Raw genomic sequence first — 72,089 nt, 5'->3', positions numbered from 1 at the left:
CTGCGACTGCGTTTTCTCCGTCGTTATTTCGCGTAAAAGTATGGCTATTCCTCAAAATCAACATTTTACGAGTTACCTCGCGAAATGACTAATCAATTGTGCATCATTGGTCGAACCGTAAACTTTGAAATTAGCGACAGCTCTGTATAGATAAACTTACAAATGATTTATTACTCTACCCTAGTACAATTTCTTGATTTCGAGTATGCATAGGTATTTGTAGGTATCGATTTTGGCATATGACTTAAAAGAACGTTAAGTTTCCAAGACATAGTGCACCCTCGTATCGCTTTCAACATCTTACTTCGCAATAAACATATTTCGGACTATCTTTTGCTTTTGCGTTTTTTATAGAAATAGAAATTAACAAAACGAGTCAAGACCAACGACTTTCTTTTCTTTCAAAGATATACAATATTTTCCATGACTGTTACATCACTTCAGTCTGTACGACACGTCCAAGTAACCAAAGCAATCGTTTTTAATACATTTCGCCGTGTAAAAAGACTCTCCCCGTTGAAAACACAACGAGGCAGTAAACGTCAGTAACCGCTTTTTAGCTCGGGAGAACAATACGCCTTCCGCGTATGTATGTATGCACTCCATGGAAACAGATTTACGATAATCAAAGAGCCACTGGTTTTCATGCTTTGCTCATGACTTTCCTCGTCTTTCTCTCTCTGTCCTGTTCACTCAATTTTTTCCATTTTTCTTATGCCCCTTTCATAAAGCGAATTGCGATTTCCCAATAAGCAGGCAAGATTTACAGTCTCCGAGAGCATGGGTTCTCGTACTCGGTCTTTTCTTTCAGTTTCGCCTTTTTTTGTTCGCTATACGCGTTACTTCCTTTTCGACTTTTTTCTGCACGGGACGTGTTTTTTACTGCTCTCCGTACGTCCCACGAAGAAGACAGTCTGACAACGTCCTTCTCCTTCGCGAAATGGATTCTCACACATACGTGGCACGCACACGCCGAACCTGGCCACCTCGTCCTGCTGATAAGTAATGCATGCGCGACTTCAAACTGATCGTCAAAGTCAGCCGGACGTCGGCGTCGGGACCTTATACGAGAGGAGAATAGGGTGCCGGATTTCGTTGTGCGCGATCCACGCACGCATACATTCGGACAGGGGAACCTGAATATAACGTGCCATCGTTTCGGACAGTCTATCATGTACGGCAACAAATTGTGGAACTTTTTACCAATATTTAAGATCTCTTCGCGTTTTTAAATTTCACTTTATATGTGTGCCTTAATTTAATGAGTTATTTCAGAACGTTTATAATGAAAGTATTAGACGGTTATTTCAAAACTTTTAATAGAAAAAAAATGTCTTAAAGTGAATAAAAAACTTCACATTTATAGCGAGTTGTGCATATTAGTTTAATTCGATAATACAGTAACATATATTAACAGATTATAACTTTCAAGACCGTATAAATTTGTTCTCATGTCAAAATGAGTTCGATGTGCTCGTTTTGAAGTATTTATATTTGACACTCTCGCAATTTTTGTAGATTCGCCTGGTATTTCGGAAGAATTTCACGTTTTACTAGCGATCCTTGTCGAATCGAATTAGTCAGAGGATACCGTGAGCGATTATTGAGAAAATGATTGACAAGTTTCAAACGACGGAGAAAATTATACGCCAAGCAGGTTTTTCACGCTCGAAAAAGGGTATAAGGGCGATTAAAACGTTGATGCGAGTCGCGACGTTGTAACATAGATTGACACGTCCATCGGGCGATGGTAAAAAGTATCGCGTACTACGCAAATTGCTACGTAACGAGCAAAAGAAATTGCTCGACCAACGAGCCACATATAAGCAAAAGAAAGAAGTGATGTTGCGAGATATTCGTAGCTCGAGCTCAGAGAGAACTGTTACACGATTCACGGTGATTTCAACGTCTAATCTAATACATTCGGCCTTATTTCAAGGTAGGAGTGTCTCTAGTTGTTCGATGTTATCAAATAACTTTTACAAGGTGTACACACAAGGCGAGCATATTAAAGTTTATATTAATGTATTTTACTTACAATTAGCCGTAAAAACCATTCTTCAACTGTACGAAAATAAACTTATTCATTTCAGTGGCTCGTTTAGCATTTCATACACAAAAAAAATCCGAATACACGACGTCAAATATCAAATATAACGTATAAATTTGTATCTAAACTCACTAATGTCTCTTCAGGTAAAATAAACGTCTGCAAATTATATGTACAACTGTCAAAACAATGTTAACAAGTATAAGGGAAAAACTGTCTAAATATTAATATAAATTGTAAAAGTAAACATACACGACATTTTCGTGTCGAATACAATATATTAAAAGTATGTAACCAAAAATGTATGGAAGTCTATCATACGTTTATAATAATCTCAAGAACTGAAGTAAAGGGGAGCATGCATAATGTATCAAGAGAAACCATACACGATCATAAATTACATTTGATTGGCATTCACGTCCGAATCTCGGCGATTTCAACGCGAAGTTCAACCGACTCGGTTTTATACTCGAACTTCAGGTGTCGTGACGAGTGTAACTTTTTGCTACCAATTCGTACGTGAATCCAGTGACTCGAAAGAGCAGAAAAATGCCGTGACAAATTAGATTAACCACATAATGCGGATTTAATTGGCGGTGTGGTGAATCGAGTCTGCCGCGCTTCGGTTTGCCATGCGCCAGCGATTTCGTTCGCTGTCTGGGCAGGAAGCAACGAGATCACTTATAGATTTTTTTCCGTGATAAAGTAACGAGCCTTGTTACGCGTGCAGATTTACACGTATCGCGCGAAACGATGGCGTTGCTGACGAAACTCGCGTCGCGTGAAATTTTTTAAGCCAACGTTCACGAACATTTAACACTTGTTTGCACGAAAACTTCACACACTTTCACAGTTCTATAATTACATTATTTTAATTATTTGGATTATACAAGTAATAATACACTAAAATGAGATACTAACTACCGTTAGATGTTTAAATAATGCTTAGGGTTTTTTTTTTTTTTTTTTTTTAATGAAATTATTCATCCTCGATTCACAGAATGTAAACTTTCCTACATTGTTCCTAGTTTCGAGTATTATGATCTTAATAATGTTCCGAAGAGAAGTAAACATCTGATACGACGAAACGTCAGTAGCCTTATAAAGTATGTTTGTATGGTTACTCTAGTGTCCAAATAACATTACATATTCCTAACAAGAAGTTTTATCGCTACTCGATGTTCTATTCTTCCCAAATTATTTTGATTGATATCTTGTCCTTCGTCAACATTATTCTTGCAACATTTTTTATGAGTTTATTATATTTTACTTTTTACAATTTACCAATTTATTCTATACTTTTCTAGATTAGCAAATAAGATTTTGTTTATATTCGGAAATATAAGAATTTATTCGTTCTATTACCAACCAATCTTCTTATCGTGTATTTTAATTTGCGTCTATATTATCAAATCGTTTTGAAGTATTTCTAGTTTCCCAAAGAGAGTACACTATCCCTATACTCTTCGTACACTATCTCTTATACTGACTTAAGGACAAAAACGAATAATGCCCATGAAGAATCCCTCCATAGTCATACTTCTGAACGCGAACTATGTAATAACTTCTTGTTTTCATATTTGCTCTTTGCGATCGTAGGTATTTACTTTCTTGGCATTCACCAACACTTTTCCCACTTTTTCGTCATTTAATAAACAAGTATATACCAGTTGGAATTCTAACGACATTGGTCTCATTAACGGAGGAAGACAAGGCGACTGATACACGCGAAGAACGTTGCAACCAGTTAGACGAACTTGAACATATCCGACAGGAAATTGATCGTTCGTATCTTGCGAGCAATTTCCCGTACCACCGACCGCTGGAAGTAGCCGTTTGTTCCCTTTTATCGTCGACGATTTGGACGGCGGCGACGAAACGATCTCGGCATTCGCGAGAGTATTATAGCGAGTGCGACGTCGCGATGCACCCTGTAATTTTGGCAGACGCGATACCGCGGGGCGACGCGATAAAAGCTCCGCCGAATATGGACGGAGGCGGACCGTTACTCAAAAGCGACGACGCCGTGAGAAATCGATTCCCCGGGCGACGACTTCAAAACGCTTTGGCACATGGGCAAACCTTTATTTTGGTAATACATGTCTAATAGAAACATTGGCTAGCCATTTATCTGCTACGTCTACCCAACCGAACAGTTGTTTGTGTAAGCTCTCAGTTGTTTAACTTGAAAAATACCAATTCACATTGTTTCACTAGAATTTGATTAAACAGATAAGCTTTATATAGATGAATTAATTTCGAAAAAACAACTGTTTCTAAAGCAATAGGTTTACTTTTTGAAGAGCGATGTCAAACGTGATTGACAATTTCTTTTCTTTGCTACATACAGCCGATAAACGGTTGTGTCCGAAAGAAGTTGTAGGTAATTTAGCCACTGGGAGCAAGAACTAACACTTGCGGCGATTCGTATTAGATTTGAGAATACTAAGAGATTCTATTATTATCGATACAGATTTCTAACAAAAGTAATAATTGCTTCTCTTTATGAACAAATAACACATTTACTGCACTTTTGATATAATTTTTTACCAGTGTCGAGAAGTAAACAAAATAAAATCAATTTTTACCTATCCAAATGAAGTTATATTTGTAGTTGAACGAATTTTATTCACGAAAAATCCACTTTCGGCGCAATGATCACTGATTTTGCACAAAAACAAGCTAAATGTAACGCTGGATCCAAAAGCGTTACATTTAACACTGGACACTAGATCTTATTCACAGAATCTTAAACAATCAATCTTTCGATCCAACGTTTCATTCTATTAGGTTGTCCCGAAAGTTTCTTTCGCGAGTTGCACTCAATTATTTTATGTAGTCGTGTTTATATAAATAGACAATTTAATTTCATAGATGTTGATGTTGTAACAGTAACAGTAATGGAGCAAAATGAACCGTGCAGAATTCAGTAACGTAACATAAAACATAAAATATTGTGCATGTATTACTTATTAATAAAGCAAAAGAAACTTTTGGGACAACCTAATACTGATTTTTATCGAACAAGTAACGAAATTTTTGTTCGAATGGAACTTCCGCCTAATCTTCTGGTTTGACACACGTGCTAACGATCCAGCGTCGGGCTCGACGTCGCCGAACGGTAGACGAAAATCACAGGTCGCGGCGCGCCGGCCACGTGGCGTCGGTTTTCCCACCCGCTGCCAGGAAAACCGTCGATCGAGAGTGGAAAAAAGGAAGCAATAAAACTCGCGACACTTACATGGAGTTGGTGGTGTTCCAGTACATGCTGATCGTCTTCGCGCAGTTGCTCACAGTGGAGAGTAGAACCGTTTGCAGGCAGACGAGGAACACCAAAGTCACAAAGGACGAGGAAACCATCGTAATAACGTGGACAACGGACCAAAACCACCGTCACCACGCTCACCGAGACTCAATAACAAACAACAACGACGACAACAATAACAAAAAGAACAACAACAATCGCACTTTTGTTGTCGTCGTCCACAACCACGTTCCACCACGGTTGCACGGACACCACATCCACACTTCACTTTCCTCGATTATAACGGTTCTCCTACTCGCGTTGATTTTCTATTTCTCGCGAGTCGAGCACCGTGTTGTATCCTTTCCTTCCTCGCCAAAGGGTGTTTATCCTCGAAGCATTTCCAGGAACGCCGAGCGTTATATCCAAACTGGCCGAGTCTTCGAGCGAAGGGTCGTGCACAGTGTGTTCACGAATCGCGGAATTCACTGATGGAATTTCTCGCGATCGGCGCGCGATTAGAACCAATCGAGTCGTTCCGGTGTTCGGCTGGTTGCAACGGTGTCCAGCGAGGTACGCGTTCCATGGGTCCACCCCGTGTTTCTCTCACCTGGAGCGAGCCTTGTCAGCCCTCTCATTGGTCCAAAGTTGCCGTAATCCAATCCAAACGACGAGCCGTCGACGAAAGAAGCTTCCTAGACGGTCCGGTAGACTCGCGACGCATCGAAGATATGATGCTCCGTAGGTTCCGTGATCGACGCTCCGGCACTCCGATTCAGGGTCAAGAAAGTTATCCGACGGTATCACGCGAACCACCAACCGACCGTAAACTCGCCGATCATCTCACGAAAGATCGTCACGGCGGATCGACGCGAAACCCAGAAACGATAAACTCACTCCAACGTTTTTCACTAACGATCTTCAAAAAATATTTAAACAAAAAAAAAGCACGTCGTGTGTGCGCACCAGATCAGGTATCCAGGTGAACACCCGAGAGCACGAAGAACATGAAAAATCCAGGAGGAAAAAATCCTTCGCACAGGGATCCCACGTAGAGCACAAGAAACGTAGCACGTATCCTTCTCGCCTGAAGCACACCCCCGGTATTACTTTCTCACGCACTTGCGATTCGCACGGGTCGCGTAGCCAACCGGAGCGACGCTCTTCGCGTGAAAACGGAGCACGGAATTAATCGGTGGATGTTTTAGAATGATCTGAAAATGATCAGAAAAACGCTCGTTGCACCCGTCCCGACGGAGCGTGTCGGCGCGCGTTGTTCCGTAGACGAGCGTAAGCGGATAGATCGTGCGGGAGCTACGTCGAGACGAGTCCCATGAACGCAGAATGAACAGAACCTCCTTTCCAGTCGGTGTCGCGGACGCGTCTGTCGGCCGAGCGCGCTGTCGCGGCTGTTCGTCTCGCGTCGGCAGTCTCGAGCGTCGAACGGGGGTGGCGGGGAATGCCGAGCGGTGCCGGGAACTCACGAACTACGAGGACCCTCGTTCCCTCCGCGGCGCTGGCCGACGTGTCTCGGTGCGCTCGCCGACTACGCGGTATTACGCCGCCTGCTCGCGAGACGCGAGTTTCCGAGTGGATCTCCCTTAGCTCGTGTTCTCTCCCGTCGGAGGATCGAGGCCTGCTTGAGAGTGTGCCGATACGAGACAAGTGCCACCACCGAGATCGTGTCTTTTCCCCGTGGAATTGTCGCGCCGCGAATATACCTCCGACGTCCCTTTTCCCAGTCGCTGGAACGTGCAGTTTTCGTTACGTTGAGAGTTTTATTTCTGAGTCAACGGAGAATAGGAAATTTTTCTACCAGTGATTCGACGAGTTTAGTTCGCGGGGAATCATCGGGTGTGCGACGTAGAACAGGGGACGGTACATTTTTCTTTAAGTTTTGGATAGTGAATATTTTAGGATTCTCGAATCTAGTGGCAGAGTCGAAGATTGTATAAATCAGTGGTACGCGAGCTTTTTCATTAGCGAAACTAACTTTATATTTTTCGATTCAGAACGCAAGTAGAAAATATATATTTACGGTACTTTATCAAAATTACAAAAGTGCATTCGGTATTATGTCTTCTATCGACTGTGTGAGATTGCAATGGCAATGCCGACGTTTGATCTTGAAGAAAAGTTCTTTAGCTTCGATGAAGTTTTACAAGTTACATAACTTTATCGAGATTTTGATGGTTCTTCAACTTCGTTATCGAGAAATCTTGTCTGCGAATACAAGTGCTGTCGAATATATAATATTTGTGAAAAAGTGTATTATTTCACGTATTTGGATACGAATTGGGAGTTATATTTACGTGAAATGTTACGATTTTCCTTGATCCAAATTGTAAATGGTGCCAATTGAAACTTAAGACATTTTTAAATCAACTTCATTCGCTTCTGTCTAAACTAAAACTTCTGTTTGTCGGGAATTGTTAATGCATTGTAATTAATATGTTTGCTCTTAGAATTTCGTTTGATATGTGATACGTGTGGTTTCCTCTTTTTTTGATAAATTAAGCTAGAATACTTTTGTCGTCTTTATTAACATGTTTCGATCAGACTACATAACACTCTTTACTTATATGTGTACAAATATAAACCTTAAATTTTAAAACAGAAGCACAATTGTGTGAACGTAGTAACACAAGAAAAAGTGGGAAGGGAAGAAATTAATTTGTAGACAAAAAATTAACTATATGTAGAAAGAAGCAAATTACATAATAAGTTACAAAAGGATCGGATAATTTCTGAAACACGAAATTGTTTTGTATGTTTTGTAAGTTTTCAAAATGAATACATCGCGTAACACATGGTATTTATTTTTTTAAATAATTCATCTCTCTAAAAAAAACCCATTTGACAGTGGTTGTTATATAAATCCACTTTCCACCCGTATAAAACATTTAGTTAAGCGCTAATAGTAGACTCGTGGTATGATTTTGCTCCAAAAACCTAATTTGGATTCTGAAGGAATATAGACATTATTCGAAAGAAACTAATTTTGCATCGAATTTCAAAGCGTCATATTTGTCGATTGTTAGATTTTGACTACGTGTCATTTAATTTTTATATTTTGTTCATTTTTTTTATAGTGGCACTAATCCAAATATGCAGATTTTTCCAAACGGAATCGCGTGTAGAAAACATTGTTCGACGATCTACGATCACAGATATTATGGATAGAGAATAATTTGTATAGTTCGATAAACATCGTTTATCTTATCCAAGAGCGACGGCAGCCGTAAATTTCAGCTGAGTTTGGATTTCTTTTTGTTTTTTTATTCTTTTGGAGTAATTTTCGCGAGGGAATTATATATCAATGAGAACTTTATTCATTAGGCGTTAATTTGGTCGTGGCAAGTTTTCAAAGTCGATTGAACACGATTAAAAAGAACTCGTATAATTATCCAGCCTGGACAAGATACGTAATTTCTTAGTTAAATATCTCAGTTATCGTTCAATGCACTCTCCGTTTAATACCGCGTTTTAAATATTTACGATTCCCTTGACATCGCCTGTGAGTGAAACGAATCGAAAGTTGCGAAATTGATCGATTGTTTTTGATCCTCCATTAACCGTTTTAGTGCCTACGAGTTTGAAGAGTAGACTGGGTTTTACTTACTCTCGAAGAAAATTTTATTTTGTTCTATTTTGTAAACAAATAATAGCAATTGAGAACTGTGTCACAAGTGACTTAAATTAAGGAATTTTTATTTCACGTTAAATGATAGAAGTGTTGTATTGTTTGCTTCGTATATTCTAGTAATTTGATCACCTGAATGTTGTGGTCAAACTGTAGTTGTACGTGAAACATTTCATTTATCTCGATATTTTGGTCGATTGTTTAATCCTTTTCAAGAGAAGTATAAATCCTTGTTAAAAAGAATCATATTTCAAAAGAAAATTGATATGATCCCCAATCATATTATAATAATAAATAATATAGATACAAAACTATGAAAATATCAATAATCAAAAATTAAAATTCATAAAAAACCTAAAAATAAAAATTTAGTTTAGTTTCAAGATTTCAAAATTTAGTTTAGTTTCAAGATTTCATTATCAATAATTTCGTAGGTAATTAATGTATTTCATTGATATTGACGAGAAATGTACCTACTGTCGTTCGAACATAATTTGAATTTAGCTTCATAGATAAGTTTCAGTTTTTAAGGTTGTTCCACAATTTTAAACGTTATATTCTCGTGACTTAAAAATAGTTTATTTGCAGAAATTCCGCTTTCTGTTTAAAATATTATTTTACTTCAATTGTACAACGCCAATTACCTAAAATAGAATTTGTAATATTTTTCTCTAATCTTTGCTTAACTTTAAACGCGACGACGATCGAATTAAGTGACAAAACCGCGATACGGTGGTCCCCTGTTTTCATTTAATCAAGACGTTTCACGCATTGCCAGCGTCGGAAAAGACAGTTTGACACTCATTAACAAAAGCAAACGGGCGGCGTGATAAATGGTTCCGTGACCACGGACCCGCTGAAATTGCGAAACTCGCGTGGAATTTAATTTTCAGAGCGCGAACACCGGCCCCGTGGAACATTGTTTCCATCGAGTTGGAGCACACTGATTACACAACCGCCCCTTAAGCCTCATTACTGTCGCTGAAAATTTCCATACGGCTCATGGCGCGCATAACCACGACAGAGGCCCGTCCGGATCACGATTCGCCTCGAGATCCTAGCCTAGCTACGAATTAGCCCCCCTCGTAGTTTTCTTTTCCCGTGGCATTAGGCTTTTAAGAGAGCGAGAGTGCTTTCTTGACTTACGATCACCGCTGGATCTCGTTTCCTGTTTCACTTTCGGCACGCGCCCTCCAGGTTTCTATTTCTCTATTTGCCCTCGCTCTGTAACACTTCGAAGAGTTTCAGCTTCCATCAAACACCCGTTTGATCCCGGCCCTATAAATATACGTGATGGACCAAACCTTGTTCCGTCGCATATCCTGTCCCATGTGTTAATCTGCCAATATTAGCGTTTTACAAAATAGGAGGTCTGGCAAGTTAAAGAAGACACAGACGGAAACTTTTAATACGAAAAAGTGTGGATAACATCCCGAGAAACATTTCTATCGAATTTCACTTCTGAGGTTTTTTTAGACCGATCTCTAAATTATATTTATTAGCTTTCAATTAGATTAATGTGTAGTATTGATGAAAGATCGGAATGTATAATAAAATACATAGACTACTTTACATGATTCCATGTAAACAGAATAGAAATTTTTCTTTTATATCGCGTTTATAATTTTTAGAGCAGTATTTACTGCAATAAAATTGTCTGCAAATACTAATTCGCGAAATAATCTGTATTTGCATAGATCCATTGCAGACAACGCCAGCAGGAGTAAAAATAAAAATAAATTCTTTATGAATTTCATTTTCCATGCTTCAATATTTGTACACTTATTAGGATCTACTCAATTGTTATCTGAAAGCTAGTTTCTTTTCTTATTTAGATCACAGAAATTTGCTTTTTTTTTTAGCAGATCGCGATGTTTGTAAGTCGCTGCACCTATTCCATTTGTCCATATTTCTTTCATTCCGTTGCTGGTTTTACGAGTCAAAGGTTTTTTAGGACTGTTGAACGAATAAAGTGTAGGAAGACGTTTCCTCGAAAATCCGTGAGCACACGTAGAAAATCAGAGAGGCGAATAGAACACAGAGATCGAGCTTGCGAATGCGACCAAGTACGTGGCGCCCTCTTCGCGGCGACGGTAGTCGTTCTCCGTATTGCTCGCTCGTCTGCGACGATCTTCTCGAGGGCATGCTCCTCAACTCTCTCGGATCTCAAAGAACCGGTATCTACCCACGAACAGTCATGTCGGTCATTAGTCCGACTAATGTAACGCTTAAAATTCTATCGGGCCACGGCGCTGGGACATTGCATCCTCCCACTAGAAAGTCGATGAATCGTTAATAGAGTACGGGGAACACGCCCGATTCCAGCGATACTCTGCATTTCAGTCAGGAACGGGCGAAATTTTGTTAGAATAACGAATCAAATGAATGTATACGGATTTGTTCAAGAATTAGAATATAGAATATGTAGATTTATGTTTAGCGGAGATGTGGTTTATTTGCAAACTCTATATATCAAGTTATGTAGAAGGCTTTCTTTAGGAAACTATAATTGAATGGGTATCTAAAAGAAGGGGCTATGTTACAAATTTATAATTTTACAGAATTAACGAATAACTATTAGTGTCATTGAGTAGCGATGTCCTGAGCACCTAGTGCAACATAGGCTCTTCTTCTAATTTTACGTATTACCTTACTCTGTACTTTTGTATTATTTTTACATACAGTGGGTGTAGAAAGTTTTCGTACACCGATCAATTTCCAAAAGAACTATGAAAAATTGTAATTTATTAACTTATTTTTTATAAACAATGACATTCTACATATTCTCGGAAATCTCTAGAATAGATACAGTACAAAAAAATGTAGCTATTTATCTAAGTTGAGAAATTAACAAGAAAAAAACAATAAATCGATAGAAATATTGAAGCAATAAGTATTCGCACAACTGTTTAACTTTTAAAACTTGACCAAAAAAAAAAAAAGAAATTTATATTACTTTATAAGTATATAATACTTCCTTTGTGGGATTTCCTTTTGATTTTATAATTATTGTAACTCTTCTAAGCATTAAATTAACTAAATTATTAGTTATTCGAAGTTGGATCTTTTGCCATTCCTCTATTAGAACCTTTTTTAAGAGTACTTTACAAACTCTACTGTAGATGGTTCGTCATAAGAATCGTACAAATACTTATTGCTTTTATACTTTTACCCACTTTTCGCATTTTTTTGTTAATTTCACAAATTACATTAACTAGTAAATGTTGTTTGGACCATATCTATCTTAGAGACTTCCGAGAATATGTAAAATATCATTGATTATAAAAAAAGAAGCGAACAAACTACAATTTCACACAAAAAAGTTTTTTGGGAAATTGATCGGTGTACGAATACTTTCTACACCCACTGTAGGTCCTTCCATTTCTAAAACATGAATTTATATCTTTTCGCGGACTGCTATCAACATTTAGTAGTGTTCAAAGGCACTAATAGGTACTTTTCAATTTTTTGACATAAACCTTTTCCCAATAAAAAACCCAAATTTCGAAAATTTGTAACATGGGTCCTCTTTCCAAACACCAATTCAATTAAACTGACTTTTCTTGGGAAAGACTAAGTGCTGAAGTATTTTATCTGCCACTGATAGATTTTCAATTATTTCATTTTTGGGACTTATAGTCTCTCGCATAAGAGGTCTTCAATTGTAAACATGAAAAAAGTTTTTTTTTCATATATTATAATTATGAAATGATAACTTGATTATTTCAGATCAATTCTTCAGATTTTCAATTAATATCACGTGTACAAAACGAAATGATAAAACGTTTGTTTAATCGATAAACGCAGTTATTACTATGAAATAATTTAGAAAGAAGAGAATCACGAACACTTATGCGAATGATCTCTGACGTTGATTTACACGCCAAATAGTAAAAGTAAATAACAGATTTATTTAAATTCTTTGTTTTTTACAAACTACATTCATAAACCACGTGGCAATATCTGATACTTTGTTCTAGTAAATGTAATTCAAGATTCGAACCGCGATTTGCTTGTAACATTTAGTCGAACAGTTGAATTTTGATTCGTTCGTTCAAAAAAATATTTCTCATTTTATTCTACGCATAAAAAGATAAAGAAACCAATTAACCAGCCTAAATCAAGCAATGCTTACATTTAGAATAAAGATAATACAGAATTAACATTAGTGGATAATCATTTGCAAGCCAAAAACTATAATAAATTAAACAAACGTTTTTTAAATATTGTTTGAATACTAACAGAATGTTAAATAAATTCTATATTACGTAAATGAGTTTCATACTGCAAAGAATGTTGTTAATAATTTTTTTTTTTGACACTCCAATTTTTCCTCTTGTTTTAATGTTCGTTATCGATTCGATTGGTTACACGTTCTAGTAATTGAAGATTTAAAGCACAGCTTCCACTCGTTAGTGAGGCAACCGTGTCTCGTTAGCTGTTGAGAGGCTTTTGCTGCCGATAAAACGATCGTTGGACGATAGAAGATTGATTCTCTATGTTTGGCCGTCGAAGCATTCTTCAATGAGTTTTGCATGGAAGTATTCATGGTGTCCGTCACGGTTCCGTTTGTCGCCGGTTGCCATTCTCCGAGAGAATGTTCCGACGGCCCGTATCAGTTCTTGCTTGATAGTGTGAACAGCCAGTCACTGTCAGATTTACAGATTGTTAAGGCACGTCGGTGAGTTTCTACCGCGGTTGAGAGGGACAATAGTGTTTTCGAGATCGCCATTAACGATGATATCTACATGCAGTAAGGGAGAGTTACCTTCAATTTTGTTGCTATTATCGAAACACAAGCTAACCCAATAATCAAAAATATAGATAAAGAACTGACCGAACATAAATCATTTCGTTTTGCGTGTGCTATAAATATTTTTATAAATTAGATGCAATTGATATAATTTTTCATTGTACTTATGTAGCTTATGCTAATGTAATAATGGTGATTTGTTTTTCATGTGTTTGTAAAAATGGTATTGTGGAGTATTTTGCATTTTTTTTTTTATGTATATATGTTCATACGAATATTATAAAGAATAATGATTCCTAAATTGTACCAGGGCGACTACTTATTGTTTAAAACTCTAAAGTAATACACCAGGAATTTTAAGATTTAAATAATTTTTCTTATATATACATATGTATATACAACTTTACAGGATTTTCAAATTTAGCTCTTTGCGCCCATATAACAATAATAAAGGAAAAGCGACCTTTTCTAGTAAAACAACCTTTCTTTACATAATGTCTTCATCAGAAATTGAAATTATTCCTTGATCTCTATCAGGTTTTGTTATGCTTATGAAAATTACTTAGTTCAATAAAACGTTATCGTTTTATCAACTTTAAACATTCTCACATTATACTATTTTGTGTCAAAGAGCCATTTGACGGTTACAAAAAACTTTAATTCTTCGAGCTAGCTCAATTTGGAGCGGAGATATCGTTTCCTGGAAAAGTTTTCCAACCATGGAAGTTCTGTTTTTTTTTCAATTAGTAATACCACCGACACTCTGTACAAATATATTCAAATATTTTCTATATTATAAAAACCCGGTAAACGAATAGTAAAACCTCTGATGGATCACTTCTGCCTTCTACTTGAAATAAATGCCTCTAAAATGCTTATTTTTAGCGGAAAAGCCAACTGTCCCCTCGATTCTTCGCTAAATTACACGGAGATGTCATGAATGTCTTTCAGAAACGAAGCAAATAACAAATATGAGCCATGTAGGAGAAACGAAGGCGCTGGAAAGAAGAGATCGAGCTTTAAGGGTTGTCGGCTGGCCTTAATAAAGTCGAGTCACGCTCTATACCGCAGGATCTCTAAATCGTCCTCAAACAAACCCGATCGAGGCCCTGATCGTTGACCTACGATCCGTTTGTTACACATCTTGGCTTCTCGGGTACTTTCTTCCTCGTTACTTCTCTTCTCCTTTTTCGTCTGGGCGGCCGATAGCGTGCAATCGTGCAGGGAAGCGGTGAATTCGACGAGATGAAGATATCAAACGGATATGCACAGCAGATAAAGAGGTGAAGAGGCACTTCCATCGGTAGGTTGTACAAATACCACGAGTCATGGAGACGAGAGTACTTCGTAAATATTGATCGTTATTCTTGCGGTTCTCGCGTACTTAAGGAAAAGAAACGGCGGCTGGAAAAGTCAAATCCTGTGTACACAGGGAGAGGATGCCCATTTCCAGGAAGGGGATGTTTTCGTCCTGCAGGATTCGAGCAACCGACCGACTCGCTCCACCGAAACCATCAGGCATTCCAGAAGGCAGGTGTGTCGATTTAGGAGAAACATTCGTGTGGCGTTTACGGAAAACCTGCGAACGCTTCGGAGCTACGGTTTGTGTTTGCTCCTGCCGGAATTCATGCTCGAAGAACTTCAACGTCGAGTTAGGGATCGTGTGCCTTGATTACTCGTCTCGTCTACTGGATCGATAAACATTTTCGTTTTTTGATTACGTTTCTTTGAATTTTTCCAGCAGTGTCTTTTAGAATTGAACCACTTCGGGGCTGCTGTTAAAGTTATTTTTCAGCGCGGAATAATCAATTTCTTGAAATTATAAAAGACTACAGTTGACCTTTGTTTTAGCTTCATCGCGATAATTGACAATGTCTGTCGAGAACCGTTAACACGACGTGGCTGAGAATATTTAAAATAGCATTTTTGTCGTGAATCGTTTTATGTAATATATTATTACACAAACTGGAATACATTAGTTTGCGTTTACGTGAACTTTCCTGTTTCAAATAAACTTAGAATATCGTCATACATTTTCAAAAAACTTAATCGATATTATTAAAATTGATGTATATTTCGAAGTTGTTCAATTTAATGGTCTTTATGGAAGTTAAAATAACTTGAAGTAGTTGACGAATTATTTTGTATCCAAAGAGAACAGTTCGGGATTAAATTTATAATAGAAGAAAACAAAGTATGTATTACATTTAGTAGGATTGTATATTATTATATGGAATTATTGGAGCTCATTTTAGAATGGAACAAGCCTTAACATTCGTAAGTAAGTCTAAAATATAGTATAATATTTTGATTAAAGTAAGTTATCACTTCAATTAATATTTATGTACGTTGATATTTTTTACTTTTCGAAGGAAACTAAAATTTCCTTTTTGGTCTATTTATCTGTGATTATGTTGTTATTGTCCGTGTTAAACATTTTTCTTGGTCAAGAAAAAAAACATTAATCAACGAATTCGAAAGATTTGTAAATGTATACGACCTAGTTCATCCGGAGAATGTGTATTTTGAAATTCACTTGAACGCAAAGGAACTTCTAATATACACATTTTCCGAATTAGCACATCGATAGTCAGAAGTACATGAAAAGTATCACGATCAAGAACTCAAATTATTCCAGAATACGATTTAAGTTTTATAGAAAACAGGAAATATTGGAAGATCTCTACGTTAAAGTATTCCGAAGAAGACTCCACTAGAAGTAAAGCAATAATTCCGGAAACTAGAAAAAGGTAATGCCACAATCGAACGAAGCGTAGCTACACAAAGATCCCCGATTCTGAATTGGTTCGTTCAGCAGTGAAAGTTCCGAGAAAATTTCCCAACCGTCGAACCATAATGAATTTTCAAGTAGCTCCGGAAAAGAGAACCTGTGGGACGGTCGAAATCCTGTGCACACATTAGGTCGAATGACGGGAACGCGTTCGAGGCTCCTTTGGTCCTCGAGGGTCTGTCAATAGCCAGGAACGAACTGAATGATTCGGCAATGATTCAAGAAGGCAGGTGCAACGATTTGGAAATGGCTATTCCGTGATCGCGGAAAGTCCCACGGCGAATATCAAATCCAACGGTTATTGCTTCCTTAGCTAATCGTCGCGCATCGGTGTCGATAATTCAATGACGAAGATCGCATAATCACCTAATGGTCCTTGACTTTAATAGTCTGTGGCGCTACGATTATTTCCCCTTCCTCGTGTCGAGTGGGGTATCAAGAAAGTTGCAGCGTTATTAATGCATCGGTATCGATGACGTTACCGCTGGAAATAAATCACCCTGAGGCGCGGACCGATGATAAATTAATCCATCGATATTGGCGCGATTTATTACACGGATTTCAACGACTGATCTCGCGATAGTGGCTTCCTAGACGGCTACTTACGAAGATTTCTGACTTTATGAGACTGGAATATCGCTTGTGAGACTTTCGCATAGTTCACGGGGATTTAACAAAGGAATAGGGAAGTTTTAGGGACACAGATATGATCAATATTGAAAATTTAATATACAGTGGGTGTAGTAAGTATTCGTACACTGATCAATTAAAACAAAAAATTCGTTCAATTGTAATTTATTAACTTTACAAGTTGTAATTTATTAAGTTTACAGTTTTATTAGGAAATTGATCGGTGTACGAATACATTTTACACCCACTATATAAAAGGTGTTTACAAAAGTTATTTGGTACAAGGAGCATGATTATATGGATTACATTTGTTTTGTATGTGAAGTTATGAGACAGATATAACAAATAAATTGACTTTTTTTTAAACGTACGTATGTATTAAATCGTTATTTTTTAATGAGATTTGGATGATAGGCAAAAAGAAAACAATTTTGAATAATAGTATGTATCGTCGATGTTTCGATTTTATGGTGATACTATTTCGGGAAAATAATATGGATATAGTGTGAAATAAGATTAATATTGGAAAACAGAAAACCTAATAAATAACATAAATAAAAAGTTATTGAAAAAAAATATGTAAATGCATTTCTGTGGTTTGAAAACAGTTTTGTCGTGATAATAATAATTGAAACAACGCTAGTCAAGATAAAATCATTATAACCTATTTATTTATAGGAAAGATGAATTAAAATAAGAATAGCGACGAAAAAGAAGGAGAAATGTTATTTGGTTTTTCTTTTGCGTGTTCGCCTTTTTCTATGAATCGGAATAACGGGAGGGTAAAAATCTACCCAAAAAGGCTACAATTCTGGAAAAGTCTAGTCTTTCCAATCATATTACACGTAATATCTGATTTATCATTTTTATAATAAACTTGAAGTTCAAGGAGGCCTGCGCTCGATTTACGAAGTAACCGTGATCTTTGGTCCTATATTGTAAAATGGTTAACGGCTATCGATCATCATTCTTCACCGACGTTCGTCGAATTCGTAACGAGCACGCAACCTGGCACGAATACAGGCGTATCTCTACACCTTCGCCAAGCCCAATCCATTTCGCTTCATTATGGATCCACCGCGAAGATCTTGGATGACCCTACCTTGAACTATGATTGGGCCACATCGCATCAATCTCCGATCGATCCCCGTGTCGACCATGGCTCCGTGACGTTTATCGAGCGCGTAAACACGCCATTACATTATACCAGTGGTGCATAGTCTTTTTTACTAAGAATATGAAAGTTTAGAGACACAAACCGAGACAGTAAATATTAAACGAAGTATATTAGGAATTTAGTGTATAAAATCTTTTAAAAATTGTTGAAACAAGTGTTGTTTGTTTGAGTGTTCTGACACACTGAGTACTGAAGGTCAGAGCTTGTACATAGTTAAACATTTAGTTTTTGATTTCAATCGTTCAACCAATTTATAGTTTCTCTATGTTCGCGACAAAATACAAAATTTCTATTTAAATACAGTATTATGACTTTACTTCTTCGAAGAAAATTTGTCCCTTAACTATATCGCTTAAAAAATTGCACATGTGATTTTCTAACCACAAACTGCCAGGTTGTTTAATTGTACAACTAATACACATCGTAAAAAGTTTTTGCTTATACATCATCCGACATTATATTTATATACATTCATTATTTATAGAAATATTCATGAACAGTGCTTGAAAATAGATGTCGACTAAGAAACAATTTTCACGTTATCATAAATTCTTGATTATAACTGCATTCTGTATACAATTTAAAGTTAAATTTTTACCGAACGAATAAGGTGTACAAAGTTGCGTATCTTTTATTCGTTGAATGAAATTTGTATACCGTCTCCAGGTATAGGGGTGGAGAGATGCAGACAATCGAAGACGAACGTCGGCGATCGAGGTCCTCGTTAATTGATCTCGGCAGCGGCGAGATTGGCACCTGTGCGATTCGAAGATTTAGGGAAGGTGTGCGCGCGCGGCAATCGCGATAGATCGAAGGGATCCATTAGCCATTAGCCAACGTTTACGTGCGTCAAGGTGTCCGTTGGAACAATGGAGCCGCCATAATAGGAATCGATTTCTACGGTTTTCTTTTATCCGTCGGTTTCTCGCCTCTCGGGACACGCGCGTTTCGCTATTTTCTTCGCATACTGCATTAACTCACATAGCCCCCGCCACGCGTACGTACGTATTTAATTTGTAAAACGATCGGGTGTTCGTGGCGGTGAGTTCTGAACACTGGCGTCGCTGTCTACAGAAGAATTTCTTGCCTTCATTTTCTACCAAACAATTTATCAAAAGTTTCAGTCGTGGAGAAACGTCGTTGAACTTGGAATACTATAGATATTTTCGAAGGTATTTATGCCACAAAATTTATGGGAATATACAGTGGCTGTAGAATGTATTCGTACACCGATCAATTTCTGAAAAAACTTTTGTGTGAAATTGTAGTTTATTCGCTTCTTTTTTTGTAATCAATGATATTTTATATATTCTCGGAAGTCTCTAAGATAAATATAGTCCAAACAACATTTACTAGTTAATATAATTTGTGAAATTAACAAAAAAATGCGAATATTGGGTAAAAGTATAGAGGCAATAAGTATTTGTACGATTCTTATGACGAACCATTTACAGTAGAGTTTGTAACGTAAACACATTAGTTTATTCCTCCGTGTGAATTAGAAAACATCAAATTTCCAGTAAAGTACTTTTAAATAGTTGTGCGAATACTTATTGCTTCAACATTTCTATCGATTAATTGTTTTTTTTTCTTAATTTCGTAACTTACATAAATAGCTATTTTTTTGTAATCAATCTATTCTAGAGATTTCCTAGAACATGTAAAATGACATTGTTTATAAAAAATAAGTTAATAAATTACAATTTTACACAGTTTTTTTGGAAATTGATCGGTGTACGAATACTTTCTACACCCATTGTAAGTGCAGGATAGGCATTCGTTAAAGGAAATGAAGTTTGTATAGCTGTGAATTTTAAACTTAACTAAAACCACTGAATTAGGCAGGAGACTTATTGATTTATTAATATAATTAACCATAATTAAAAATTGCATCACAATTGGCTTAAATTGACTTGCTTTGTAATTTTAGTATCAATCTTAATAGATGATTCTAGTGTAGGTGTTTATCAGTACAGGTAACCTATGTTATCAGTCCAATAATACAATTATGAAATTCTAATCGAGATACGTAAATTCTTGGATTGTCATTAAGAATACTTTAAGCGATATAAATTTTCTTTAAATCTCTCTACTATTCATTGTATTCGTTATAGAGAATAAAAGATCGAAGAAGACAATTTATCTCGACAAATTTGCTAAACAAATATCTAGAATTTTATACTTTGCCTTTGAATTGCTAAGATTTGTAACGCGTACTGCTAAACAATTTCAAGATCTATGCACTTTGAACCTGGTGTACGATGCCTTTGTAGGTACTCTTTTGGAACGAATACATTTCCAGTATATAGATCCAGAATAATATCGAGTATCAGAATCAACTGGAGAGAATTTAACGTAAATTTCTAAAATTGTCTGATTTTAGCATTCTACATTGAATTTGTCACGAATTATTGTCTTCTCATAAATTCTTAACTTGCTCCACATGCGCATAGTTAACCAACGTAGGAGTATTAGAAAATGCGATGTTTCTTTTCAAACGTACGATTTCTAGAATAAACTGTTCGCTCGTCCTGTGATATTTACATCAATCTTCTGTTTTCTCTACCTTTGATCGTAAGACTAATTATACTAATAATAGATACTTTACCAGGTTACCCATTACAATAGACAATCTCAGCATATGTGTTGCTTTCCCTCATACTCTCTTAGGTATGCTATTTATAAATTCATGGAGAAATTTAAACTCTCGTAAATGTTGTGTTCCACGTTTGTTTTTTATGTTTCGATACTTTATAATCCATTTATGGTTTGAAGCAATAAAATAAGTAAATACAATTTTTTTCTTTTTACGAGTTATACATTGTCTGACAAAATTTCTACTCTTAATTTAAACAAAATGATATCATCTTGTTGCTAAAAATGTAACCTCTTGATATGATTCACCCTGCTAATTTAATTTCAAAAACAATTCCACGGTGTTACAGAGATATCTAAAGCCCAGAACAGTAAAATGAGACGAAATGGCGCAAACGACCCAGTTCGGTGATCGTCATGATAATAATACCATCAGAGCCGAAGAATGAAATTGAAATCAAACAAAACATATGCAAATACACGGTACAGAATTCTATATTATCCGAGAAAAACGTTAGGGTTGAAAGATCTGTCGTCCTGACTCCGTCTCGGCTACGCCACTGAGCGTATCCTGGAATTCGACACACAGGCGATCTCGAGGCGCCAAGACAATGGTTCCTCCCCTCATCCCTCATTGTTTCGACCACGTCTGGAATCTTAAAAGACTATGCATTATTATACTCCCATCGAGAGATGTCAACCCTCTTCTTTGCCAGTGTCCGCGTAATAATTGAAAGGGCACGGGACACCTGCCCGCGAAATCGACGCGGCGTAGCCGTAGGTGTGGAACGCTAAAAAAATCATGTCCACAGAGCGTTCTCTCTCGAGGGGGCCATTTTCCTGCGATTCGTTCGAACCTCCTGTCACGAGGGCAACAACGGCGTACGTGCTTAACTTACATCATTACGCATTTGAATGGTCGGACAAATTATGCTAGTGGCGCGGGCGCGCGCGCTCAGTCGCGGGCTCGTTTGTGCTTTGAAAGCGAGAGGGACCATCGGTGACCATCGTCGCCTTTTCAGGAGACCACGCGACGATACACAGGTTCGAGGACTGCGGATTCTTCGGGAATCGAAGAGAGCATAATGCCGGGAACGTACGTGTGCGGGCTGCATAATCCACGGGTGAAACGCGCCGCCTGGCAGACGAGCATAATGCCTCTGCTCCGTTGTAGGTGTACCATATTACGAGAGAGGAAGGTGCCCTGCACTTTATCTAGACTCACGCGCATCTATCTGTATCTACGTTTATACACGCTGGATGCGTATACAGGGTGTTTAAGTAGGATTGGACAGCCTCTTATGGAGTCGTCGTAGAAGTTAGAGTAAGGAAAAACTCTAGAATTATGAAATTGTGGCAGAGGTTTAAAGTTATATTTTGTTGGATTTTCTCTTTTTAAAAGAGACAGTTTTCGTTATAAAAATCATCTCTGCGCGCTTGGGTTTCTTTCCTAGACACAAGTCTTCTTTAGACAAAGTATGGGACCGATAGGGTCTTCGTTACTGACCTCACACTCTTTCATTCGAGCTGCTTCTTTCGTGCAAAACAGACGTGCCCTTCCTAGTGTTACTAATAAAGTTTGTAAAGTCAACGGTAAAAGAAAAGTCTAGCTCATTTATTCCACCGCCTATACTTCCAATATATTTGAATCTTTTAGTTGCTTGGAACTTTAGAACGAAGCCTCTACTGAACTCTCGCCTTATTTTGACTTTTAGAATCACCTCCGAAATGAATAATCTATAGGTAATACTTTAACTGCTGTGTAATGATTTATTGTATTATTTGAAGTACCTTATATATACATAAACAGTTTCTTTTAATACACGGGACCTTCTTCAACACTTGAGCACTTGAACAAAGTCATACAATCAATGAAATAGGTTCGTGAACATGTGTCCTATCAAGTACTGTTGCTGAGTTATCGGTAGTTAGCTTTGTACTCTATCAATGTTCAGTTACTTATCTTTATATAAAGTGATTTAAATAGCCACATACGACGTTTCATTGGATTGTCGGTTGCTATTTATTTTATGGTTAAGGTGTTACCCTAGTGATTTTAGTAAATTAATTCAACTATATATTTAATAGAATTTTGTTTAGAATTTAATGAAGAATAGTGACGAAATTACCATTAATAGTCACAAATATTAGCGCAATTCACCATAAAAGATTATACTTTATTCATCGAGACAATATAATCCAATCCACAAAATTACGCGCCTTGGGATAAATCCCATTACTCCGTTGAGTCTCTGTCTACGAGTGGGAAATCATAACACAAGTCACGTGGAATTGTTGACAGAGTCCGTCTCTTTGGTCCTAAAATTCCACACTTTTTCTACTGCTTTTGTGTTCTTAATCGACTACTGAAATAGGTCCCACGTGTTAGAATACACCCTGTATACCGTATATGCGAGCAAACGGAGAGCAAGTAACAGAAAGAACAGACAGAGAAGAACGTGTAGTGGCTGGGCGAGAAGGGGCCGAAAAGGGACACAATGGCAAAAGGTATTCTATGTATTATTCCAGATGGGCATCGTGGTATCTCCCTCGCTCTTCGACAACTCCGCGGATTTCGAGGAATGCAACTATGAAATCATTCTCAAATATCTCACCGTGGAATCCTTTTTGTTGTTTCCCCTACACCACGGATCCTTTCCACCATCGCGCGACCACTGTCATCGTTAAGTAAACCCTAAAACGCCGTCAACCCCCTTTGGATTCTATTACGGTCCCGCTGGTCATTCATCATTCCGGTTTAATAATCCTCTTTCGGTGGTGGTGCATATTAATCGCAGAGCTTGACTGCGCGCGTGCTGCGACAGACGGAATGACTGGTGAGAACCGATACCATTATTAGACCAAGGGATGTTACGAGTGATCGATGCTCGTGACCTTTTCGGGAAAATGTAGTGGTGAAGTTGAGAAAGAACTAAGAGAAGAAAATGGAAAATGGAAAATGGTAAATTGTTCTCGAAGAGCAACGTAGTTCTGAAGAACCAAAGGTTTCGTTGGTGAGATTACCTAATATCCCTTAATGCCGCAGCGCATTAGCAGCAGCTTTAACACATTTCTATGTTTTATAGTGTTTAAAGTAGTTAGTATAATTATTCAGAATTAAAAACTGTGCTGGGTTTTTCTTTCTCCAAATTGTATATTACAAAGTTAAAAAAATTTTCCTTTTGAAAAGCGTACCATAAGTTTAAAATGTATTTGTTCTAATAAACAAAAAAAGTAACGATATTCACTCATTCAAATTAATTTGATACTCTCTAGAAAGGAAAGGTATTAGAGTTAACTTTTCTGATAGAGATTCATTGTTTCATGAATCATTTCGAGTTGTTAAAGTTCTAGTAACTTTTCCTTATTATACTTATTACTATTTTTATGACTTACGCTATTCTTTCATCAAGTCATCGGCAACAATTCAGAGTAGATTTATAGTCCGTGATAATTGATGATAATGTAATCAGACATATTTTTTTGATAGTCATTATTGGTTGTATAGTAAAATAAGTTTAAAGAAGTCTCCGATGTAATTGTCTAAGTTTAAAGAAGTGATTAGGATGTAACCATTGCGTACACTTTTACAAGCAGGTGTTAGCGAATCCTGTTTAAAAGATTATGAAAGAACGACAATCCAGACATAACATGTAACGTGTCGCAGATGCATATTTTAATCACTTTCTAAGAAAATAACCAACTAAATTAGTTGTTAGTTACTAACATTAGTAGACTACAAAAATGACTATAATTCTGGAACAAGTTCAAATACGTCTAATTTTTTTGAATTATTCTTGCGTTTCTAATTAACCTTCGAAGTGGCTTTCACATTTTATGATACATTTTGTGTACAATTCTGCGAGAAGGATCAGTTAACGAATAAGGCTAATGCTGAGTATGGTAGCTACACCTTGAAAATCTTCGCGAATCGTGATAAGGACATCAATTCCGAAGGTAACACGTGACCATTGTTTTATGTATGAATTCTTACGCCTTGGTCCAGCCGTTTCGAATCGCGAGGAATCGTGGCTACTCGTTTCTTCAGCGCTGGAACGCTCGTGGGTATATTTAAGATCCGCGTGGTTCGCTCCTTTCCGCCCCCCTGGCCTGCCTCGTGAGTCTCTGGTGTCTCTGTGGTTAGGCGGGAATAAGAAATTGCGGGCAATGATTCGGAACTGGCCCTCATCCTGCCCCTCGCCGACGTTTTTTTCGCGCCTCGTCGTTTGTTTGCTCTGTTACTTCGCGCGCCGACACAGGAAATATGCGCGCAACGAATGTCTTGGCGCGAAGGCGGGTCATATGCTCGTTTGCAACCCAATATTTGTGTTTCTAAAACTATGAAAAGTTCACCAGACACGCGATTAATGTTGTTTGGCTTTGATTATCGATTATTTATTTCTGTTTCGAGGTAGGTAGCATTTGGTAAGCAATAAGGGTAAAGTACGAACCATTGTTAACCTTAATATAGCCTCTTGATAGATTAATAAATACAAACTGAATGAGTAATTTAGTTTTTGACAATAAATGTTTCAGAAATTAGATTTTTCTTTATTTTAAGATCTTTATAAGATATCAGATATATGAATTTTTTATTCTATGAACGATTTTGAAAATATTTTATTTATAAATTTAATTCTTACATGCGTAGATGAAATGATTGAAAACATATCGTGACATGAATTCAGCGCTGAGTTTTTTCACTATTCATTATTGCAACAGTGAAAAGGTTGGACACAGAAGACACAGAAATCACATATATATATATATATATATATATATATATATTTTAAGGATTGATATATATAGATCCTTATATTTCGAGCATAGTATATAAATAGCGACAATACCGACGATTATAACTAAGTGCTATTAAGATTTTTAACCAAGTTGGAATCCAGCGATAGGTAACTTAAAATTAGATCACAAAGTCGAGAAACTCTTTAAATTGTAAAGAGATAATGCCAGAAATGACCTAAGTACAATTATAAATTTCTTTAAATAAATCATGATACTAAACGATTAATCAAGTGTCTTTGTGTCCTCTGAAAATGGAAGTTTGAAAATAACTTTCTGTTACTTGTGATAATTTATTAGAGAGAAGTTGTAAATATCTAGCAGATTATAGGATATTCTGTGCACTGTTGGATGACACATTTAGAAATACATAGCCAAAGATAGCCCTGTGCTTAATTACTTTGAGCTGGTGTTACGAATGTTTGGCATTCTGGGATTAACTCTTGGATTTTCGAGAGATCAACGAGTCTAGACTCTAGAGGGACTTGTAATTTATAGACTAACAGATTTTGGATCAATTTTGGCTACCAATGCCTTCTTCTTTAAGATTAGAATTTCCATTATTTCTTCGTTTCCTTTTGTTCTTATATTATTATTATTTTCCTTTCTCTGATATAAGTATGGTAACAACGTTAACTACAAGGGCTCTTGGCTGTATTTTCCTTGATGTTAGAATACGAAAGTTGTTTTTAGAAGCTATACCAAAAATGATAACGTTAATAAGGAAGCAGAAAAAAGATATTAAAGTTCATATTACTACTATAATTATTCATACATGTCATTTACATTATAATAGTTTCCACAAAACAATCGAAAAACATTTTCAGAATCGTCGTTCAACCAAATTAAAGATAACATCTGTATATTTTAGAAGATAAGGGAAAATTTGTCCCTTGAAATGGACAAGTTAAGTATTATTTAGTCTTGTTGAATATACCAAACACTCCCATATATAGATACGAAATTATATATTTTTTAAAGAAATATATTATGACATAGTTCTATAGAGTTATACATAGTCTCATAATTATATAGAATATAAACTGTTGTATAAAACTCAAGAAGTTGAAAAAAAAAGAAACAAATAGCTATCAATCACGAATGTCTGGTCAGTACCAGGTCTCATCAAATGTAGCAGAACAGCTTCTGACGCTACTACATACAAACGAGGGTGTAGCCAACAACAATTAGAACTCAATTATGTTAAGCAAGTACGCGATGTAACAACCGTGTAAGCAACCCACGCTAGGGGATGAATAATAATTGTGACGCTGACATTGCCAATAACTTCCGTTTGCATTATACGCCAATGAACAGCTGAAACGTTCCAAGCCCCTATGAGAACGTCTCTCTTATGTTTCGATTCTGTTGCACGCGATGAATATCACTCCGCGTGCGCGACAGGTGTACATCACGAGAGAGTTCAGTAGCTTTCTCGCAGAAGGCGAGAGACTATGCACAATTTCACCTGTCGCAAATTTTGCTGGTCTCGAGCACGTACTTATTGCGCGAATGCCACTCGTCGACGTTTACCGTCCGCCAGTGTGTTGACGAATTGAGACACGTGGTCCATTCGAACGAGAAAGTTACTTGGACGTGTGCGGAGAACTCGTGGATGGTCCATTATTGGATATTTTTTTAAAATACGTATAAATTCGTGTTATATATTCATTTGTAAAATTATTTCACGGGTTTTAAGATAGTCTCGGTGGTCGTAAATGTTTGTTTTATTTGTCAACGTTTCGGATTGTCACACTATTTTATATATTATTTTTAATATATAATTGACGATATATTGGATATTTTTTAATTAACAATTTATGGGAGAATATTAGATATCTTTTTAGTTTTCAATTAGTTATCTGCAATTTCTTCAAAACTGCACAAATAGTAAAGTTATGAAACATTAATAAGAAGAATAAAATGCCATATTAAAAATTTTATATTAATTTCATTCGTTTTATTGATGTATCGTAATTTTATTTTTATTTCTGTTAGCATTCCTGTAGAAATATTTCACTGCTAATGGCGATAATTACATTAAAATTAATTACATTAAAAAATGTTGCAAATATATAAAGTTTGACTAAAGATAAATACTAAAATGAGTCTTAACAATAAAAATTAAACTCATCTATACTTTTATCAGTATCCCTAAGTACGTTCACTCTGCAACAATGTCGAAACAGCGATTTCGCGGAACACCCTACTAAATTACAATTTCATTGCGAGAACAGTGGTCACCGTAACATGCCTCAAGATTTACAGCTGTTCGATAGGATCTTACATTGCGTTGACAACCGCCGTAAGGGGTTAAAATCGATTACGTTAATTGTCCGTGGAGCAATTAGCCGCGGACGTGCAAAGGAAAAAGAAACGTTTGGTCGGTCGAGTTACTTTTTCCCTTTTCCGCGGGATCGAACGCGGCATCTGTCACCTTTTAGGGGTCCAAGATGGAAGTCCATCGCCATCGCGACCTATACGAAGACTTCGATCGCGAAGATAGCGATCGGGAATTCGTGTTCGAGCCTTCCGTGTTCGGGGCTCCATAAAGAGCAATCCGAGCCTAATGTTGGCGCACCAGCTTCATTCTCTGGGTACGGTCTCCGTGGCCAACACAGCCAGTCGATTTAGCCTTAATTAGCTTAGTCCAAGCTTAACGCGGTCAGGATTCCGCGGTGAGTTCGTCTTTTCTATGCAATCACGTACGTGTACGTGTACCATGGTTATAAATGTTGGGACACCTTGTATTTTTAACCCATTTATGTTTAAAGATAAAACATCACGTACATAGTACATACAATTGTGTTTGTGATGTTGTATGTCTCTTGCAAAATTATTTTAAGCATCGAGAAACTTATTAAGTTAAAAGTTTTCACAATTTTCTATGTATATCACAGACATAGAATACTATAACTTAACTGGCAATCAGGTGATTACAACCTACTGAAATAGTAACAATTCTGCTGTGATGTACATATTTAAAGACTATTATATAAAATGAAATTTTATGGTACATTTTTTATTTTGTATATATTTGATTTTATATGTTTATTCACATTAAGATGAACTTCTATATTAGAAATGAATTTATAAATATCCATATCATTGAACAAGTTCAAGCTCATTTTAGGTTTAGAACAAGCGTCTCACTTACATTTACATCATATTCGGTGTAATTTTAGCACTTTTCAATAATAAAATGTCTATAATAATAATAGAATTATTTTTTTATTTTGATTTATTGCCATTTAAAATATGAAATATATAATACATTCACGCATTTTTTTTATATAATATATTAGCATTAATACCAGTTCAGATTTAATAATATGTAAATGATGGCTATGTAAATGGGTAACCTAATCAGTTAACTGGTCTCGTTCATTAATATGTATATCAAGTCTACGTTGTGCGTTTCATACGCTTCGTTGCAGATGGATGCCTATAATCAATTATTCGAATACACTGAAACTGTATCGTTTACGTATAAGCTTCGGCTTATTTAAATATACATTAAATAAAATAGATGGTATGATGTACCAAAGGTCATATACCGTGAAAAATGAGACCTGAAGTTACGATATTATTTTTTACAGATCAGTGTCATTAAAACATCTCTGTCATTACTAGGGCTGGAAAAGACAAAGAAAGATCGATAGAAAATTAGACTAATAAAACACGATATACAATACATTATTTACCCTAAAGGGCATATACGTATAGACAAGTAGTATATATATGATACAAGTTCAGCAACGAAAAAACAATATTAGAAAACAAAAATGACTTGGTTTTTAGTTGTTAAATTTTTTAGCCAACTTCATACATGACTCCTAGGTGTAGTATTCGTAGCTTTGTTTTTTCATAGATTCATAGTCTTGGTCACCTGGGTGTTTTTAACCCTTTGTACTCGAGGCCTTTTTTTCTGGTATCTACCAGCAACTTGAGATGCTTTCTTAGCATTCTATTGCCACGAATGCTAAGATTGTATTGACTTCGAAAATGAGATCTCTAATTTGAGATTTGAGAATCAGGTCACCATTGCATCAACGACAATCATTTTATTTGCACTTCGAGTTCCAAAGAAATTAAATCTAAAGAAAACCTAGTGGTGACTGAGAGTCACCTCTCGAGTCCAAAGGGTTAACTTCTTCATATTTCACAGGCAAAAGAAGTTGAAAACCTCGATGACGTGTAATGTTTGTCTACTCTTGCTCTATCTAATACAAGACAGTAATAATTGTTGTATTTGTGACTTCATATTCGAAAAAGTGAAATTTCATCTCTTGTTATTAATTATATTTTACATTAAAACTTATAAACTACAGTTTTAGTTTTTCTTTTCTCTTCTTTTTTAAAATTATCATGTTTTATGATTGTGTTTTTCGACGAAAATGTTGAATATGCATTATGTTCTGCTGTGACACTAAAGTTTATTGATTGGAAATGTATATTTTCGATGAATAAATAAATAAATTTGTTCAATTTCGAACATTCCTTCTTTTAACATCATATAACAGTATTCTACATTATTATTTCCTGTTTTAATGATTTCGTAGCACGTTGGATGTATTTAAACAATACTGATTTTCATAATTGTTCTAAGGGCGACAAAATTACATTTCGTTGCCAATTACTCCACTAGATATTACACAGCATACATAAGAAAAGCAATATAAACAAATTTGTTTCCATTTCGATGAGTGTCTTATTGCTGATGGGCGGGGGTGTACGTGTATACTAGGGTGACCGTTGTCGCGCAATGGCGTAATGCTCGATCGACGGGCACCGGGGGAAATATATCGAACACTTTCTCCGTGGTCAGAGTATCGATAATGCCTCGATTTATTGGCTGGTGTTTAGCCAGTGGCCCAGATTCCTCTGGTCTCGGTGCCCGCGGAGTCGCGCTGCACAATGTGAATTAGTTTCGCACGTTAATAGTCCGCAGAAAGCGTGGGCGTGGTAATAAGTAAGGTTTATGCCTTCTTTCGGCTATAAACTTGATCGATAAAGCTAAAAACTACACGGACTCGGTATGTATTTTTTTCTTCTCCGTCGATTCATAATAGCCGACCCCGACGAACGCCGATATTTATCTTCTTCCGCTTCGCGTCGGTCTCCTTCCCTCTTGGGAATATGCTTTGCGTCTTTAATGTCCCGCCTAGCTCGCGGACATGAGATCGCGAAGCCGCCTCGCATGGAAATCGATTGTTTCTCGCGATCCTCGTTGTATGTACCTCGACACGTGCACTCGCAGTAGAGACTGATTCGAACAGTTTTCGTCGCCAAAGTTACCGAGAGGTGACTGAACGGACAAGTGTTTTTCAACCGTTTGAATCCCAAGCAGCACGATCGCGCTGTTCAGATTTTATGTCTAGAAAACCCAGTACTCATTTAGAGAAAGCGTGGTTGCGCTGTTTAGGATTCTTCGACAGTGTTTTTTCAATACGTCCTGGGTTAAGGTCCTTTTAGGCCGATCGCATACGACGCAACCGATTTGAAATTAGTGTTGCAAACCGTTTGTGCTCTTTGTTTTACCTACTCCACTATCTCTTTGTTTTACCTAGATTCACGGTCGCATGTAACTAGTTTCAGAGTGGTTTGAAACTGATCGATTGCGCCCGTATGCGATCGGCCTTAGACGATCATATCTCAGTTTCTATTCTCGTTTCATTTCAGTTTGGAAAACTAGATCTTTTTACATGATCCGTTCAGTTCTCACTGTTCCCTTGTGTGTACTTAGGAATTTTAAGAAATGAAATGAAACAAATAGGTCTATCCATCCCGTCAGTTCTCAGTTTCCGTTTTCATTCTTCTTTTACTCTTTACTTTCTAGACATAGGAAAAACTGAGAGTTCGAGTGATACTGAAACTGAACTGAGAACAGATATGACCGTCTAAAACGGCCTTTAAATAAAAGGAGGGTTCAGTTCTACAATTTGACTTCTGGGAGTCAGTTGAGTCATCTCGAATATAAATTTTATCTGGTTTATCTTAGAGAATATTTTATTTGTGTACAGTGGGTATTTTAAGTTTGATCACTACAAGTTAGTTGGAACTAATTTTAACTTTGTTACTAATGGTCTATTTAATATGTAGAATAAGAAATAATTATTTTTATCAAATTTTCGCTCTTTATATGTTTTCATATCTTTGACTCTATATTACATTTATACAATATTCAACAGGTGCCAGAAAAAAAATGTCTTACTTTGACTGTTAATTAGACAAAATTAAAGTGCGAATTGTTTACTGAATATTCACACGATTTACTAATATTTTCATAATTTGAATGAAGAACGGTGAAAAGATCGATAAGATCATCAAAGTATGTTTTAAATATCATCGGTAAATTCTCTTAAAATGCATCACTCAATGCGAATGTACACAATTTTGATAAACTATATTCGTATTTAATTACGGCTATATTTTATTGTATTTCAATCGACCAAGAGATTTGTGTTACCAGATTCGTTCGTTCGGTATTTGTACCGAACTGAATAAGTTAGCTATTTTACAGAGGATATGAATGATTAATTTAGACCGTATTAGTACTCCAAATAAATTCTGCAAGATTAACATAGAATAGACAACGAGCTTCTACTCATAATTATTAATACTGACTTACCGTTCACAATCGATGCTTTCCTAAATTACATTCAAACGCACTAATTGGGTCAACATTAGCCACAAATGTGTAAATTGACACGCCGACATCGACAGACTTCGTAATGTTAAACAGCAAGAGTACTTCGTGAATAATACAGTACGCAGTGGTAGCAATACTCCATTGTATCCAAACGTGATATAGTTAAATTAACTATATCGTTACAGAGGGACCTCGTCGAGACATACAGTGGCATGCAAACTGAAACATTTGAAAATATTTGAACAGAGGATACGTCGCGGAATCGTACGCAACAGAATGCTGAGCGCAAATGCACTACGGACCAAGTAAAATCAATCGAATGGATTTGCTTCGATCGGTAAATTGCAAAAGAAATGGATCGTTACGAATTTTATTACCTCATACCAGCTGTTCGACAGCATGTGCACGTTTGACGAACTAAAAAGCAATCATTTTAACTTATTACTGCCTGAAAAAAAACTGAATACACAAAGATTCGAGGTGCAAACGAATGGATCGGATACCGAGTCATCTGTGGGTTACGTCAGTGTTCCGAAAACTTTTTGTGTTCAAGGTACACCTAAAAAATCAAGAAATTTTAGATGTACACCAAAGAAAAAACTAATGTTTATTCAATAGTTTTTATTATTATAATCAATATAATATGAAAAGATGTTTAATGAGAAATGTGAGTCTGCTTAACTGAGCCAGTGTATATTATACATTGTTCCTTTGAAACTATCTGTAATAATTTTGTTCGTAATGTATTCAATTTTATTTTATTTATATCTAACGGTTTCTCCTGAAATAATTTTTAATTCGCAATAATCAAATATGAGTATGTTTCGTTTCTTTACTTTCATTTTGTGCTTACTCAACATTTATGAATATTTTTAACAAATAAAAAGCTATTTCATAAGCTAATTCATAATCCTTTGAGTGATAAGGGTTAAAGGAGGAAGCAGCCAATTATTTTACTTTCCTCTTTCATATACATAGTTTGAGAAAATTGCACGTATTTACGTACCGTCTCGATCCGTCTAGACGTTACTCGTCGGGCGGTGAACAAAGCAGTGCAAAAACATTTTAAGCAGCGAAAAAGTTTGCCCCACGGCGCGTGTCTACGTGATCTGCATTTCCTACCAGTGCACCTCGCGGCACCGTGAGAAGCTTTCGCGGCGAAATCGCTGAAAGTTGGTCGATTTTTCGTCGCGTTAACCGTCCCGTGAATTACGAGCGAAATATTATAAATGTATCTCTCTCCCGTAAAACAACGACTGGCCTCACGGGCGTATCGCTATTTATCTCGCGAATTTATCTCCTCTACTTTCCGTCAGCGTAATAACGCGAATAATTTATGCTCCGCGAAACCCGCGAGTTATATAAGAAACTAATGCCACGACGATATTTCAATTCACCGCTTTTATTTTGGTTTTTGATCGTCAAAGCAGGGGGGAAGAGGAAAGTGCCGAACTGGTCGATCGTCGTCTCTTAAAACGTAACCACCTGCGAAACGATTCGCGTTATTTTATCGTAAAAGCTCCGATGGCGAAATCGGCTCGCGAGTAGCAACCGGTTCCGCGCAACCGAGTCGTAAACGTCGCCGAAATGCGGACCAAGTTAACGCGCTGTCAACGACTCCTTGAGCATTTTTTCGCGTCGTTTCAGTGGCGTTTTATCCTATGAGCCAGTGACAGATTTGGGTGTTGTTTGAAAAATCCTTCTTCCAACGATCGTTCGTAAACAATTTTTACTCGAGAAGTTGCAGAAATTCTAAAAAATTTGCTTAATCTGTTGGTTCAGTAGATCTGTTGTCAGTGGACCAATTTTTTAATTGTTGCACGTCGAAACGATGTCTTTAGTTTGAAATCTATTTCAGGATTTCGAGTAAAGATGTTTATTGCAGAAGAAAATAACGAAGACTCAATTGTCAAAATGGAAAAGACTTTTCGACTTGTATCCCACGTTTAACTAACTTAATTAGCATAGCTCTTAAAACAGAATTTGCTATGTAGAAATACCTTACTTTACACATAGTATAATATGTAACTATTCATTGTAATGTCTACCTCTTATTCTTTTAATGAAATCGAAGAAGGAAAAAATATGAATATATATATATATATATATATATAAAATTACATTAGAAAAGAAACGAAGAGTACATGAACTTGCAACGAAAATAGAGAAATTGAATCAATATACACCTGTTTGTTTATAAGAAATTATTGACACCTCCTAATTTATCAGCTGTTGTTCTACTTATAATTGTCAGATAAACATTTTTGTTCACCGTAAATAACATGATAAATATTCTAGTACAAAAGCTTTAAGTAAGGAATTTCATTGAAAATACATACGTCTATCATTGTTAATTTTGTGGAAAGATCTCATTTGAAATTGTATTCGAACAAATCTTTCAAGTTAACATACAAATTGGATATCATTCGCTTATATCAAACAAAGATTCAAAATAATACAAATTTGTTTAAATAATATCTCTTACTATTTTCGTCGAGTGGCTATCGATCTATCGTATTAATGATAATAATTAACAATTATCTCAAAACTTTCAAAAGTGAGTCCGTAATTATAGTTGGAGGAAAATGAATTGCTAGTCAAAGACCGCTTCCCAGACAGGTGCGACTTCCTCTTTTTCCGCCTTGTCAGTTTGTTCGACTGTTCGAGAAACAGAGATCGGATACTTGTTATACGCGAGGAGACGACAGATAGAGGGTTGGAGTAGTCAAACGGTATTGCCAGGACGATTCATCGTGGCCTACAGCGCCCAGTTCATTTTATTCTGCATATAGTAACGGTTAATATGACCCGTGGTCAGGACTAGGTATATGTGGCCTACAGCTATTCGAGAATTCCAATTCACTATGCCGACAGTAATAAATGACTTTCGAGACCTTTGTAGCCGTGGAATGTTCAACCTGACTTATCTCGAATTTTTCATGAAACGAAATATCTAATTTCGTATGTATAAAATGTTCCAACCCAAACCATCGACATCGACAGACTAGAGTAATTTTTACGTGTAAGATTCGACGTTCGTCCTGGATTTAGGAATTGGAATCATTCCCTTAATATTTATACCGATGGGTTGTTAGTATTAGGTTGTCCTAAGTTTCTTTCATTTCAGTAATAAGTAATATATACATAATATTTTATGTCTAATGTTATATTATTGAATTGCGTACGATTTATTTTGCTTCATTTCTGTTACAATATTAGCATTTAAGAAATTAGGTTGTCTATTTATATGAACAGTGCCACACAAAATAACTGAATGCAAATCACGGGAGAAACTTTTGGGACAACCTAATACAAAGAACCTATCATTTCGCATGGCTAATAACTCGGAGCAATTTTATTGTTCTCGGTTTCAATTAAAAATCGCTGATTTCCCCACTTATAATCACACTGACTTCTCGAATGCGCAAAATGTTGTTTAGGCCGAGTTAGGACAACCTAAAGGGCAGGTAGATGTTCCAAGAATAGAGTACCGCTATGCGGGGTGTTTATTTTGGAGTATTCTTTTCGATAGTCGCTATGGAGGATGAGAGCGGAAGTTCTTTCAAGGAACCCTTATTTCCGATGTCGTGTTCACTAAAGAGTTTTACTTCTGATAGCGATTGTCCAGACTAAAAGTACTGACCAATACTTAGAACGCCTACCTATCCTTTAGCTGGTCCAAGCTTAATCTCGAAAGTGTGAAATTCTGAAAACCAATATTACGTACTACTGTCTAAGTTTCAGAAACACCAAGACTTCGGTTATTCCGAGCGATGAAGCGTAATTATGTAGCTTATAACTGGAAAAATGGTCTAAGTTTATTTTATTGCGCGAACAATCTTCTTGCTATTCACTACTTGTTCTAATATTTTATTTATATTCAATGGCACAAACGAAAACCACAAAAATTAGATCATTCCCCTCATTTGGAACATCATCATAAATCACAAGTCAAAGGATTGCTCACACAATCAAACAAATTTGAATTATTATGACTGTATTGTATACAGTAGCCACTCAGTTTCATGTAGGTGGTCTTAGTCCGTAACCAGCTGTCCTGCGACCTTTTCCAAACAAAGGACACTCAGTACTATCCGAGTCAGCTTGCCTGCTTTTGCAAGAGTAGCTAAGAAACAGCTTCCATACGAATAGTTTCCGGAAGTGAAGAGAGCTACGTGACAATTCAAAGAACATAAGTCCTGACAACTTGAAGGACAGTACTATCAACAATCAAAGTACTAAACGTACAAGGCACGGATGTCCATGTAAAATTCAGCTGCCAAAACGTTTCCCTTTGAAATCAAGGGGAATTGTCATTCAGATGACATCTATGAAGCGACTAAAGCGACTTAAACGGTTCTAAAAACGACGAACACGTCAAAGCGTCGATATCCCCAACATTCTATCGGCACAGACGGCTGGAAGCAATCGGTTTCACATCACGTACGAAACAATCGTCGCCGAGACAAGAAGGTGTTAGTCCACGGTCAGGGTCGTGCACATTCCAGGGACTGGTCGAATAATCTCGAAGGACACGAGGCACGGCCAGGACTGTGATTTGTTTTCGGTGTAGAATTCGCAATTCACCACGCATCCGCTGGGAATACAGACGATGCCGATGGTTGGGACACGTTCACGGATACGAAGTTAAGAGTAGCTAGTTTCCTTGCAATTGAACGTTGAACATTCACTGGTACAAAAGCCTCATCCGTTCTATAATAGACTATGGAATTTTTGTTTACTTTCCTATTCGCAAGAATTTAAAAAGAAACTAGAGCAAACTCAATATACTGCAATGAGATTAGCATTGGGCTATCGTAAAACAACTTCGATGAACATCCTCTTTGCCGAATCAAAGTTACCTCTTATTTATGAAAGAGACAAATTTCTTTGTAATATGTATCTTGTAAAAACTTTGTCTAATCAAAGCCTTCCTATCAGTAAAACTCTTCATGACTTGTGCAAAAACATTTCTAGATATAGAAAACGGAAAAAGAAAACTATTCTTGAATTATGTATCGCGGATTTCAGTGGCCTTTGTCCTTGTCTTTTTATAACTGATAAGTATAACCCATATAATCACAATTTTGATATAATATTTAGCCCGATTCCAATTGATTCTACTCTTGGTTATACAATTAAGTCATCAAAAGATCCTAATGGTGATCTTAGCCGCTTCATAGAAAAAGAACACGCATATGCCATTTTTATAGATGGAAGTAAAAGACTGTATGCTCCTTCAGTCGACACTGCTTGCAATTGTTCGAAACTAAATGTACAAATTAGAAGGTCATTAAACCGGAATGCATCGATATTCACGGCTGAATGCATTGCAATTAACGACGCTCTAGACATAGCCCTTAATAATGTTAATAATATTAACCTCATTTTATCAGATTTTCTTAGTGTTCTTGAGAGTCTCGCTAAACCTTTCATAGAAACCAAAACCAATCCTTATGTCTTAGAGATCAAAACGAAATATTTAAATTTTCTACAAAACAAAGATAACACGGGTTACATTACATTCCACTGGATACCTTCGCATTCTGGAATTCTTGAAAACGATCTATCCTACCAAATCTGTGTGTGATACCAACATGCCTGAACCAGTTCGTATTCCCTTCACAGATTTTCGTGAGATTTTTAGAAATAATATGATAAACAACACTAAAACCACTTTGATTGATCTTAGTTTGAGTAAAGGGAAAAAGTATTTTCATAATTTTTATAAGGATAATAATTGTCCATGGTTCTCGCATTGGAATCTCTCACGTGAATTAATTGTAACGATAAATCGTTGTAGAGCTGATCATTATAACCTTGCTGCTTCTCTCGCAAGGGTAGGATTAGTAAGTAATTCTAAGTGTTGGTGTGATTATGATTATCAGAGCATTGATCATATTGTTTGGCAGTGCCCACTCTTTGAAAAGCAAAGAGTCAAATTGTTACAGCAACTCTGTAAACTTAAATTATATTTGTCTTAAATCAATCTGTCTGTTTTGATTACTAAACCGAACGTTGCGGCGTGTAATTGTGTTATGTCTTTTTTGAAGAACTGTAATATTAATGTATAATTTCAGATATGTTAACAAAATTTAGTTCTACATATACATTGTCAACAGCATGTAAAGCGAATAAATCTCTCCTTTGTGATTTAAAAGCTTCAAAATAAAAAAGAAAAAAACATTCACTGATCGGATAATTTCTTTAGACCGTATGTATTGTATGTACTGTATGTACACATTCAAATGTACATGAATTTTAACAATTCTTCGTACTATAAAATAATTAATTTTTTCGATTAGAAAGTGTTACTATCGAATGGAGCTAGTAAATTTTGGATTTAAAAGAAACATAATATAACAAGAACATTATCAAAATATACCAGCTATAAGGTTTGTATTTAGCGAATTCTGATTCTTCGACATTATCATTGGTACGAAGAAAGAGGTATTCGTGATACAGTGACGTACTGTAACTTAAGGAGACGCGAGGCCTGCAACTGGAAGCCCAGGGAAATGATATTCAATATAGTAAGCCCCATCGAATTGCTAAGATTTCAAAGCATCCAAATGTTGAAAAATTCTTCTCACCAATTCCTGAAACTGGTTTAGGGAATACAAGGACAATGTTCCAGTAATCGAACGGACAGAAATCAATGCAATTCGAAGAGACTTGCTGATTATTATTTCTTGCACGTAATGAATATTGGAAGCAATTGTTCAATCATTTCAATTCATTGAAATATTGTTATTCTTTAATTCCGCCTACACTTGCATAGTCTTAAATAGTTTAAAGCACGCGAAATATATTTTTTGTATTCAAAGAAAACTGTTCTCGAAAAATTCCTAACGTAGGCGTCGTCGGCATAGCACGTAACAATCGATCGAAGAATCCTTTTTAGTCCAGGCGAATTACCATTTTGACTGGGTGTTCGAGCTAGAGTAAAATAAAAAAATTGGATTAGATCGAGAAAGTGATCAACAAAGAAGCCGAAATAGCGACATTGTTGAACGCTATTTAATTTTGAAGTCGCACACTCGAATTTCGTTTCGCTGCTATCGTGTTCCTTTATCACCGCGCCCGCCTAAGCACGCCTGTTTTTTTCACTCGCTCGGCGAAACTTTTATAATGATTTTCTATATGAAGCTTATGCCACTTTTTAATAATATTTTGCACGTTAAAAGTACTCAATAAATATTATCGACCACTTAAAAGAAAATGGCTCTAGTTATAGTGTTATCGTTGTTATCAAATGCACACTTTGAAGATGCGTACCTCATGGTCTATACACTGGAACACAACAAATTTTAGTTTAATAGTTGTGTTTTAAAGTAGCTCCAAATTTTGCAAAATTTAATATTTTAAATAGCAATGAAAAATAAAATATTAGTTAAGCAACTTAAGATAAGCCGAAATTCTCAAGATTCGAATATAGCATAGTTTGTTATACTATAGGAATATCGGTAAACTTTCTTCAAATTTTATGTTGAAATTGATGGTCAAATTGAGCGTCTTGTAGCTAAGCACTAATTGTAAGATAAAAAATCATACGAATAGACTCTCGATAAGTAGAGTGTTTACAAATCTACGAAGAAAATTATATGAAACAAGTTAAATGGATTGTTCGATTAGAAACCGTGAAATATCTTTCTTCGCTATATGGAAACAGAACATGGTAGATCAATGATAAATCACCGCTTCATCTATAATTTCATGCGAAGTTTTTCTTGTGTCTCGATACACAGTGTCGGAGAAAAAACGTAACAGCACTTTCGATCGTCACGAGTAGCATATGACAAAAAAAAGTGAAATGAATCTGTCTCGATTCTCGCAAACGATCTAAGCGAACCGAATAGCAATCAATAAATTAGTCGATGCAACGACGCGCGGTGGGCAGAGCGTAAAACGAGAGGAGAGAGCGCATAACGATAACAAGGTGGCGGACAAAGAAGAACCTTGGTAAACCTGTCCCGACCCTTTTTGCCCCAGATTCCCGGGGTTCATGAGACGGTGCACGCAAAGTCGGCGGAATTTATGCATCGACGGCAAAAACGTCGTCCCTTCCACTTCTCTCCCTTGCTCTCACTCTCTCTTTGCGTTTCCTTGCCCGCCTCCAATCCATGCAGGCTTGTAGGAAATCTCAGCAGATGTATTAGGATGGCCCAGAAAATATAGCACACTTTAGCCATTTTTCTTTCCTGTTATCCTTAAATCGTCTTTCGAAGTTAAGTAAAGAGAGAATTAAAAAAAAATATATCTTTCATTTGCTTGCGTTTTCATTTTTCACTTATTTTTAGATTGGATTGTGAAAACATTACAATTCTACTGTTTGTATGGAGGCGTTAGGACCAAACTTATAATTCTCTAATATATTTTAAAATCGATGGTCCAAACTTTGGGTATACACTTGTCAAAATAATCAGAAAAGTGTTACTAATTATTGACTTCGAATTTTATAGTTTCCCTAAATGTTTCTCAATTATTTTTCTTTGTAATGGAAAAGAGACGCAATGAAGTAGATCAAATAGAATTGTCATTTAATTTATAAGGTTTTCGCTTCGAATCTCTAGGACGAGGCAAAAAATTCATTAATAGGATCGACAAGGATTGGTTTTTATTATTTATAGACCGTTTTTGACCCTTGTAATAAGCTTTTGCGCACCGCCTTGCTAATAAGGAATGCTAGCTTAACGCTAAGACTCACAACTACGGGATAGGAATAACTACGCGTCCCTTATACAGGGAATCGTTACAAGGAAAGAAAGGATATTCATGTCGTAGGGAAATGATAAAAATAGAAATTTGATCAAATCCTTAAGGTAGATGATCAATTCACGGGAGATGTTAAAATAACAACTCCGTAAGGTCATTTCCCTAAAGAAAGTAAGTGATTTAATCAAATCCCTTAACTGTTTTAGTGAAAAGATGAAATAATATTGTTTAGATATTGAAAGTATTAATTTAGTAAATCATGCATTATTAAGTGTAGAGTAGGTAATACAACAATAGTCGTAGAAAGAAAAATTATTTATTAATTACATTCTCTAAAAATATTCTTTTTGTTTTTTAAAATATCAGCTTAAGTACCTATTTCTTTTGCTAATTAGTCTCGAATAAATAATTTATGTTTCTATGAGTATTGTTCTATTACCTATTCTACTTTTAATAACGCATGATTTACGAAATAAATACTATCAATATCTAAACAATATTATTTTATCTTTACACTAAAATAGTTAAGGGATTTGATCAAATCATTTACTTTCTTTAGTGAAATGGCCTCACAGAGTTGTTATTTTAACATCTCCCGTGAATTGATCATCTACCTTAGGGATTTGATCAAATCACTATTTTTATCATTTCCCTGCGACATACACATTATCGAGACTAATCCGTTTTAATTCCATAGTTTTCTGTGACGAATCCATGATACTCTTGTCCCCTACAGCGGTTACGAATCATAATTATTATAAAGTGCACTGTCAACCTAATCTTGACTTTTTTTTTCAAACACTCCGATGTAATTTTCCAGGTTCGTGGAAGCCCAAGAGGCTGCGATGGGTGCGTGTTCGCGGAAACGAGACGTAGGGACCAGATTCATTGTAACGCGTACGTTGCTCGAGTTCACGAGTACTCGTTCTTCACGATGAGAGGATTGCGCAACGAGGTCGACCTCTTGGCCCGGCAACACGGGTTCACCGGTTAAAGAGTCGAAAAAGGAGGAAGGGGCGCATACAGGCGTGCTGACTTCGCGGCAGAGCTCGCCTGTGTACGCTTGATTGTCGTCGTCGTTCTTAATGTCAATAGGAAATGACTCACTCCTTAACGCCGCAATGATATCACGCTTCGGTCGCGCGACTACGTGGATCTAGCGTGTGCACGCTCGCGAGCTTGTTCACGAGATCGCGATTCGATACGCCTGGGATGTCGACCACGCGGTTTCTCTCGCGATCAAAGCGTCGGTGGTGGCTTTTGTTGCGATTAATCATTCCTATTATGATTGTTTTCTTACCTATGACAATTCTTTATAATTTCTTATTCAAAATATGGTTATCGATAAATTTATCGCTTCTTCTTCTTCTTAAATTCCTGTTAAAATAATCATTTTTGAACAATTACCGTACCAAATTCAAGATCCCTGGTATGGATAAAATCTACTAAAATTAATGTTTCCCGATAAAGATTCGATATTAAACGGGTAATTAAGAAGACATAATTATAGTGATTTCCATGGTTCCATAAATGCTCACTCTCGTTATCACTCTTAGCGTGATTTTATTCAAATAATCTCCTGCATTTTTGAAGAGCATTCACGATCATTTTTATCCTACTTTAAGTAATGTCTTTACACGATGAGAGACTATTATTCTACTTGAAAGAAGTGTACGTGTACACAAAATGCTTAATTTGTTTAGAGATGCACAAACAAGCGTGAACAAATTATTTAACTTATCTCTTCCGCCTGAAATCGAAAAACAGGCCGTAGAATTGTTACTGGGTATAGAGAGGAAGAAACATTCTTAATCATCCGAGAAAAGGAGATTTGAAACTTCCAGCGCGTCACACTTAGCAACCGGAGCTTTTATAACGAGGAAAGATTTATGCGGAGCTGAGACCAAATAAAACTAAACGAGGCGTATAAAAATCCTGGCGTTTACTCGTGTCGAGCCGGGAACGCTCTCGAGCACGCTTTATGACACTATTTGTCGCCGACTAATTGTCAATTAGAAAGTGCGACACGCGTAAATTATTCATAGAGCGGCAAGATTTAGAGGCCATTGAATCCGCTTTCGGTGTCCTGCGTGCACATGTAACGAGTGTAACGCCCGAGACGTTAGTATCTACATAGAATGGGTGCCTGCACCTTTCGCGTGTCCAGTCCAAAATAAAATAAAGGGCGCCGTTCTGCCCTGGGGGGGGGGGGAAAGGGTGGCGGCGGTGGTGGTGGAAGGGTGTATAAACGGGCGTATCGTTACCGCGGATCTCTATTGTTCGTTAGATCGGCACCGGTTCTAATGGCAGGGGAATTCCCTCGAGCTTCTCCAGTGGGACGAATGTGGGTCACAGCGAGCCGATCGAGAGCAAAACGAGACAAAACGAATGCAAAATCGTGGCTGCTCGCCGACAGACTTTACCCGTGGCGTAGGTGTTTCTCATAGGCGTCGCCAGGAATGCTGATTGTGTACGCTCTTTGTAATTATTTAGGTCGTCGTCGATTGAGCAATACCAAACGAGACGCGACATTTGAAGAGGACTGTTGTTGGCTTTCACCGAAAGCCCTTGGACCAGCTTTTCACTCGAATTTGTTTGTACGGGAATTAAACTGTTCGATTACACTTTACTACTGGATTTTGCTAATCGTGCAGATGAGAAATTGTACATATTTACGCTGACGAAAGCTCTCTTCGGAATTGCAGGCTTTCAAAATGGTACTTCGCAGGATTACATATGTAAGAACGGGTATTATTAATTTTATCGTCAAGTAATACCTACTTATGATTAAGAAAGATGTGTGACAAGGTAATAATTTACAGATAGCACAAACTAAAATAGTAACTTATTATACACAATATTTCTTTATTGTATACTGTGCAAATTTATTTTACTATTATGTGTTTATTCGTATACAAAAAAACAGGTGATGTATATATAATTTATATTTTTGCATACACTATAATTGTTTACATCACCCTATCGTAACTCACCAGCTTCAAATAATTTCTACTTATTTTTTTTCTTTATGCAACTTGATTAATCTACTTATTTTTTCTCTTTACGCAACTCTGCAGAGTATTTTTCATTTTACATTTCAACTTATTGAAATATATATATTTGTATGTTTCAATTGGTAGTTTGTTACAGCGTAATTTATTGTATTTTTCTCTTCTTCTTAATTTAGATTATTCGATTAAGAAAATCTTGAAGGTGATCACGTTAGTCAAAAACCAACAGATTAAACAGAATTAACAGATTAACAAATTAAACGGAAATAATTATATAAATTATTGTCTTTGTTACGCTCGCATCTAATGTTATTAATCTCAAATAATGTAGTATATATACATATTTAGCAACTTATTCGTCGGTTGGAACTTTTCTATTAATATATGTATAACTTTGAATATTTAAAACTTCAGAAAACAAACATTTGTTTATCCAAATTTGCGCAACATTTTTTTCACCAATACAATCGATTAGAACCCGCTGGAGAAGTTAGTTTAAAATGTTGAGAAACATTTGAATTCACCTCTGTAAGTCAAGAAAATTCGATCAGCGATCGTGATCGATTACCCTCATTTTGCCAAGGCATATCGAGGAAAAAGACAGTGAACGTTTTGCATGGTAACTACGCATCAGGGAGTAAATTGCGCAGCCATCGTCAGACAAATACCAAGTTGGCTCGAACTTCGTGGCAGAAGCGTGTCTACTCCGTAGATTCTACGGTCGACTTTCAAGCACAATCGACGTGCTATATCTCGCGTTAATGGACAACGGATGTGTGCCTAATAAATTTCTCATGTAAAGCATCGATCGCTTATTTGTCAGAGTTAATTGGCAACTTTCTACGCGGCGCGAGTAATTTAAAGATCAAACCCCGCGCAATCAGATCGACGAGCGTAATGGCGGTTGAATGGTCGATGGAGATCCGTTTCGTGTGATTCATGATTGGCCTACAATAGCCTCTCGTGAGTGTGGGACCATTTAATAATTCTTTGTAAAATTATTCAAAGGAATAATTTACTTTGAAATTATTTATCTCTCAATGAGACTTTACTAACGAAAATAGGTTTAAGTACGATCTTATTTAGACTATTTTCATCTGTACTTGGTTGAGGGTTTTTAGAAAATAATTTAAAAAGCATATAATTAGCAACAGTCCTAATACTCGTCTTTTAGACCCATTTCAATCGGCATATTCTCGCAAAATTATTGATAATGTTGTCGCGAAGCTACAGTGAAAATGATAAAAGTTTTGAAAAAATATACACAGCTATGAGAATAATTTTTTATCATTTATACGGGGTGAAATTTGTTCAATTAACCCTTCATTATTACACTTGCACACTTTCGAATAAAATTCGTATCGCTATAATATAAGCAATTTTTGTTTACAAATCCATTGTTACTTTTTATGACTAAACATAGAAACATAGCTTGTGTAACAGGTGTCTATGACTATTCAAAGCAAAAGTGAACATCTGATAAGAAAGTATTTTCTTCGGGAACAAGTACTATTGCGGTTACCTAATTCGAATACAAATATTCACAGTATTTAACAAAGTAATGAGGACACGACGCATATTCATTTTCAGCCCGCGTAGAGGTTACAAGCTGTTATTCAGGCAAGAGAGCAATCAGCGAATTCGAGGAGCATGGTATCACCTAAAACCTTTGTTCATTGTGCTTGTAAATCAATGAGCTTCTTCCTTTCGAGTTTTTTGTTTTTCGATATCCTAAAAAGTAATTCTAGTTTTCGGTGATAATTCGAACAACGCGTTAACGCAACCTGCGACACAGGAACGCGATTCTTTGGACGTTCCGCGGTGTGAAAACGCGAGTCGTGCCCGTCCGTTGTTCCGAATCCGCCCGAGGCGACCGAGCAAGCCTAGAAGACGTGAAAGCGCAGCATGTCTCCGAGGATCGTTGGTATATCTTGCTAGGAGGTGAAGTAAGCGAGCGATTCCGGAGCAAGAACGCTCGTAAAAGCAGCGTCAGCGGGTGCTGGGGCCAGGGAGAGGATGGAAGACGAGAAGCGACCAATGTATATAAAGCGTGACGGCGGTGGTGCTCGTGGACGCGGGGGAGGAGATCGGGGAGCACAAGGGAGAAGTAGATCTACATAAGAGATCATGACTCGTAGCTAACCGAGTTTCGCCGCAACCGAGAGGAGAAAGTTACCAGGAACTGCCTGAATCTGCCCGATTGGCAGCCTCCTTTTCCACGGGGCCTGGGCATTGTAGTCACGAGCGGCGCAACTATAATAGCCACGGACTATGGACGATAATGCTTGCGCGACGATGCGTCCTTTGTTTCAACCTTTCTCTCTCCAACGTGCCAGCAGTCGACTCATTTCAAGTTGTATTTACACGGTTCTCAATCATCCCCCCTCGGTCTTTTTCTTGCTATCACTGGTTCCGTCACGCGGTACGCCTATCATTGCTCGGTCGATCCGTCCCGACGCCTTCGAGAGTCACTTTTGCAATCGATTCTTCTGGCAGCTTAACCCCGGCTGATCCTAATCCCATGCCATTAGTCGCAATTAGTCTCGATGATGAATTTTCTATGAGTGAATAATCAGCCATGGTACACGTAACGCAGTGGTTCTTAACCATCTCAAACCCCACCGTTCACTCGTAAATAACAAACTTTTTTTTGCATGTAAAGCCAGTGACGAGAAAGTTAACCAAGCATTTCCTGTATTTTATACGGGAAAGGTTCAGGATTGCTTTACAATTACATTACGCTACATTAAATTTCAACATTTTCTCTGGGATTTTACATTGTGCCGTCTTTACTATGTGTTTAATCCGAATCACTTTATCGTGACGTCTACAGTGGCTGTATAATATATTCGTACACCGATAAATTTCCCCCCAAAATTTGGGGGATACTGTAGTTTCTTAACTTCTTTTTTTATAATCAATGATATTTTACATATTCTCGGAAGTCCTAAGATAGATATAGTCCAAACAACATTTACTAGTTAATATAATTTGTGAAATTAATAAAAAAAATGCGAAAAAAGGGTAAAAGTATAGAAGCAATAAGTACTTGTACGATTCTTATGACGAACCATTTACAGTAAAGTTTGTAACGTAAATACATTAGTTTATTGCTCCGTACGAATTAAAAAACATCAAATTTCTAGGAAAGTACTTTTAAAAATGGCTGTAATAGAGGAATTGAAGAAGATCCCACTTTGAATAATTATTGAGAGATGCGTTTGTCAAGGTAGGATCTGGTAGGGAAGTTTTATGAATAAGTCCTCTAGCGAATATAACACGAAATGGCATTGTTTATCTCTTTTTTTAACAAACAACAAACTTCATTTATCTTAGAAATAAAATAGTTTTATAAAATTGTTAATTTTTTCAGCTCATGACGTAGCTTATAAAGGAGAGGCGTGGCACAATCGTTGGGATTATGAGTAACTATAGTAATAATTCTAGCAACTATAAAATATAGATATAGATACAATTAATTTGTTTCTAGGTTTATCGCAATGGACATCGGCGGCATGATCAAAATTTATATTTTCTAAAAATTTAAAAGTTTCCTAAGTCCTAAAAGTTTCTTTCGTGAGTTGCATTCAATTATTTTTTGTGGCAGTGTTTATATAAATAGACAATCTAATTTCTTAGACATTGATGCTGTAAGAGTAATGGAGCGAAATGAATTGTACACAATTTTGTAATGTAACATAAAACATAAAATATTGTGTATAAATTAATTATTAATAAAACGAAAGAAACTTTTGGGACAACCTAATATTATATTATAAGCTCTCGTTTCATTATAGGCATATTGGAATCGTACTCTGTTTTTGCTTTTAATGTTAAATCTCAATTCACGTGGCTAAGATGTTGGAGGATTCTACCCTATCGCAAGACACCCTTCTCTGTTTAAAGTCTACCTAACTCTGATGCCTAATTATTCATCAGTTAATCAAGATCACCGATTGCTCGCTAATCATGGATGACATTTTGCCCAACGGCACGTTGGTTAAGAACCACTGACGTGACGTGTAGACCGTGTACCCGCCGCCTGTCTGCGCTCCAGCAATTACACTTTCATGATCGAGACTCGCTGTTGCGGGAACGTCGGGAAAGAAATCGATATCCAGCGTGTTGGCCGGTCGATCGTGCACGACTTGGTACGTTTTCGAAATCGACTACGCCACGTCGATTCCACGGCTATCGATTTATCCCGGGAGCCGATGGAACGCGCCCGCGCGCAGCATTAAACGTTTTGCTTAACGAGCCGCGATTACGATCATGCAAATTTTCTTAATTAACGGCGACCCGTCCAGGCGCGCGACCGTGTCTCAAAAGCGAAACCGTTTCGTTTCGTGCTTGTTCGCCTCGATTTCAATTACTTAGAGCTCGCCTCGACCTATTGTCTGCGAACGGTCTGATACGGAGGATAGATCCGCACCATGTTAACGATCTCTCACGCCTTAGCCGCGCGCAGAGTTTCATCGGACGACACGGTGCTGCAACAACGCCGCACGCTGTTCAGAAATACTATCAAATTGATTAAAAGTATTCCTTTAAATTAACGCTAGAACTATTACACCGGTAGAATTTACTGATTTTACAATTTTAGTTTTAAATACCTACTTCGTGTCATATTTTTTTCGAAACGATGACATGAATTTCGCAGTAGTAACTGTAGAATTAGGACCATACATTTTCTTTTTCTCGTTTTATTAAACATCAGAATAATTTTGTGTCTTTTTGCATGCATTCGGAAAAAAAATTCTAATTTTCTATATCTAATCGGTACTTAACTTATTTCATACCGAGAATAACTTTACTTTGAAATGAAAATTTAATTTAATTTTGTCAAACCAAAGAATATATTTTTTATAATTGTTACGTCGAGTCGCTCGGATTCGCGCACCCAATAGCAACTCTGATCCAGCCACGAATTAACGGTTCTGGATCTCATTCTTTATGTGAGGTTCGTTAATGTTTGCGAGTTCGCGACTTGTACGTTGAATGGTGAGTAGTGTTCTGTCTCCTCACGAGATTGGACGAGGACTGAGAAGTTGAGGACTCTCTCGAAAAATCGTATTGAAGAAGGGGTGGGTTTGCACCCTCGCTCGCAACTACCTGCGGACTCCCGCGACTGAAGGTATCCTTGCGACCATCACCTTCGCATCTGGTAACCAGCTGTGGAGTCTAGCTGTTGTTCGAGGCTAGTATAAAACAGTCTACGTTTTACTCTATTACCTGCTGCAAGGTTCGCGACGCTATTCTCCAAATATGGGTATTTTTCGGCGGTCGAAACTCCGAATGCCGCTGGGGATGGTCCCTATACCGTTATGTCCCTAACTGTAGTTTTCACATCGTCGATTGTTGAACTTGGTTTCGGGATGGTTCAACAATAATTCTTATATTACTATAAGTGATCTATTAAGTGATAAAATATGCCAGTTCTTATTTAGGGATCACTATATCAAGCAAGTTAATAAAATAAAAAATTAACTACATAACGTGAAATTTCTTTTTTAAGTAATCAATAAGTCGATAAATATGAATATATTCTATTATTAAGTACGCATTTACTTTAGAGACCAGACATTTTGTCTGGTTTCAGTAGAAATGCACCTAGGTTCGTTTTAACACTTACTTATTGTAGTACTATGAATCAAACGTTTAAATGAAAACGTTGGGTTTGAGAACAATAAACAGTTACAGATTTTGTGTTTCGCAGGTCAAAATGTAATATTTCGATTCTTATAACTAAAACGGTGAACACCATACAAAATATAATTGTATACAAATACTTTCAGAAAATTATTCAGGACATTAAAATTTGTTTTATATTCATTCGATAAGATTTAAATTAATACATATTAATGTAGCTACAACAGTATGCAAAAGGAAGAAGATGGCAGCGTTACATCAACTTAATAGAACTAGGAAGAAACGCAGAATACGAAAAGATTCGATTTTTTACAAGTAATGACAGTTACGTCGCCTCTTTCTAAACGTTTAATTGGCTACTGGGCAATATTTTCTTTGCATCTTAATAAATTGAAACGGGATCAGTGTTTCATAATCGCTTCAATAATACTTGAAACTGCTGATTTCCTTCTTCACGGTAGATCACGTCTTGCCAAGGGAAATCGGCCCAGATAGATACACTCGACGCCCACGCGCCAAGACATCGATGTGCGACATTGGTGCAACGCGGCTGAACGCGCTGCAAAGAACGGACGTTTCGCCTCGTGTACCAGTTTCTGAAAGAAACTTCGCCGCGTTGCTCGAGATAAGATAAGGGAGTCGTAGGAGTGGTAATTAAAATTGCGGCCAAACTTGGCGTCGGTGGAGCCAGGTTAACGATCCGTTTACTGGCAATAGTAGCAACGGCAATATAAGGAAAAGTAATATTGCGGAGAGAAAGTTATAGACTCGGCAAGCTAACGCTGAAGTTTCATCGATAGAATCGGTGCAATAAGATTTTCTAAAATTAGAGAAACGTCTACGGTAAGGTGCTATTCGCAACGGAAATTTCAAGTGAATTTATACGTACGCACAGGACTTGGATTTATCATGATATGTCATGGAAACTGCAATTAGTAATTGTCACGGGTGACTAATAATATCATTCGTATGTTATACAAAGTGTTAAGTGTCTACAAGTGAAATATAATGGGTAATAAGTGTTGAGTGTCAGCTGGTATAAATTTAATGAGCAATAAATACGTAATTTCAAATGTATTGTTTAAGATTTGATGGTTTCACGGGAATGTACAAACGCGATACGATGGACCGAATACTTATAAGCTTACTAAAATAATAAGTAGAAATTGATTGAATTTCATTATTAATTGTACACATTTGGAATAAAGCATGGTGTCTATACAGTAGAATTTACGAGATGCTTTTTGCCAAGTTACTACTTCAAACAATAAAATATCGAAATTTTGGAAAATTTTATAATTTGTACAAACTGCTCTAAAATGATAGAACTACCCGATAGAAAACTCTTTTATCATTTTGAAATCTGAACACGATAAGCATTCAGTTGTAAGAATAAATTTGAGTTAAATGTGAAAAATTTGTCAGATTGGTACTTAAAATAACTCCTGTAAGCACACAGATTGTACTGTCAAAATGTTAAGAAAGTGACAAAATCAGTCTTTTCGCATATAAATTGTTTTTTCATGATAATAATGTATTGGCAATTGCTTTACACCATACCTAATTCCGATTTAAATAATATTTGTAAAAAATTTGATCTCTAATGTAAGTTGAATTATAACTATAACCATTTTTTTCATTTCGCTACTATGGATACACTTCCTTGTTACCTTTTTTTATCGTTCAACACATTTCATCGATCTTTTGGCATCGTGACTAACCAATCGGTGTCCCAATCCCGCAGCTCGAGCAAAGCGTAATAAAGCAAGTAATTAATGGTGTAATGTCGTTATACGGACTCGTGAGTACACGTGGCACGCCTACCACACGAGGAACATGCCTGTCGCAACGAACAGTTATTAATAATTACACTTCGAAGCCCGTTGAATACTTCTGGACGTATTAATTAGCGCTGGACGACATGCGAAATCGCGTAGCCCGATTTTGATAATCGCATGATCGCAACGCAAAACCCGTAATATTCCGTTAAGAGATGAAATAATCTAACGGAAATACGAGCCGACAATTATCAGTGTCGAATTGAAACGCAGAAAAGCAGTGGCGAAAAAAAAAGCATCGCATTAAAATTAGAATGCGGTCGCGTTGCTTTGGTAGTCCGTAATACTGGTCGGAGATACTTGTTTTGCGCTTGTCATATGATTTTCGCATAACTAGCACCACGCCTGTTGTAATCTGATTAGCATATTCTAGCCTTTGCCCTCATTTCCATCTCTCTGTGTTACTGGATTAACTAAACCCGCAACAAATGTTACGGAAACGTAAATTCGAAGCGAACCCAATGTATTCGCGTAATAAGACATAGAATAATCGATGCATTGCAGAGTGTCAGACAAGACAGCAAAACGCTTGTTTGTCAGTGAGTCATCGAACGCTTTACGGAACGATGATTTCTTAATCGACAAATGCCACACGCGTGTTGCCTGGAATTTAATAGGCTTCGTTATTTGCCATTACAATAGACGTTATCCGTAGAGTAGCTGTATGGAAATCATTTTTGTTAACAATCTTCCTACCGTTGCTGGGTTTGGAAATTAGTTTCTCTCAATTCTTACAAGTTTTTAATTACTAGTATGGTACACCAAAATATTTGTTAAATAACCAGGTGAAATTACACAACATACTTCACGAAGTCTATTCAGATAACAAATACATATACTTGTATACAAGTGAAAATAACTTTAACCCTTCATTTTGGTATTCAAAAATAGTCCCTTGATTATCTATGAGTAGAGGAATTAATAATTATTCAAATTAGATATACAGGGTGAATTGCTAAAAGTGTTTCATTTCTGCAGCTTAACTAAATAGGAAATTCTTGCTTTCCAGCAGCCGTTTGATGTAAAGAAGTACTTTTCTCTAGGCGAATTTTTTAAATCGTTTCAAAGATATTTTGATATTTAAACCGACAACATGTATCGTTTGTTATGTACAATTGTAGATTTTGGCGAATAAAACGGCAATCGCTAACGCGACAAAAGTTTTATCTCGTTTTACACGTAATGCATCATTGTAAACATTTGGTGAAGCCTAGCCCTCTCTTTCGGCTCGTGCAGTCAATTTTCACTCTCGTCCGAAATCATCTTGCTTCATCCCTAGTTACACAATGTACTATTATACTATATAGGATCATTTGAAAAAGTGGACCCATACAACAAAAAATTTTTTAAAGAATCGAAAATTAGAAATACAATAAGCTTTAATTGTGAAATAAAAAATATTCACGGAAATGTACCTTTACTCCTTAGATACAAAAAAATGTGTCCTCTTTTTGTACAAACTAAGCTAAATAAAAAAAATTATATTTAAATAACTAGAATCAAGTTAACAACCTCTAAAGCGTGATCTGCTCGTGCACTTTGAACGTTCGAATTATACGCTTATATGCGAATAAACGCGTTAAATATTCTGAAAATGGCGGATGTAAGCGGTCCAGATGACCGTGACGATAATCTCACCGGTAGCTTAAGATATGCTAAAGGTATAACTGTACCGTCTGGTCTCGTGATAACGGCTATCGAAAAAGGACATTACCTGTGCGCGTTATTGTGGCATAAATATTGAACACGGCGGCTTGTGACTACCGTGTTCGCGTGAAAACCTTATTTCACCCTGTCTTAGTGACATTTTCAGGCAGAGTGGTCTTATCTGCCTATCGTATCGGTCGTGACCGCATAAATTATTAATAAGCCATCGATACTCGAGCATGAACGTTCCGCCACGTGGTAACAGACACTTTACGATCGTGTTGTTTTATTCACAGACAGAATCGCGTAAACGAACCATGGTGTTGCGAACGACGATCCACTATATTTTTCGTGGAGTTATTTACTGCAGGGTCAATCATATTCCTCGGGGAACGTAGCTCTTGCTGAACACTTTACGCCCCGTTTATTCGAAGGAAGATACTCGTTGCTGGGGATAGAATCAAGCTTGATATCATATACGTACACTCTCGAATTCACGTTAGTGTTAATGCGCAAGAATCACGACACTGGTTCGAATATTACTCAATCATAATAACGGTAGAGTAATCAGCAGTCTCTGCGTTCGCCAGGTAAAATGTACGGTCTGGATTACAGAGGTGACCTTTGCAAAGGGAAGTTAATTGTTTTCCTTTAATCTTGTCTAATACTTGAAAAGAATGAAATGGTATATAGAATGAAAGATATATGGTATTCTTGACGAGACAGTTAAAATATAGTTTAAAAAATTACATGAATACATGAAATTCTTTATATGTGTAATATAAATATTCATTCGATAAAATAAAAAGATTTCTGAAAGGTATTTTTCATTGATATAAATATAAAATTTTAGTTTTAGTGTATATTAATAATTCGAACTTCTAAAAAACACTTGTCCCTTTTCGATTCTCTTCGTTTGTTTTCTGTTATTCAACCGTCACTTTTACGTCGCTTTGTAACGGAAAACGTATCTATGTAAACTATGTTACCGCGTCACAAGTGTCTGCACGAGTACGATGGCACACTGAATGTACTTGATATGCGATTTTATAGTCAGTAGAGTGGTGACACGTTCAATGTAATTGACACGCAATTTTATAGTCAATCTTGTGGCGCCAGAGTTCGGTATGGGCGTCGATGCCTGTGTTTAGACGGGTGCACGTGGGATAATTGTAGAGTAATTACGTAGAAGCTGAATAACTATGAAGCATAGAAACTTGGAGACACTCACTCGCTGCGAAGTGTACGTTGACACTTATTTACATTTATTGGATTCGAAGGTACATACATATATATACCGGGTTCTCGAAGTTAAGTAAGTTAACGAATATTTTCTATTTTATTTTATTGCAATGTACTCAAAGAAACGTTTTTAAGTAACGATTCTATGTTTATATACGTCCATAGTTACGAATCAATCATCTTTTAAAATGCTACATCACATGTGATATTAGACTATTAAAAACCGGTGACATAAATAAGATTTCTTATTTTTAATTTATTATCACACCTGAACAAATATTGAAAAAGGACGAGTAACTCTAATTCTAATGTATTGAACTTTCTTCTATTATTCATTTGTTATTTTTTCATCTATAATTTAAATAAAAGAGCTTGTATGTAGTATTAAAATATATACAAAGATGTGCCTTTTAAGCACAGAACTATGTTTGAAAATAAAAAAAGAATTTGAAACTGTATGAATGATGAAAAAATTTTCGTGTAAATTACAGTCTTATTAAATGGTAAAGATATGGCAGAAATGTATCACATAAGTGACATAAAAAGTATTAATTTTATTTGTATCATTTTTCCGCTTGAAAAACACTGTAAAAGGTATTGTTGGAAAAATGAAAGTGAAAACATTGTAGTTCGAGAGCCCGCGACAGAAATGGGTGACTTATTTCATTACACAAATGAACCTGTTTTCCGAAGATGATATGTCTCCCTAGTTCAGAAATACTTGGTTTGGCATGAATTCAGTGGTGCAATGCTTCACTATGGCGTATTATAATAATTTGATTTTTGGCCAAAATCATTACTACTGAAATTTTTAGTGTGTATTATTAACATATCAAATTGCATAAAAAAGTTGGTCTGGCAGATTGTAAGCAATGCTATTGGGTTGTCTAGAAAGTTCGTGCCAATTTTTAAGAAAAATTCAAAGGCACATTTGAATTTTGATATATATTTATTGAATTATATAAATACCATTTTGTTCCACGACCTTTCCATCTTTTAAGGGATGCACCCATGTTAATTGTTTTCAACCATTCCAATATAAACAGACGTGTATCACCTTCCAAAAATTGGCACGGACTTTCCAGACAAACTAATAAATGGGTCTGGCAGTCGGAAAACCTTGTCGGAAAAACGAAGTAGTTTGACTGAAATCATTATTTCTGAAACTTTTTGTATAAACAATATGTAACACATAGGGTTAGAGTTAGGGTTAGGTGATTTCAGTCAAACTAATTCGTTTTTCCGACAAGGTTTTCCGACTGTCAGACCCATTTAGCATCGATTACAATCTGCCACACCAACTTTTTTATGCAATTTGGTATGTCAACAATATATTCTAAAAATTTCAGTAATAATGATTTCAGTCAAAGATACTGTTATTTCTTACATGTTTCCGACTTCCGGAGCGATGTACCGTTTGTGCTGTGCCAGTCTTGGATTATTTTTATTCTTTAGTAGAAAACAGTCAAATAGCAAAAGCATATTTGTAATAAAATTGGCCGAAATTTTATGTCGCGGGCTGTCGGATTATTGGATTGTCAAATTTCAAGTATTTCTTTCTCGATTGTAATTCAGAAACAGTTGATTAGGGCGAACATGCGTAACTTTTAACGCATTCGTGATGCAACTGTTGCGAGACAGTCACGTTTCCGCGAGAAATTGTGGATCGGCGAGGAAACGTGCATTCTGTAATTTACCGTTTCGCAGCGGCAGCTATCGGACGTTACCCGGCCCCGTTATTAATAATAACGGTCATTAACGATTATACGGCCGACAGTTATTAATTCTTGGAGGCGCGATTCGACGGGGCACGTCGACGGATTTGCCTCGTTTGTCACTGGACGACGATTAATGCATCGCCCGTTGCGTGAGCCGATCACGCCGGAACTTTGATATTCGAGGCATCGCGAGAGACGCGAGCACCGCAATGTTCTTAAGCGATTACCAGACGTACCTGTCGCTCCGACAACGAGCAGAAGCGGTAGTCACGGCTGTTTAACGAGCCATTGCTCGTTCTATGCGACCATCGATCTGGAATGACATAATTGATTCCAGATGTTCTTTGCTACTCGAAATTAATAAACGCCATTTTAACCATCGGAATTGTGATAGTTACCATTAAACAATTATTGTTTTAATTCCATTTCATGTTCTGTATATATTTTTAATCGCGTTTGTCATATTTGATTTTATATTTAATTCCATCGAATAATATAATTTGATCCATATAACCTTCGCTCAAAATTAATCAGTGCAATTTTACTTATCTTCCATTTCATATTTGTATATGTATTTAACTATGTTTCTTATATTTTGTTTAAAATTGTATTTTATTAACGACATAATTGATTCTACATTTTCTTTGTTACTCATAATTAATCAGCACAGCTTTTACAGGTGAAAATAGTTACAACTATATAATAATTGTCTTATTCCTATTTCGTATTCTTGTATATTTGTGTATATTTTCACTTGCGTTTTTTTTTTTATATTTTATTTGAACTATGTATAACATGTTTTTGCACTGTAGCTCTTGTACAATGTACATGAATTAGGTTAAAAATTAAAAATATATTATGCATTATAATACATAATGTATGTATACATCACATATCCTATATTTAGTTTCTTTTTTTTTTTAAAGAAATTACTTGCGTTTGTTTCTACCTCAGTTTGACTAATCTTACATGTGATCTGATCTTTTATAAAAGAAATTGTATTTTACCATTTACTATACTTAATCAGTGCTTAATTACACGTTTAGTTTATGGTTTCATTATTTAACTATTACGAGAATGACCCTAGATTAGGAGTGAAAACTTCAATATAAGCTTGTAATTCACATCGAAGCTTGTCATTATAGTTTACACTCACAAGTTCTTTATTGAGTTGAAATTTATAATTTATAGTTAGAAATTAATGTTTCAACGTGCAGTCCATTCGAAACTGCTGCCAAGCTTCTGCTATTAAAAGTTTTCTCTAATATATATCCGTTAATAATAAAACAGGACAAATCTATTTATATATACGTCCCAGCATCTTTTTCAACTATACTCAGAAAGTGTGACGCCAATACAATAGCGAGCAATTTAATTTTAATACCACGCGATAATTTCAATTAAATGGATTCTATTATAATCTTTCAACTGAGCAGCGCAGTACGAAAATGGCTGTACGTAATTACTAGACTGCGGAAGTTTATGTAAATGCATATTTTTATAGGAAATAATTAAAAGAATTGGACCTAGACAGAAATTTGTTTTGAAATTAGAGTACTATAAAAATACATTTTTTATTTTACATATTTTGCATATTTATTTTTAATAACATATCCAATAATATATAATTAATGTAGAAAGAATGTAGGATTTTATACGGTATCGAAAACTTTCTAATATTTTAAATAACGAAAATTTAAATACGCACCGATTACTTCGTGTGACGTAGAGCGATCGTTCTCCCCGTATAAATTAATTTTGACAGATAAACGTCACCAACTAACACCATTAAATTTGGAAAAAATGCTCGGAATTTATTGTCACACGAATTATAATACACCAGAATAATTGTAAAAAGTATTTTATATATGTGTACATAGCGAATATTCTGTAACATACTAATATATTACTTATTATACTACATTTTATTCAAGTTCTTCGTGCATATTTTGGATATATTTCATGTATATTTTGCATATGCATGTTACATATTTATCGTGCATAAACTTCCGCAGTCTAGTAATTACTTTTGACATAATTTGATCATCGATACAAAGATACCATCCTCGGGTGACGTAAAATTCTCTAAAGCCGACTTTATCCGACGTTCATTCCTTTTAACAAAAAGGAGAAAGACGTCTGTATCAAGATCCAGTAGATCGTTTTACCTAGAGATTATAAGGGATCGTCGCGTTTAGAAACCCGCTACCGATTGTAACTTCGCACCAGCCCTTCGTCAAATACGCATAAACACCTACGTGGACGGTCGATTATCGATTTCACAAAGGCAAACCTATGTTTATCGACATTCTCGCGATTCAAACGTATCCGTTAAATTTTATTTAACCACGATACCAGTAATGACATCTGCGAGTAGAGTGAAATCGTGTCTTTTGTCAGTCTGGTAAACCCAACAATTGCCTCTTTCGTCTGGAATTATATAATAATATGGCTGTCCGCCGTGAGACACAGGTATGTTCGCGTGTGTTTCCACGAAGAACTATTTTTTTTACTATTCCATCGTAATGGAGTGCTTCCAAACGATACAAAAGATTAGTTTAGGACTGTGGTAGTTGGTTAACCGATAATTACGTGTCTGCTTCTGGTGATGCGGATTGATTCAACCTACAGTGTTCTTCTTCAATTTCACTCCACTTTTACAAGATAAATTAGAATTTGTGTAGGTATGAATTTTGTCAACATTTTGTCAATAGCGGAAAACGTATATTATCAAATAGGAAAACACGACTGCTCGGTTAATGACATTTTCAGATAGTAGAGAAAATTTGTTATATTTAAGGTTAAAACAATATCAACGGAAGACATTGAACTTTAATCAATACAGTAGAACTTCCATTACACTATTTGACTCGTAGCAAGATACGATTGTACGGTTAAGGGCAATTTCCGAATGACAGAATAACAGATGCAGATTCAGACATACTCTTAAGTATGAGTATTACTTAATCCATAAATTTATAAAAGAACCAAGAAATAAGTTGTCTTTTGAATGATAAAAAATAAAATTCACTTTTATTTCGTTTGAAAGGTTTTTTAACGTACTTAACGACCGTAAGATTGCATTTTTGTAATACTCCAAATGATCTAAAAATTTTTTTTTAATCAACAAGAATGATAATGAATGCTTGAAAGATTTTTAATCCTATGCAATTGTACTTTGCAAGTATACGGAATCCGTAATAGGGATACACTTAAGGGTAATGTGGTATAGTAGAATAATGGAGGGCATTAAACCTTATGAAATTTGTTTGCATTATGATGCTCTGACCAGAGTTATAGCCTACTGCAGTTACAAATTTACACACTAACTGCGCTACAAAGAATATTAATGAAACGAAAGGAATATAGGAATATGTAGTTCCATAAATTGCTGAAATCCATAACATAAAATTCAACAAAGAAAAAAAGAAAACTCTTTTTTAATAATAGAAAGAAAAGTGACTAAAGTATGTGTTAATATGTAAAAGATAAGCGAAGAAAAGATATTAGATCATCTGCCGAGGATCTTTAAGAAGTTGAAAAGAATGATAATGATTTAATCTCCGATTAGTAAATCGCTGATGGAAAACGTTGCTAAGTTTTATTCGTATCATGACTTCATCATGAAGATTAGGGTGCTAACAAGTTACACAAAATCAGTGAACATTTCTTAACAAATCTTTGAAAAAAATGGTTACTTTCATGCGCAACCAGCGGTTCCGTCGGCCCTCGTTCTTAATTTATTCCAAACAAGATACCCGGTACTTTGAAAACCGCTGACAAGCATGGTTTGAACAAGAACCAATAATTAACATACAGTATAACCAGCTGGTTAATTTGAATTTAAACGAGTCGGTGGTACAACCGATTTCCACGAGTCGTAGCAAGGGAACAGCTAGCGCGACGAAAATGTAGCGGCTCAAAGTTGCGAATGATTGTACAAGAGCTGCATTCCATCCCAAAGGTTCAGTAGAAATAGACGGTCGAAAATAGTGGTGGCTGACCGAATACGATCATTCGGTTCAATACGGTCAAACGCACCTCCCTTAATCCAATTCCGGTTCTACTCGATTCAGAGGCCTTTAATTCGAACACATGCGCGACCAGCTTAACGCTCGCAGCAAGTACAGGTTACCAGGACTGAAAAAGGAACGACCTCCAACCAGCTCTCGTAGGAGAGAAATGTCTGTCGGTGGAAAAGTCGACAGAGGATTGGAAGGCACTCAGTTTTTTCGAGGACAAACACAAGCAATGATAGAACATTTTGTATCTGTTGACTCATTGCATAAGTCTGGATACGTTTCTAACAGGTGTCGCTTTTTATGTTATAACATGGCTTCGATTAATATAATAATATTGTTATTTCATATTGCATAAGTGCACATAACTATTGGTTACGTTTAGCACTTGTATTTATTATATTAGTTTATATGTTAAATGCGTAAACTATCAGATATATGTAGATATACAAATAACATTCATCGCTGAGCATGTGACATTCGCGATTGTTATTTTACTATGAAATTGGTTAGTTTCGACTGTACTCGAAGCACTGCTTGAAAATGAGCGGAAAGTATTTACATTATCGGCACGTTATGTTGTACGAGTTTCGAGAAGATTCAAATGTTCCGATTACAATAAAAGATATACGTTTTATGTGCTTAAAGAATTTCGACTTTCCCAGCAATGTAATAAAAAAAAAAACACTAACCGAGTTTAAAATGTATTCCAATTAAATATCGTTACGCCTAACGTAACATTTAAATAGACAATTAATATAGTACATGACTATTTACTTATTAAAGAATAGGAATTACATCAAACGTTAAAAACGTAAGATTCCTATGAGATTTACATTGAGTATAAATAAAATTTCGTAATAAACAAATTTATTCAGTAATCAATTCCAATGCATCGGTTTAATGCATTATCCATTATCCGAGTACAACGTTCCTCATTTCGGGACACGGGGAAACCCACGTGGCCCTCTTCCCACGTGAGCGTAGCATTGTCGGTGGTATCGTTTCGAGTGCACGAGGTATCCACTCTTTTCTCGTTCGACGATCGTGTGGCACGTATGCAATTAGAAATTTCCTTTCACCGGCTCGTTGACACTAATCACACGTGGGTCTCTCTCTCCCACACCTCGCCGATTGTGACCTCGGCCGTCCATTCCGCCTCTATGCGCGAGCCGCTGCCAATTGGCTTAACGATCGCCCGCTAAATACCAATTACGAAACGCTTAATTACGTTTTCCGCGTAAAAGGATATACATATTCGCAATCGCGCTGTCGTCGATGCCCCATTACGTTGCGGAACGCCTTTTTCCCTTCGAAACGAAAGATCTCTACTCCGTGGAGTCCTTGTTTTACAGATCATTACCCGTATTGGACGCTTCTGCGGCGTCCGTTTCGGTTGAATGCATGTATGACACGTGGATTCAGGTTACTTTCAGCCATGTGGGAAAGAGAATTTGCCAGTGGCGCGCCCAAGAATCTAGCAAAGGGACCGCAACCATAAATTAACGGAGTTAACCTTTCGATACCTTACCGAACTCTAGCAGGGAAACTAAAGGAAAAATTTATTTCACTCTTTTATGTAGAATTTAATTTTCTTTAAGGTTTATGTAAGAGTGATTCTAAAATATCATGTATGCATACGTTACTGTCAGGTCTGACAGGGTTAACAAAAGTCGCACCCCCTGTGGGACGCAGTGCTTGTTGAAATTAACAGGTCAAAATTATTCTCATCGGGGTATCGTTTCATACCTATAGTTAATTCATTTTACGCTTAACACAACGTTTAATTGGTTTGAAAATAGCTGCTTGTAGCAGTGGTACTTATTTCTACAAATAATTAAGTATGAATGTGGGATTAGCGATGATGTCATACAAGCATCTTTTACAGAAACGTGATAGGAAATTGTAATTATACAGTGGGTGTAGAATGTATTCGTACACCCATCAATTTCCCAAAAAACTCTTGTGTGAAATTGTAGTTTCTTAACTTCTTTCTTAATAATCCATGATATTTTACATATTCTCGAAGATCTCTAAGATAGATATAGTCCAAACAACATTTACTAATTAATATAATTTGTGAAATTAACAAAAAATGTGCGAAAAGTGGGTAAAAGTATAGAAGCAATAAGTATTTGTACGATTCTTATGACGAACTATTTACAGTAGAGTTTGTAATGTAAACACATTGGTTTATTGTTCCGTACGAATTAAAAAACATCAAATTTCCAGTAAAGTACTTTTAAAAAAAGTTCTAATAGAGAAATCGAAGAAGATCTTACTTTGAATAACTAATAATTTCGTTAATTTAATGCTTAGAAAAGTTGCAATAATTATAAAATCAATAGGAAATCCCTCGAAGGAAGTATTATATACTTATAAATTGATGTAAATTTCTTTTTTTTTAATCAAGTATTAAAAATTAAACAGTTGTACGAATACTTATTGCTTTAACATTTCTATCGATTAATTGTTTTTTTCTTATTAATTTCGCAACTTACGTAAATAGTTATTTTTTTTTGTAATCAATCTATTCTAGAGATTTCCTAGAACATGTAAGATGTCATTGTTTATAAAAAATAAGTTAATAAATTAGAATTTTACACAGTTTTTTTGGAAATTGATCGGTGTACGAATACGTTCTACACCCACTGCATATGAGATTACGAATGTCACAAATACGATAAAACCTGTCCGCATGTATATCAGAAAATTGACAAGTGTTAAGTAAATGAATGAATGTTTTTATAAGGATTGGTGCCTTGACTTTGTGTTTGAAAAGCGATAATGTGTAATTTCTTTCATTACGTGATCACTCAATTTCAAAGTAAACTCGATTAAAGGTCAAAATTTCTAGTTGTTTCAATTATGACTCGTATCGCTTCTTTCTAAAATGCCCATATATAAACACGAAAGCAAAATTATGGCAAACACTGTTAAACCAAAAGCATCGTTATCGACATTGGTTCGTGCTATTAACAAATTGAGAATCCTTTTTTCGCGTTGTCTAGGCAGTGCTGACACCGAAAGATGAAACAATTATCAGGAAAGACATGGAACCAGAAACTATTCTTCGAGGAGCAGCTCTTACAAGTAGTTTGCGTTTTAACAGTTGAATGTTTTCCTATTGCTCGTCCTTCTGTTTTCTCATAAATAAATAAATCACAGCCTTTGGGTTTAATGGTAGCCATTGTATGTTTACGTCTAGTGTCCTTTGTAAAATGTACTACGTCTAAGACCACTCGTGGCATACCATAGCAGTTAAAACCGAGATCTCGTGGACTTTCTGATGTATCCTAATCTCCTGAAAAGTTTTTTATATAATACTTTACTACTATGAACGAATCCCGGTCGACGAATGTTCTCTAACGGAATTCCAACATAGGTAGTACCTGAATTCAGTGGATTTCGTACAGATTCAGTCGATTAAATATAAAAAGATCCTAATGGAGAATTATTATCGTTATTATTAAATGTCTCTATCGAGCGCACAGGTATACGGTAGAAATATTGCATAGAAGAATAACCTGTCCAACGTGAGACACAGCCAGAGGCTGCATTTCAAACAATTCCTAAACGCATGCATCGAGAGCAGAGGTATCCCTGACCACCCTAGCATTCGACCAAGAAAAACTCTCCATATAATTAGGATTTCAGGAGATATTACTCGCGTCTAACGATCGCTTCCAGACTTGTTCGAGTCCTGGCAGAGTCCAGAGAGCAGAAGGGGAGTAGCTCGAAAATCGCGTGGACTCGGCGGATTCTCACGGCGCGGTTCAGTGACTCTGGGGCTTGGGACCGTAATAGACATTCGTACCAGACGGAGAATCTCCGTTTCACGTGGTTCCAGGACGAACGAAAACGAAACGGACACGCAGAGCGAAACGCAGCGCTCGTGGCACGCTTTAATCTTCGGTAATGGCTAATCGTGGCAGGCCTAGGGGGCACGCAACAGCAGCAGCCACAACGAGAACTAGGCAACAGGTATTAGCAACAGGCTAAAATCAGTCCGTGAGTAGAGACAATCGTTGGAAACGGGACAAACGTATATTTTGACGACTGAAAATCGGTGGGTATCGGGGCACAAGCCCTCGGGCATCCAGAAGAATCGTTCAGCGATACGACTGCCGGGGCCGCGATGTTCGTCTACGATATTTTTTTCACCGGTGGAATTCATCGCAAACGATTCGTCGGCCCCCGTGTTCCGTTTAAATATCGGGATTCACGGCACTCAGACGAACTGTTCTCTATTATTTCCTGAGAGATCAGACCTGAAAGTATAACTGCACGTTGGTCCGACCGTTTCTCGGTTACGTTTCGTTTCCTCCTCTTTCCCGTTCGTTTCTGCCAATTCCAGATGCATAAAATCGACCGAATTCAGCCCGAATATATCGCATACTTAAATCCGATTCGAAATTATACACGAACCCCAAACCGCGAATTTTTTCTGTCTGTTCACTCCGCGTTAATCTTACCTGCCTCGTGAAAATGATAATGAAATGGAATTAGCTGCCATAAATCCTTCCTGCGCCTCGTCTTATCTTTATCTTTTCGAAGCTCCGTGTCGCTAACCCCCTCCTTTGTTGTGTTTTTTCCATGTTCGATTGTGAGGTAAAATAGCGGCAGCGCTTGTGGAGGCACGCAAAAATTTATAACAAAGAGAAATCACGGAAAGAGAGATAATAGAAATCGTCAAAATAGAATTATCGATGGATATCGATGAGTATTTTCTAGACAAGCGGCAATTAAAAATGTCCACAGCTTGAACCAAAAGTCAACCACTTCTGTTCTCTGTATTTTTATCATTTGTATCGGAAACTATTGGTGTTTACGTGTGTGTCCAAATACACCGCTGAACTCTTACAAAACTCGTACATATTTTCGAATAAAATGTCTCGAGCGATTGGAACTTCAGAGTGGAAATCAGAGTGCGTTATCGGCGAAAGATTCACAGATCCATATCTTCCTGCATCGCGGAACCAACCAGCAAAATTACGTCGGCCATTCTTTCAAATGGCACGAACACCCAAGCGATGAATTAACGGACGTAAAAGGAATTTCGAGACGTGTACGTACCTCGGTTGCCTTCTATGACCGTGGAAAAAAGTCTCTAACATCGTTACGACATTTTCTTGCAAGTACCTATCCATACGGTACGATACAAGTCGATTCTTGTCCCCGATGTCGTGGCAATCGTACTTTCATCGAGCTCCGAGCCTCTCTTTCCTCAACCTTCTCTCTGCCTCCCCCGTTCGTTCCAGGGCTTCCTCTTCCTCTTTATCGCCACCGTTAAAGTTTTATTGCGACGAGATCTGACAGCAAATTAAATCTATCGATGGACGATCAACGTCCCCACCCCGTGGGTTGCACGAGGACTCGTGAGCATAAGCCGTTAAAGTGACCGTAAATCGTTTGTAATTCACAACGGCAATATCGTTTATTACGATTTTATCGTTAAATCAAGGGAAAAATTAATACTTTCTACAAAAACTTTTTCCTGTCGACTAATTTCGAGCTAATCTCTCGACGTGTCTTGGAGGGTAAAGTCATTTATCGATGCTACACCTTTTTGCTACAAAGAGTATCTATGGAATGGCGATGTTCTTCAACTATTGGGATCATCCCACGTCGAGTTCATCACTTTTTCGGACGATAGATTTTGTCAAAATTAAAATATACAAACAATGTAAAAAAAAAAGGAATGATCTAAATCATCATTAGCACGAAAACTGCCAACTTCGAAGGTCTGCACATTTTAAACAGTATCGAAAACAACAAGATGATGGCTTAAACTCGTACTACTTTCACATACATACTTGGCTGCAACACATTTCAATTTGAACGAAACTAGTTTGTTCGGCGCGGAATACATCGTTGACAGTATATTTTCATAAATATGTGAAATTTTTCAACGTGATAGCGTATGTTGAGATGTTCGCATTTCGTAGTTGTTATTATATTATAAATTTCTATTGACTTACACATTATTAACGTCTCTTTAACAGAACAACTTGAAGTTGTCTGTTATATCTGAATAACTAGTACCTAATAGCTAATGAAGCTTGGATATCGTGTAGATCAAGCAATATCTTTCTTACCAAATAATACACTATATTAAAGAATGAATTTAGTAAAAACACTTCGATAGTATCTGTGTACAGACAGTGTAATAAGTATTCGTACAGGAACCATTTATTTCAAATTGGTTGCTTTATTTCGAAAATACAAGTCGAATACAGTTCGAAAATTCGGTGCATCGACCAAATAGCTGGAAGTTACAACAACATTTGCCAGCAACTTATGTCTATCGATGGACGATGAATGTTCACCCAGAGGGTTGCACGAGAATGCGTAAGGATACGTCGTTAAAAAGACCGTAAATCGTCTGCGACTCGTAACGCCAATGCCATTTATTATAATTTTATTATGAAATCAATATATTAAGGACACCACAAGGGAGTAAGCGGATTATGATAATTCAGGGAGGCGCAAACTTGTCGCTTGAAGCGTCTGCTAAATTGACAAGACACGAGGCCCAAGTCTTTACGTATTGCCATAATTCTTAGCGAATATTGCCGCGAATATACTAAGTGAGCCCCACTTAAGTTAATGTTATGTTTTAAATGGTGTCGCGTGGATAGTGATTAATTAAGAATCAATTTCCTTTATTGACGTAAAAATAACTTCATCTTTAATTATGGTACGTGACACTATAACACTTTATATTTAAAGTAGAAAATAAAATAATATAGAATATGAACACATTCGTCATAATTTGCTATATATATTATAATACACAAGTTATAAGACACGCCTTTTGAGAATTGAACAAATTTAAAACTTTGCTCTATAATGATATAGCTGACTGCATTAGTCACGCTTAATATTACAGCGTAAACGTTTGACAAATTCATACTAATATTATAAATGCGAGAGTAACTTTGTCTTAACAGATTTCGATAAAATTACGCAAGTAGATATTGGGTTGTCTGTAAAGTCCATGCCGATTTTTAGTAGGCGATACAGGTCTGAATATATCGGAATGGTTGAAAACAAATAACATGTGGACATCCCTTGAAAGGTGGAAAAATTGTGGAACAAAATGGTACATATATAATTCAATAAATATATATCGAAATTCGAACGTGTCTTTGAATGTTTCTTAAAAATTGGCACGAACTTTCTGGACAACCCAATAGATTGGATTTTGAGAAAGAACATAGGCTATATTTTATTTTGATAAAAATAAGGTTTCAGTTCGAAATCTCAATATTTGTAAATAAAGAATCAGAAATATCGATTGAGACATCTGTGTTACGGAAAATTTTATTCCTTGATTATTTATACGAATTAATTAATTTAAATTACGCAGTAAGTGATTGAATCTGTAGATTCATTAGATGTTCCTAGAAGGAAACACCGAATGTTAATTCTGCAAAATTACATGAATTAACTTCAGTGGGATTGCCTTCATCAGTTTCTCGATTAATCACATTCAGCAGCATACGATTAAACATAAACAAATTTTACACGTTTCGATTTTGTATCGTTTGAGTCCTTTATCGGCAAAACACGTTAAAAAACAAATGTCAATCTAAACAACTTGTTTCGCGTTCTTTAGGTTGATTTTTGCACATTACTGTTTCATTCAAAAGAGCCTAACAATATAAGTTTTAAACGTTTAAAATCAAGGCTTGATTTCCGACGAGAAATTAGAAAATGTTACAGCTTCTTTCTAGCCAAATTGTGCAACGAATTCAAATCTTTTAGACTCATCTGTTAAACTGTACGATAACTTTAAATAAATTAACATCGTTGATATACAAAAGAGGTATATTAGAGCATATACACCTCGCAGTATCTCGATGCAAACATTGATTCTCCGTTATAAACATGAAGCATCTTCGTGCTCACTTTGACTAAAGCGGGTACATCCTGTATCGAGAGTTTCATCTGTAATTCATTTCTTTAGTCCAGCTTTGTAGTTGCTCGCGATAGTTCGCTCCAAAGACCCCGTTTTTCGAGTGGAATTTCAATCAAGAGACTAATACAATTCCTGGGCGAGTTATCCGCTCAGGGCGTGAATAATGTTATGCAAGGTGTATTAGAAGCGGAGCCTCAGTGTGTCTCTAAATTTTCCGTCGAAAACGGGTGCCTCGAATGTCTATGAAAAGTTTCGTCTCTTGCCTCATCGAATCTGCAATTTAGAAATTCGAAGCGCTCGCCGCGCTTAAAAGGGCGATTGGACTTTCTCTCCTTTACGGTGTACCGATTTCGTCAGGTTTCCTAGCCGGGGAATTTATGCGAGCGACCATCCTGGACAAAGAAAAGCGCGCCGCGTCGTCGTGTAACGCGCACCGCGGCTGTTTTTCAAAATTAATACACACCCGTGTCTCTCCGGTAACATTTGCGCGCCACGTATTATTCGCTCCGTTCAGACCTGTGTAAACTGTCACTTCCAATAAACTCGGCGTGGAAATGCGAGGCCTTATGGCTGCCGACGCAGCAGCCGCTTACGTGCCGTGAATTGGTCGGAGGATTTAGAGACTGACCGAGAACAGAGGCACCTTCGACGCCGGTGGTACCTTGAGGTATCTAATTACGACCGCTCCGAATACACGAGTTTCTACTTGCGTGATGCTTTAACGGCTCAACTCTCCTTCGATAGCCGTTGTAGCCGAGAATTCGACCGTGTTTCCACTGGACGCCTCCGACGTGTTGATAAATTCAGGGTCCTTCGAGGGATGCTCAACGCTTCACCGATCGAGAATCGATCCAATACTGGCTGTCACTCATTCAAAATTTATCTATCTTATTACGTACAAAGAATTTCCTACAAAAAACTTGAAGATTTCGTTTCTAATCACTCTGGCTTCGAATGATACCGATATGCATCATTGAGTTTTTCATATATTTATATATGCTTAAAGATATATTTATAATATGTTATAAATCGTGCATAAATCCCATAATTAATGTTTCTGGAATTAGATAAATTATGTACGTTATCAATTTATGGTTTTATTTCGTCGTTATCAATACTAGAACTATTCACACAATTTCAATGCTTGAATATTGTTTTAGAGTCCGAGGATAGTGTGACGTTACCCTACACATGAAAGAAAAAAATGCTAACTTTGATAATATATACTATTACTGTGAAATACTGTGTATTTGCTGTCAACGAAAACAGTTTGAATATATTCATAATGTCTTGTGGAAATAAGATTACATTTGTCACTTCTCTGCTGGGACTTAGACAAGAAAGAATATTAGACAGCCTGAAACGAATTCTTGCATTCTTCAGTTTCGATTCATCTTTGAAAAATCTGAATACATTACAATTAAACTTACAAAATTAAATTATATAACGTCGTGTAACGGTTTTCGAGTCGAAGCGTTCAAATAAACTCGCTCATTTGAGAGCTGCCGTTTTCCTGAGTTTTATACATACATTGTATATACCTACTTCTCTGTCGATAGGTCCATAGATGACTATGGTATTCCTTGGATGTTGCATTTTTACTTTCTTGCAATAAGCTCTCATGCTTTGAAGTAGCGCTTTCAAGAGAGTGAAATCCGATCTGGAATAGAATCCATCGCTTCCAAGAATTCATATTCCGATTGGAAACCGAATATTCAAAGGCAACGGTATATTCCTCGTCCACTCGTGCCACGAAACCGACTCATATACCGATTTATTAACGAGTCCCAAGTTTTCTAGCTCGTACGATAAATTACGAACCGCTTGTGTAACCGACGACAGACTAGACCTCTCGAAACGAAAGAAAGAGGCAGAGAACGAACGAATTTTTCATCCGCCGTAACTCCAGCGACCACGACGGTCATTAAAACCGACGAATCGAACCGTTCCTATTGCTTTTAATTATATGTCGTCATCGCGCGAACGTTCAATTCCGAGGAATCCACATTCGACGGCCACTTTTGACCCAGCGTCGCGCAACTAGCGACCCAGATAGACGTAATTTGTAAACGCTGAAACCGATTCGAAGAATGAAAACGTTTCCAGTCATTACTCTTCAATGGCGAAGCGTCTTACTATTTCGTATGACTTTCACTCACCGTATATATAAGAAGCACATTTTTCATTCTTGAGATGCTTGCCATATTTTAAAGGGGAAAGACCTGGTACAATTCATACTCATGAATAACTTATTTTCGTTGAATTTTGCTCTTACCACATGATGCAATATTTACTCATTTATTTCAATAATTAACAGGTACAAAAATAGGAAACTCAGTTTGTACACAAATTGACAATTACTTAAAAATAAAAATTAGACATAGTAAAAGAAATTCTACAGGAAACTATGCTGTAAGTAGTCATATTGTTTAAGAGCATTGATACATTAGGTGTAGCGGAAAATAATGTCGTTTTTACAATTTTAAATACTTGTTTATCGTTCATCAGCTCATTGATTTTTATCGATCTGGCATTGACAATTTGCACACTAGATGGCAAAAGGCTATTGATAACGGGAGCGATTATACAATTAATAATTAAAAATAGAAATTTATAAAAAATTTGTTTGGATTTAACGTAAAAGAAACAACATTACTTTCCAGTCCACCTAATATTACCTCAAGATTGTAATGGGGGTGAGATTCTTATAGGAAACATTTTTTTAGGAATGGCTTCACTGTGATAAAGATGATAATCGTTCGGGGCTTAGTTGCCGTGACGAAGCGTGCAGTGTCGTCGACGTGAACGGCATTTTGCATATTTCATGCCATCCTGGATCATCGGCGTTAACTGCCACGAATCGATTACAAATGAAAAACGACCATAATTAAATGACCCGTTAATTAATTCCGAATATGAATTTATTTGTCGCCGAGGAGACGGAAGGATGGTCGGCCCCCCTCGTTAGAACCGTTTAATTCCTCGACGTTGGGCCCTGGTGACCTCGGATTTCAAGTAAAAAATATACGACTGCCACGGAAGATGAATTCCTTTCATTCGTCGTAAGCCTTGGTTCCCATCTATATTTTTTAAATCAATACTATACTTGATATGTTTTGTTCTTGAGAACCTCTATACGCGAACCTTAGCCCGCTTTGAAGCATATTGCTGAATCAAGACAATTCTATTTTTATTTTATTCTTAACTTTTTGATCCCTAGAAAATAGATTTCTTAATTATCCACCCATCAAAGAAAGTATATTAATAAAATATCTATCGAGAGACGAACGCCGAACTACATAAATTTCAAATGATAATAGTTCTCATTTTCTAGTCATATAAAGTTAAAAAAAGTGCCAACTCACACAATTCTGAGTTTAATTATACGAAAATGTTAACTATCCCTTAACATTCAAGCCGATGATCGCATTCGGTAGCGTTCTGTCTTCACGTTAAGAAATAGCTCAGCGAGATCTCGGGTCGTCACCTATATTTTTCCCCCGGTTAGCGTTCAAAAACACACGGCTGCCGGATTGAGAGAATTCCACGGTCGAGCTTCCCCTTTCTCCCTTGCTAATTTCTCGGTTTCCAGCGAATGCTAGGTAAGCCGTGGGTGGTGGTGAGCCCCTGAGCAGCGGGAATGAGAAGGGTAGAAGCAGAGAGGGCTCGAGGCGCGGAGCGAGGTAACACGAAAGGCGGTAGAAACGAAAGGGCCTGCTAAAGCAGCCCGGTGAGAGAGGGACGAGCGGATTCCTTCGATTCAGTTCGGTTCGAGTTAGCTGGATTTGGCGAATACGGCTCGTTTGTAGTGCGCCGAGGAGCCCCGCGGCGACTGCGAGCCGTGCCGAGCGGAATGAAACCGACCGTGGCTACATACTTGGTGGTGATGGGACCAACCACCTTACAAATAGCTTCAAAAATCCTCATCGTCTAGAATTCGGTTCTTTCACAGAGAATCATGTCCGTTACGCGGGCCGGGATCCGAGTTGCACCA

The 72,089-nt window shown here is 36.7% G+C and overlaps 1 protein-coding gene and 1 long non-coding RNA gene across 2 annotated transcripts in view; one reads left to right on the top strand and one right to left on the bottom strand.

The window, feature by feature from the left end:
- LOC128891246 (ephrin-B2-like) overlaps positions 1–9,067 on the bottom strand; it is a 102,934-nt gene extending 93,867 nt beyond the window's left edge. Inside the window, exon 1 of the mRNA XM_054150634.1 lies at positions 5,292–9,067. Within this exon, the coding sequence (XP_054006609.1) occupies positions 5,292–5,410 (119 nt within the window). The 5' untranslated portion in view covers positions 5,411–9,067. The remainder of the gene's footprint in view (positions 1–5,291) is intronic.
- Positions 9,068–54,265: 45,198 nt separating this feature from the next.
- LOC128891326 (uncharacterized) lies at positions 54,266–70,982 on the top strand. The gene is made up of 3 exons (XR_008460810.1): positions 54,266–54,472; positions 70,413–70,507; positions 70,822–70,982. It is a non-coding gene; the product is annotated as an uncharacterized LOC128891326 (long non-coding RNA).
- The last annotated feature ends 1,107 nt before the right edge of the window (positions 70,983–72,089 follow it).

The sequence above is a fragment of the Hylaeus anthracinus genome, unplaced genomic scaffold (assembly GCF_026225885.1).
Source record: "Hylaeus anthracinus isolate JK02 unplaced genomic scaffold, UHH_iyHylAnth1.0_haploid 12001, whole genome shotgun sequence".
In the NCBI taxonomy this organism is placed as follows: Eukaryota; Metazoa; Arthropoda; class Insecta; order Hymenoptera; family Colletidae; genus Hylaeus; species Hylaeus anthracinus.
Note: the sequence above shows the minus strand (reverse complement) of the source record. Positions and strands in the feature narration are given on the sequence as shown.